Source organism: Merops nubicus, unplaced genomic scaffold, assembly GCF_000691845.1.
Source record: "Merops nubicus isolate BGI_N331 unplaced genomic scaffold, ASM69184v1 scaffold16964, whole genome shotgun sequence".
Lineage (NCBI taxonomy): Eukaryota > Metazoa > Chordata > Aves > Coraciiformes > Meropidae > Merops > Merops nubicus.
In genome coordinates, this window is record NW_008602421.1 from 1,746 (window position 1) to 68,240 (window position 66,495).

At 38.8% G+C, this 66,495-nt stretch overlaps 1 protein-coding gene across 1 annotated transcript; it reads left to right on the forward strand.

Moving 5' to 3' along the window:
- Positions 1-23,867: 23,867 nt before the first annotated feature.
- On the forward strand, positions 23,868-57,571 carry PALLD (palladin, cytoskeletal associated protein). The gene is made up of 11 exons (XM_008938361.1): positions 23,868-24,569; positions 34,766-34,901; positions 37,242-37,343; positions 39,386-39,607; positions 44,589-44,738; positions 48,586-48,680; positions 52,667-52,799; positions 53,771-53,978; positions 54,674-54,839; positions 55,737-55,870; positions 56,854-57,571. Exons 1-11 carry the CDS (start codon positions 24,055-24,057, stop codon positions 57,024-57,026), a joined length of 2,034 nt encoding a protein of 677 aa, XP_008936609.1. The 5' UTR covers positions 23,868-24,054; the 3' UTR covers positions 57,027-57,571.
- Positions 57,572-66,495: the final 8,924 nt, after the last annotated feature.

The following is a 66,495-nucleotide window of genomic DNA, read 5'->3' on the forward strand; positions in this document are numbered from 1 at the left end:
TGAAAATTTAAGTAACAATAAGCAGCAGGATGTGTCAGGATTCCATTTTAAAAATATGTATTTTACAGCAGTGCTTTATGTTCTCATACTTAATGTAAGTCCTAGGAAATTCTCCATGACCTTAAAATATTTTTTCAATTTTTTTTTTTTAATTTATTTTGGTTTGTAAGGGAACAGTTATATATATTGTCCTGGCCAAGCTCATCTGGTGGACACTCACACACCTATTATTATGGGCCTGTTATTTTTGACTAGCCTGAGTCTACTGCTTTCTCTCTGCAGAGACTGTGTGATGATTGCAACGTGTAAAACTTTGCAAAGTGTTCTTCTGCAGTAATTATTGGTTTTATGGAATTATAATTATTGTGAAGTGACTGTTGAGATCCACAGTTCCAGGCAACAGAAAGCCAACTCACTGTTCTTTGCTCTGCACTGATGAATTTTTTGAGCAGGTATGACAGTTGTGGAGAGCACGATAGTCTACATGCTCCACAAAGAGGAGCAGGGTTGCAGTTTTGTCATCCACTTTGTGGTCTGTGTGACTGCAGCAGCCATATCTAGCAGCTCTCAGCTATGTCAGGACACTGTGCCTCCATTTCTGTACGGACACAGTGGTAGATCTGATGAGTAATGTTCAGCTTCTGGGCTTCAAGTGCTGGAAGACAAAGGGAGCGATCTAGCTAGATGTGACCTGTGGGATGCTGGTCAGCCCACTTACATGGAGAATTCCTTCTTTTTCTTCTGTACAGAATTTCTTTCTACTACTCTGCTTCATAATGATCCATGAGAGACCTCCCTTAGTAAACGTACCTTGTTCTCAGCTGGGCAAAGTGAACTGACCTTACATGTAAAATCGTGTGTTCTGTGGGAAATTATCATATTCTTCATACAGCAAATTAATTTCTCAACTGGCTTTGTTTAAAGTAGCTACTTTGTGATTTTGCTTGTGCCAACATTTATGTGGACCCATATGCCTGGGAGCAGAACAGTGTCACTCAGTGTGATGCCATGTATATATAGGTTTTCTTTGTGTGTCTAGCATCACTTCCTGTAGACTTTGAATATTGCTGGGAATAAAAACTGAAAGACACTGAAGAGAAAAACCTTTTGGTTTTTCACAATTCACAATTTCTCAGATGAAAATGTAAACAAGGGCAGAACATGGAGTGCAGTGAGAATTATGTCTGAAAGGTTAAGATAAGCATATTAGTATTGTAATTTCCATATGTTTTATGTTATTGTCATGTATCTTTTAATTTGCTGCTTACTTGCCAAGAAAGGAGGCTTCAGGTATTTAAGGGTTTACTGGACATTTACTGACCCGAGAAGAGTTAGTGGCCCTAAGGTTTTATTTTCCCAATAAAAATTTCAGAGTTATGTGGAACATATTATTGAACATAATAATTTGTTGTAAATCCTTCATCCTGGAAATAATCTTTAATTAAAATGGGCCTATGGAATTTTGCATTCATGAATCATCTTCCATCTTGAAGATATTCTCATTCTATTAACAGCATTTCAGTGCTAGATTAAATAATACACTTCCCTTTGGAGTGAAGCTTCCACTCAGTAATAGCAATACTGAGCCATGATTTCATAGTGCTAATATATCCTTTTGGAAGGATTAGGAAGAATACATAAGGAGTAATTACTAACCAAGTTATAGTATTCCCAGAAGACTCATTTTAACCTCTTATTCGCAGAAAGTGGGGAGTCTTCTGTGACCACGAGTGTCAAAACATCCTGGAACACTACAGATCATTTAACATTTTCATGTTCATATAATTGTTTTTAAAAAATGTTTACTATGCCATCATAATTGCAATATCATAGAATGAGAACTAATAATTAAGACAGTTCTTTTTACATGTGAAATAAACTTCCTAGATTAGCCTACAAATAGAAAACTTAGGAAATATTTTCCCTTCACGTCGCTGTCTAGACATTTAACATGGTGCTTCTCTTACCTGCTTGAGACATTCTAGCCCTTGCCAAGGCAGGAAACTTGTATTTCCTTTATTGAAGCAGAAAGTGATTGTAATTAGTGTATTGTGTATGGCACTCCCTAGTGCTTTGCCTTTCCACAAAGGGAAGGTGTTTAAGATAAACAGCATTTTATAATAGATAAATTAAATAAATATAGTGGGCTCAATTAGTTGCTTGGCCTTTTTCTGCCTGGCCATGTGTGAGATGAGCCAAGAAACAACTGAATCTGCATTCCCTTGTTTGTATAGTGTGTGTATCTCGCTGGGGATGATTTGAGTAAGAAATCTTTGATTAAATTATTTTAAATCATCCTTTTGTACCACTTATTCAAAATTCATTCCAGTTAGACATTCTTCTGAGGCTGGGGAGTTCTATTGTTTCACTGTACCAGAAAATGTTCCTCTTGAAATGGGCTCTGGATATTGTTAGTTATCAGTTTTGGAAGATGGTTGACATTATATGTGCTGGTCTAAAATGCAGGAGAAGAAAAAAACTGTTCTTGGCTAGTTCTTATTTTTGAAGAAACTAATCCTAAATCATGATTCACTATAGAGTATTTCAAACAGAAAGTGACAATGTGGGCTTGAGTTCATACTACAGCCTTAAAAATGTGGAAGGGAAGAGTTAGGTGAAGACTTGAGTCTTTGTGTCAGGAGCTGCTATACTGCATTGCCTAAGTGTCCAAATTTTGGTGAATGTCCATTTGGCACGTGTCTTATTTGTCCTTTTGGATTTATGTAAAGTGAAGTCTTTCTAAAGACAATTATTTGCAGACTTGGTGTGTCAGCCAGCAGAAATGTACAGGAAAAGATTTTTTTGGTTTTATTGGCATCATGGTTAAATTTTTTTTTTCCAGGCTGAAATGTAAAAGTAGACTAATACCCAAAAGTCAGTTTTAGTAATGTTAACGTTTATACCAACCAACTAACCCCACCAAATGCACAGTGAAGAGTGACATTTTTGTCTTGTCTGCTACTGCACCCATTAAGGCACCAGGGTACCTGAGGTGTGCATGTAAATAACGGGGAAACAAAGAGTTAAGTTGACAACATTAGTATTTAACACTTTGCTTTAACAGTCTCAAAGGAGATTGTTTTAATCTTTACATTTACAAGAAAATGACTGAACTTAGCTATTAAAGGCACTGAATTTAGATGAAGATTCAGTCGGATGGATTTAATTTTTACATTGCCATTTAGAAATAATTCCCCTCCTATGATGAAGAAAAATCCACTTCAGAGAGCAAGAAATGTGTGCGGACAGTATTTGGTGTGCTAGAGCAACTTCATTAGGAGTTCCTGCCTGGGCTCTAGAGCATAGAAAAAGAGTATGTGTTGTGGTTTGTGTGGGGTTTTTTTTTTGTTTCGTTGGTTTGTTTGGGGTTTTTTTGTTGTTGGCTGGTTTGGGTTTGATTTTGGGTGTGGGTTTTTTTTTTTGGCACAGAATTATTTTAACAATATGACCCCAGTTCTCCAGTCACACTGAATACCGAAATCTGGCTTAAATCAAGACCTGCACGTGTTACAGAAACTTTCCTCAGGAGAGCCAACCTGCTGGTCTCGGGGCAAGCTTTAAGCTGGTCTTGCTCCTACCCTCCTTTTGCACCTTACCTACAACTTGGAAGATTTATCTTTAAGAAAGGATATTCTTTTTGTGGTTGAATTTTTTCATCTTTTGAAGTTTTTACTCCATGGCTGCATTCATTCCTCTGAATAGGCTGAATCACAGTGTGAAAGTAGTCACTAGAAACAGAATTGTTTCTTTCAGTTCTGTTTCAGACACCACGTGTACATGTGGATGGATATAAAATGTGTGTTTCTGACTTAAAAGAACAGGTAAAGCATATCTGTTTTTTTAGTGAGAAGAGAGAATGCAGGTGTGTTTCTGTGTCTATAGGAATATAGTGGTGTGTGGATATATACGTGTGTTTGTGTCCTTACAGAGCGTAGGTAAAAATCTGCATCTGACTCATGGGGATGGTTTGATTAAAGCAGCTATTTAAGTGAGGAACAATTTTAATAGCCAGCTTTGGCTAGCAGAGGAGATTCACCAAAGCAACATAGAAAGTTTTGCATGAATGAGTTTCCTTGTGCAGAAACCTGGTGATGCTGTATTTCTTCCAGCCTGCTTCACTGTACTTACTTTGACTCTGAAATATAAAGTCTTTCTTTTCAGTGTTTGAAGGTTTCAGGAGGTCATCCTTATTTTTGGCTGTATTTTGTGGTGAACCAAGATCTAGTGAATTTTTTCTCGTACAGGTGAGGCTTTGAAAGCCTCAGAGGTGGTCATAGTATTTTGTGGATGGTGTATTTTCATGGAACTCTGTGTATGGTTTGTATTTCCTGTCAAAACTTTTAGGGAATTAAATGAAAGCATGTATTATTTGGTATTATCTTACTGATGGTGAGTCAGGTGCAAGATGATGCCATTTACTTCTGTGTAAATCCAAGGTGCCTAAAACCAGGATAGTTTAAATTTATTTAAAGAATTATTTAAATTAAATTATTTAAAGAAAACTTGAAGGTATTATTGATATCAACACTGACAGAGGTGTTGGTGCATAGCTGCAAATGTCTTTCAGGCTCATGAAAAGAGTGCCTGAGCTTCAGAAGTACTCATCAGTATTACTCAAGCCACCAAGATTGTGGATTTTTCTCTATAAACTGCAGATTATTTTCAGTGAGAAGTCAGAGATTTTTGTCTTCCACAACAGACATGGTTCTTTATGTAAAGCAGCCAAATTCTGTTTGTTTTTTTTTTTTTTTTCATTTCGAAAGCTACCTGATAATTTTCGTATATCCATGACAATTTTCACATGCCTAGATTCAATGTCCTTGCCATATCACATTTATTATTTCACATATAATCTTTGTAGCCTATATTTTCAGGCAATAAATAGTTTGCCATACTGGCAATGTTCTAGGGAGAAAGTCTAAATTTCCTATAAATCTTCATAGTTTTCTTATTTTTATAAAAATCTGAAGATAATATGGAATGTAAAAAAAGAGAGACACCTATCAGTTTCTGCAAGCATATGGAATTCAATTTATGAAGTGAGACTACAGAATTTCAAACTGTATTGAAAGTACATTATGTTGTCTTATGAGTTTCTAGGATGTTACTTGTGGTTTCCATTCTTTTATCTTTAGTTGCTTTGGAGTTTCTACTAGAGATTTTGGGGTTATTAACTGTTTAACGTTTTCTTAAGTTGTTTGTCTGGAATTTCTGGAAAATGATTGCTTCCATTTTCTGCTTTGTATTAAAATACTCTCTGAACTTCTTTCTGCAGAAGGAAAAAAAAAATAAGTTGTACTCCAGGAACGTTTGTGCTCCTAGGACACCAGAGCTTTCAGGAAAAAGAAAGAAACAAACAAACATCAAAACAAGGCTAGAAGCTGCTTTCATATATGTGCAAATGAATTAGATGAGTGTTTCATGTGTATTTGTCCACACAGATTGAGAGAAAAAAGAAGTGCCTGTTAGCATAAGAAATGATATGTCAACATTTTCTCAAACAAAGAATGAACTTTCAGCTGCTGATTCTGAGTTTAGTTCTGTGGTTGACACTGGCCCTTAAAACACAGCATCTTAAAGTGCTTCTGAGATTTTTAAAAATAAAAATAATATGTTGACTCTAAAACTCTAGGTTCTTGTGACCTCATCTCTGAAAAATGTAGTGGTCATACTAATGGAAAGGTATAAAGAACCAATTATTATGAATGATGACATTTATCTGAATGCTATGAAATACCCAGAAAAATGAGCAGAAGGCTCAGAAATTAGGATCACTTTGCTCCGTTTCCTTTGCTTTCCCAACAGTGGTATGGCTGCTGTCAGCAACTAGCTGTAAGTAACACTTGGGCCTTCCCTGCAGCCCTAGCTGGAGAATATTGCAGTAGTCTAGACTTTATATTAAAGATGCATTGTGTGGTACACGGACAAGTGTATGGTGGAACCATTCCAAGGATGGTGAAGTTCAGCACTGACCACGTGCATCGTTACACCTCTTATAAGAATCTATTATCTGTAGGCATGGTGCTCTCTGTGGTGGAATGTTTGGTTCAGAAAAATTATTGGTATCTTTCATGCTAGATTTAGCATGTTGTGCTACTAAAAGGCAATAAAATACTTCTGGTTTCATCCTCTTCTGGCTGCAGTCTACTCCTTCTATAAACTCGCAGGCAACACTATTTCATCCTATCTTTGGATTCTCTCTGAGGTCTGTTTTGTAGTACTTCTGTAACTTTGTGAAGTTAACATTCCTGTTGTGTACAAATTTTGGTTTGTTTTTTTTTTTTGGTGGTAGATTGTAACTAGAAAAGAGGAGTGACCTAGGGGCAGTTAATTATAATGGATTACAAAAGAGCTCCATTGGCCACCAAGGCTAATTATTGGTTTGCAACTAAAACACAGTGTTCACATTATATCCTTTTCTGCATTACAGAGATAGATATTTGTGCATTAATGCCTGGAAATGCAAAAGACAACTGGCCCTGCATACTGAGTGAATTCTCACACTGAATGAGAGAAACTGTTTGCAATGTTAATATTTGAAGTATCATGCTCATTGTTAAAGAGTAGAGCAAAATAGAATTGGAATGCATTTAAGCAGGAAGCTGATCTGTAATAGTTGAAACTTTAGGAGGGTTGATTGAATTTGTATGAACATACAAAGCTCTAAGATGCTTACTATTTTTACGAAGTATCCTCCCTTTTCCCAAAAAGCTTTGGTTTGTCTGCCAGAATTTCCAGCACTGTCAGAGCAAAGTTGATTATGCAGAGTAATGGAGGACTGACTGATCAGATTGAAACTCGGCTGCTTGGGAGGCATTTGTAAAGCGAGTGAATAGTACCTTTTTAATTCATGGAAATGTTTAAAAAATGACAAGGCCTCATATAAAAAGGGATACCAGGCAGATGTAGCTTGTCCGAGAGGTTAAATTCTTCATGGAACCATAATTAAATAATACTTAATGTGCTTTTGAGTTAGGCAAATTTTCTCTCTGTCATCACTGATGATCTTTGTGATAGAGGAAGAATCACAGAAATTTGCTATCAAGCTTCCTGAGTTAATGATGTTAATCTTTGTGGTTGGTTGGTGATGTTATTCTCAAATGCTTCCTCTAGTTACCTCAGATTCCTCAAGAGTTTTGTTACAGATTGTCCACTGTTTTGCATAAAATTGAAAATAATTGTCACTTAAAAAGCAAGTAAGCTACCAGTATGATTAGTTTCTCAATTAATTTCTCTTAATTTTGGACAATTCAGGGTTTGCTAAAATAACTGACCATTGATGAAGTTTGTAGAATAATTTAAGCATTCATAGTTGGAAGAGGAAATTCCATCATGCTGCAGGAGGGACAGGAAAGAGGTGCTGAAAGGGGTGAAATTGGTTACACCTCATCGGCTCTTAGCTTCTTAGGCCAAAGTGTAAATTCATTGACTGAGCGTTACATAAGCAATCAGGAAGAATAATGTTGTATATGATACTTGGGGTATGTCAAGTCAGACTATGGCTGAGAATAACACAAAGTTATGAAAATCTCTAGGAAGTGTGAAATTTAATTAGGTATACCTCATCAGCTCTTAACTTGTCTGTTTCTATTCCAGAATAAGTGTGTATGTGTAGTAGTTTGGAGTATCTGTTTAGGAGTATCTATTCTGGTATAATTTTGACTAGCTCAACCCATTCCTTTGTCTCTAGTTTCCTAGTCCAAAATGGAGAGAAAAGTAACATTTCTGAAGTGTAGTACTGTAGGCTAAAACTACTGCAGAAAATTAGTACAAGCCACAGTTAACTAGGTGATAGTTAGCTGGTGTCGAAGAAGATATCTTCTGATTTATGTGGTATTTCTAGAAGTTTTAAACTGATATTCTCCTGATGGTGGTACCTTTTCTTTTGAGGTTTCATTTTGTGAGCTTTCTCAAGACTTAATTTATTTTCTGTTTGAAATCTCATGCTAGTTTTTCAAAGCAGAATTAATATTTTCATTTAAAAGGATTAATTTTTTGGCAGTTCTCTGTACTGGAGTAGCAGTACCAAAGCAAGTTTAGACAATATAAACCATAAAAGATGTTAAAATATATCAGTAGCACCTGAAATTTGAATAATTATCTACATGCATGGATCTTTTTAAGTTGCATATTAATGCCTTTAACGTGGCCATTTAGCAAAGTAAGTTCTCCTGAGCTTCTGAGGAATTCTGCCATACCCTTTAATAGCAGGATTTTTCTGTTCCAGTGTTTGAAGCAGATGATGTCTTTAATCATTGTTATTTAAATTATCTGGACTTGTATGCCATAAGTGCTCCCTGTGATCCAAATATTTGATTAGAACTTGGAAAAGACTCCAGTGTGGCACCAGGGACACTAAGTTAACATCCAGGAGGGATTTCTCACACTCCTTTGTGCGTAGGAATATCTTCCTGACATGAAAGAGAAATTTCAGTGCTTAAATCTGCCATTAAAGGTGGACATGAAAGGTAGTCTATTTAGACTTTGTGACAGCTTTTTGAGGAAGAGACTGGAAATTGACTCACTCCTATCACACCACCAAGTGCTAGTCAGGTGTTTTCAGTTTCTGTCACTACTGATGGACTTAACTGGGGACCTGGGCATGAAATCTTTGTATCTCCAAATATTTCTGTGACATTTAAGTAAGGGCAAATTACTGAGATACTTAAGTATTCACCTTAAAAAGTTATACCTAAAGCACAGTCTAAAATTTGAAACAAATGACTGTAATGCATGGATGAATTTTTAAATGTAAACTTTCAAATTTGTTTGAAGGAAGTTAAATTCACACAAAAGTTGCCTGATTTTCAGAGCTACTAACTACCATTGCTCCCATCCGTTTCAGTGGAATGTCTGTGTGCCTGAACACACAGACTACCAGTTTGAATTTCTGAATTAATTTACAGAAGTTTGGAAAGCTGTTGTCGCTTGGAGGTTACTGTTATGAAATAAAAAGATGACAGATTCAACAGGTACTTGCCTCGCTAGCACATCAGTTCCTCCTGTGGCTGCTATATATAGCGGGCTAACTTGCATACAAATAGTGCTAGGGTGGATGAATGAGAGACTTGCAGTTGAATTTTTTCCATTACAGCTCATTTTAGCAGATGTTTTCTGTGTTTCCAAAATGACAGAGCAGCGTAGTGCAATAGTTGAAACTTAACAGAGAATTATAATAATTTATTTAGCAGGAACTGTGCATCCAATCAGCAGGTTTTGGTGAAGATTTATCATAATTAAGATTTGATTAGCGTTAGATAAATACAGCTGCCATATTATTTAATATGGTGTTTTGAGTCTATCTGACCTTTTCTGAAAACTAGGCATTAATTAAAACAATGGCTAAAAATTTATTTTAGAAAATGAGCATTGACTGATGCTAATTCTGTATATGGTTTTAGAATAAAAAAACCCAAACCTAATGATGTTGTAAGTAGCCAATTCCCAGATCAACAAAAGTACACAAGGATGAAACTAGTCAAGTGAATATTGTTATTTATAAATCAGTCATTCAGACAAGCAAGCCTTAAGCTACATGTCTTCATTTTCAGTGAAATGTGTCTTGGTGAGAGTGCATTGATATTGCACATATACTTTCCGTTTGAAATATGAAGGTGAAATTTACTCCAGTTATTCATTTTGTACACTAACCAGTTTAAGATCACTTTTCTTTGTTGTAACCTAAATTTTGGCTCTACTTCCATTAAAGACTTCATTAATTTTAGGGCAGTTGAATTAAAAATTTGTATGTGAATTAAAACATAAAGATTTTATTCAGCCACTGCTGGTAAATAAAGCAGGTATAGAAGTTCTTTTGTAGCTTGCACAGCTACAGGCTAAAGATGTGACTTCACACAGCCTGCCTTGGGAGGAACTTCCTCACTGACACTGAGCTGTAGGAGGTCTGGCCTTCAGGTGCCTGTTCCTGGACAAACACCACCCTTCTCTGGCACCAGCAGAACCCTTTGAGTGGCTGCTTTTTAATCTGAAGCAGTGAACAGAACCAAGTTTAAAATAAAATGAATCAAAATCCCACAACAACAAACAACCCCCAAACAAAAAAAAAACAAACCAACCCTAAAGAACATCTCAACCAACCAACGAAACTACCAGTCCTCCCAATTCTAAGGTTACTTTCAAATTCTTATTCACTTGTCGCTTTTGTGGTAAAGGTCCTAAACTGCTGCAGCAATCAGAGCAGTCATTCCATTTGTTTCCTGCATCCCTTGACTCGATTAGCATTTGCTTGCCCGAGAGTCCCTGAAGTGGCAGCTTTTGCTGTCAGTGTTCAAAGATCTTGTGCTGCACAGCTGCAACTAAAGGCAGGAGGAGCGACTCCCACACTTTTTTTGGACAAAGCAGAGTACAAAATGACCTACCATGACTTTTTGTACTGTGGTGAATACATTTTTGTGTTTATATGTGTGTGACAGTGCCTAAATAAATTGTGCTCTCCATAAAATTCCATGCCAGCAAGTACTGCATGCAGACTTGAAGCAGGAGTTGGGTTATTGCTCAGCAATTGCACAGGAGGAATATAATAACTGGAATTTATGTTTACATTAGTTACAGCGTGAACATAAATTTCTCCAAGCACTTTTATTCTTCATGTACTGTGTTGATTGCTTTTTGTCTCTCGATATATGACAAAAAAAGTCCAGTAATCTCAGTCATGGATGCAAAATAGTGAGTGCAAGGACTGTCTTTTCTCAGAGAAACCTTGTAGGTCCACTGATGTTTGTTTTGCATTTATTTTTATTGTGTACAATCAAGGAGACCTATTGTTTGTAGTGAAAGGCTCAATGTATGTGAGAGGAAACATCTAGCTCTTAGTGAATGAAAATAATTTCATTTTTTACAATAATTAATTTCTTCAGAATAATGTCATACTGGAGGTGAGGGACAGCACTGATGGTACCATAAAACCAAAGGGTTTGTCTTTTTCAGGACCACAAAGAGTAAGCAGCAAATAAAACTACAGTAAATGCTTGTCTCCATCCTGCTTTTGACCAGTGGTTTGTGCATCTCTTTAGTTTCTTACTTTCTAAGGCTTCTAGAGAGTCTACTGAAGTAAAGTCATAGGAACTAGAACTTCATCCCTTGCTTTGTACAGGAATTATGTAGATCTTATACGTATCTCTTGTTAGAGATCATGCAACTCCCCTAATCTGCAATTGGTGACAATTTAAAGGTGGTTTTCATTAGAGTTTTTTTTTTTCAATGTTTTACTGGGAGCTTCAGCTCTGTGTTCTAGCCCTTTGCAGCTAACTACTGGCCTTATATGAAGATCCTCACTGAAGACTTTGTGGACACTTCTGAGTGTTTAAAGCAAGATGCTAAGTTGCAGAGAGGTTTCCTATTAAGGAAAAGTGATGTAATCTCAGTGGAACACTGCCAATTTCTCTCCATTCGTTTTATTTGTATTAGCTGCATACCAAAGAAAATACCCCATAAGACATGAGTGATCCTTGCTATATTTAGCCAAGCTAATGTACTAATACCAGGAGATTATGTTTGTATGCAATGGAAATAATTATAAAAAGATTTGGTGGCACCTTACTGAAATAAAACAGATTGAACTTGAGAAAAGTAAATACCAGATTTGCTCTTGGTGCACAGAAAGGCTCTTAGGGCATCTTTTAGTATTGATACACACAACATATGTATTTGTGCTGAAAAGCATTGTTTAACATTTTACTTGAGCTATTTTGCTGATTGTTTAAAGAAAACAAAGTACAAGGAAGTTATTTAGATTGATCTGAGTCTTTTCAGTCTTAGCAATACAGATGTCCTCAAATGTAATCTGTGTGACTAAAATCAATCTTGCCATACACATTCCAGTCTGATCTTCTGATCTCAGATACTTGCATTCATCTTCATACGGAATACAGCACGATGTTGTGGGGGTTTTGTGATGTTTAAAAATCAGTCTGGCATATCTTTTGATGATTGCCTTCTCTGAATTTCCTTTAGAACTACTTTTTAAATGAGTCAATGAGTCTTCTTTTTAGCAAGTGAACTTTTTTGCTTGGTTTCTGTTCAACTTTGTTCTACAGCTGATGGTATTGACAAATGATCACAAGATTTCTTCCTGACTCTAACACTGTTATTTCATAATGCTGTTAAACAATTTGACCTTTTCTATGAATTCTACTCCTACATGGTGACCCTAGCTGGGTGTGGTACTGCTGCAACTGTGGGTCCTCCCTGATGCTAAATCCACCTAAAAGACTATTCCACATCAAGAGTAGCTGAGTATATTAGGTGATAGCTGGTAAATAAGAGCTGTCATGCTAGTTAACTACATAATGCATATAAAAAAAAATTGATCCTTTAAATTTAATAAATTCCATGTTAAGTCTAGTGTGACTGTGATGTATAATGAGGTCTGCAGTTGACTCATGAGCTACTCATGTGGGCAGGGGAAAGAAGTTTGGATAGTACTATTTTTATCTGCTTTACTGAGGATGCGTTGAACATTTTATGTGTTTTCTGCTGAAACTTAAGATGCCTGTCTTCATTTCAAAGTCAGTGCTTTTATTGGAATGACTTCTAAAGATGCTTCTTTAAGAGAGTCTTCATATGCTCTGATATTTAGCCTCTAACTTGCACACTCTGAACTGCACTCTGGAGGTTTCACTGACTATCTAGGAGGCTGTACTACTACTCATGTGAGATGCTGAAGAGGAGATGATGGGAAGGTTTCCTATGTGTTTCCTTTCAACTGCAAGAATTAGAGCAACATAACAGCAAAATAAATGCCAGAAGAGAAAGGCAAATGATCTTGCAGGCCTATCACGAATCAAGTATCATTGTTTTACACCTCTGGAGCTTATTTTGAAAATATAAAGTTATTTAATATATAGAGGATTTCAAAATGTTTGCAAGACTCTGTTACTACTTCCAAGTATGCAGATTTTTTCTTGTTCATTCTGAATGATTCATTAGGGAAGTTGATCATGCTGCTAAAAAATCATGAGAAAAAATTGAGTCAACTAAGGGTCGAAAAACATTTCCTGCAATTATGAAGTATGTTAATCAAGCTGGGCCTTTTGCCTTACAGATTCCTCTTAATTTCAAAGTTCAGATTTTAAACATAAGACAAATTTAAGCAAAACAAATAACCTTGGATCATGAGATGTTGTTTCCAGTATTGGGCTCTTGAGGACAAAAGTTGTCCCTAGTGTAGAAGATCAGACATAACTAATCTGTGAAGTATTGCCTGGACAGTGTACAGCAAGATTTACATGCTATCGATTCCTGCTTAGCAAAGTTTGTTTCTCCATTTTTCAAACTAAAGGCCTGGTGGATTAGTTGTTTTGTAATATTGAAGTCTTGAAATCCGTTTGGAAAATGGCAGTCTCTGAAGGTTTATAAAATGACTGAAAAATGGACAGCTTCAGACAACAGTGCCTTTAGGGTGTGAGAATGTGATTAATGTGGTAGGTCTAAGTGCATAGGCTCCTAAGAGTCTTGGCATGCAAAGGAGGATGACTATAGGGGAACAAAATTATCTTCTTCCAAACAAAAATGCTAAGCAGCTCAGTCTTTCTGCAGATCTGGATGCTCGTTTTCCCTAAGCTGTACATACATACATACAACTGGTTGGGGAACTTAAATGTCGCTTCGTTGCTTTATTTTGTCCTCTATGGCAAAACCAACATTTTTTTAAAATGCTTTCTGCTATCTCTGGCTTTTTTTACTTTTATTTAATCATTCCCTGTTCTGCAAAAAAATTATTGTCATATTTTGTATTAATTGTCTAATCAATTAGCCGACCTCAAATGATCCAAATGCTTTTGCTATTATGTAACACTTCTGTTCAGTACTGCGTTGGAGTTTTCTCCCTGAAATGGAAAAGGAACAGAGGGATCCTTCAATTGAGAAACAGGATCAACGTGCTCTGTAAGCTGTAGTTGTGACCACAGCCTGGCTCTAGTAAACTGGCCCAGAGACACAGGGGTTGTGTGAGTCCTGACACAGGCGTCATGTGGGTCCTAACACCTTAAATAACTATCCTTTCTAGTACAGCTGAAAACTGTAGTAGACAAGGGTATTTTAGGCTGGTGTTTCCTGAAGAGTGAGGCATGCTTTTCTAGAGAAGCTAGCCTGTGACGTGAGGTAATATGAGGTAGGAGAAGTGAAGGAATGAATTTTGGTGCTAGGCAATGCTTCTGGAGCTCACAAGGGGTGATGATAGCCCAAGGGAAGAGGCAGGGAGACCCATGAGAAAACTGCAGCTACAGAGAGGGAGGTCAGTGAGAAGAAAAACTGCAGACAGACCAGTATTATACCATGATCTGAGTGTTGCTGAGAGGATCAGAGGATTGTGTGGAATCTCATGGTTCATACAGGAAGAATTGTATGATCCACAATGATGCTGACCGTAGTGCTACCAGTTTTGATAGTGCTAGAATCCCTCTGTCTTTGAAGTAACCTACAAGTCCAAAATTGCATTATGGAGCTATAGGTGGTTTATTAAACCAGAGCCAGACAGAAAAAAAGGAAAAGCTATTAGTGAAATAAAGCGTAGTTTGGAGTCTAAGTTGTCATGGTACTTGAAGAGGAGATTTTATATACAGGTAATGTTGACTTGAATGTGGAAGATGTATATCACTACTTTTACACCCTATTAATACTTTACAATAGTGAAAACAAAGCACAGATTTTTTTTTTTACAGTTTCAGTTTATTAACAGTGGTTTACCAGTATTTTCCAAATGTAATCTAAGCACTCGATCTATTAAGGGAACTATATGTATTGTGCACCCTATGAACTGTTCAATGTAAGAACTTTTTTCAATAAGGATGAAAAGTAAATTGCTGTTGGTCAAGATAAGCTAAACTGCCTTTCATTGTGGGAATATATAAACCACTCTTCTCATCATCCATTCTGGAATGTTCATTTTAACATAAATCTAATCTTAATAAATATGGGAAAATATAACTTGGGACCCTCAAATCAGACAAGTGCTGTTTCCAGGCCAGTATTCTTTCTCCAAGTGTCCAGCTCCAGGCTGAGAAGGAACATGAGTCATCAAAATAATGAGTACATAAAGAGGGAGTCTCCCTTCATAGTTGTGAGACAAGATGGGTTTAAGTCTTGAGGAATATACTTTTCTTTGTACCTAGGTTTGGGAAAAAAAAAAATCTTGTGGTCAATCTGAAGGCAAACAAGACACCTTTGGTTTGTCTGGGAGGTTTTTACTGCAGGGCATAAGGAAGGAGAGGAATTAATTGAAATTCTGTTGGTCAGCTGCAAGCAGTTAAACAGTAAAATCTGCACAACAACATGCAAAATAGTAAAATATCTGTCTATTATGGGTCCTCACATTGTCTCTGAATGTAAATTTTAAATAATATGCATGAGACCCTTTTTCTTAATATATATCAGTATACTGTACACATAAATAATATTTCAAGAAACCCTATCAATTGAATTAAGAGATTAATTTTAATCCTATTTTTAAACCAAGATGTGTGTTTAACTTCCCAGAAATTGAGAATTACACAAAATATAAATCTCTTGTGGTATACACACTTATTTTTAAAAGCCCTCTTGTTTATATGGTTTAGCTATACACATCATGTTAGTATGTACATCTATTCTGTGTGTAGAGCCTACAGTAGCAAGTGGTACACAGAAATAGGAGTGGCTCTGCACAGTGAGGAAGCATTCTGAGGGCTTGATACCTAAGCTATGCATTCCAGTCACTGAGTTTGGGATTTTGTTTTTTCCCTTTGGACTGGCTCTAGTCTGCTCACATGGACTGAAGCCCATTGGTGGTGGGAGTATGTTACATAAACTCCACCTGACAAGGTTTATGTTCATGTTCTTGAGAGGCTTCTCCATGATGTGAACTAGAGAACAAATGGGGACAGTGAAGATTTGCTTCAAAAGCACATTTCTGATCCAAGCTAAAGAACAAATGCAGATGTGTCCTGACTGTGCTCTCAGGAGAAGTGACAGTCTATGGGTTCTTTGGGTTTGGCCAGTCACCATGTTGGTTATAATTTTATTTGTTTAAAATGAAACTTGATCCTTTCTTTTTTTCTTTTTTTCCTGGGGGAGAAGGCTGACTCCTTTCACTGAGAGCTGAACAAGATTCAAAACAGCTTTAGAGAAGGGGCCAGCCGTTCAGAATCATGGGCACAGGACTTGGCCGTAACGCCTGTTTATCGTTACACAATTTACCTGTATGAGTCCTTCTCTTTTATGTCATTATACATTACTTAAGGCACAGATTAATTCAGGGAAGAAATTCTTACTGTGTAAGTCTCCGATACTCAAGATTATTTGATATATTAACAAATAAATACTACTTGAAGTGCTTCATCCTTATGGTATGCATTTTCACTCAAAAGTACAAAAGCAGTTATTTGCTCTGTCATTTATATGTAGGGCTTTCCATTTATGGTTTTCACATTAATGCACTCCACAGTTAGCTAGCAGTTTAAAAAAAAAACAAAATTCTCACTGCAAAATCCCTTCATCTATTTACTAGGAAAATGCTATTTAAAATTATGTGTTGCCAGTGCAAGAAGCTAATTCAAGTTGAGCACCTGTGTCCAAAAGTATGTAATTTTAGGATACATTGTTTTGGTTTTGTTTTGGTTGTTTTTTTTTGTTTGTTTGTTTGTTTGTTTGTTTGTTTTGGTTTTTTTTGTTTGTTTTGTTTTGTTTTGTTTTGTTTGTTTTTGTTTGTTTTTGTTTTTGTTTTTGTTTGTGATGATAGGAAATGTGGTTATCTCCCGTCAGGTCTCTTCAGGAGCAGAATATATTCTGAATATTTAAAAGTGTATTTTGATTGCAGTGACATTTGTGTACTGTGGGTGGATTTTGTGTTTGATCAGTAATTCTGCTAGTAGGGTTTGGTGGGTTTTGCTGCGGGTGGTTTTTTTTGGAAATTACAGTGAGGTGTAGAATTCAGTCATGGAGTAAGGTTGCAAGTCTACCTAGTCCTTAGGATTTGGCTAAGACAACTTCCATACAATTATGTTTATCATGTAGGTGTAATAAGTAGTAGCTCTGCATATCTAAGGGTGCTTTAGAAACATTTAGAGTGCCGTAGTTTTTCATGTCTCTTTTATACTTTGGAGAAGATGCCTTTCAAAATCAAGCAAAAAATCCAACCCCAAAACTTATGCTTGTGAATTGCATGTCTGGCTAGGCAGGAAGTAATAGTGTCCCATAAATTGTGTTTTCTTTTCAAAATTAGTCCAGCAAGATGAATGGAGATCCATATCCAAAGATTGTTCTTGATATAAAAGAGATCACAGAAGTATCTATTGAGCAGGTATCAGAGAAATCAATGCAAGTTACTGACAGGAAAAAAAAAAATGTGATAAACCAAAAATATGTTAGCAGTCTCCTGAACAGACAAAGTAATGGCTGTTATTACAGCCAAGTCAACAAAGAGTTCAGTCTTCTAAATGGAATAGCTGACATGAGGTACATGTGCTGCTGTCAAGTGTGTTCATTTTGCGAAGATACTCTGTTCCTGCTGCTTTCCTGGTGCATGCTGGAGTTCTCATTCTGCTCTGTCATGTCTGCAGCCCACAAAGAGTCTGCTGGGCATGACTAGATGGAGCATTTGCCAAATCTTTGCAGAAATATTCGTGTGCAATGCTGCAACACATGTGAACACTGAGGATACTTCCACTATTTTTTATATTCAATTTCCTTGCAACAAAGAGAATACTTCCCTTAACCAGAGCTTTTTCTGTTAGCTAGCTTGTTTGGGGAAGGCAGTTGAAGCAGTTTGTCCATACCTAAATAAACCTAACTGCAGCTGGTGCCCAGTAGCTATGTAACAGAGAGAGGTAGTTATTTGTCCCTTTTTCAGATACCAGAGAACAATGGCAGGGAAGCAGTGAAAGGCTGTTGTTTTTTCTTCAATTAAGGCATAAGATGTTTCACCATTGCTTTCAAAAGGCTGTCTAAGAGGGTAACTGTGAGGAAAAATTCTCCTAATAGAGCTGCAAATGTCTCTGGATGATACCAATCCCTAATATGGCAGTAACTTCATATACCCTAGGAAGTTTGCAGCATGCAGGGTGGCTTCACAATTATTCATCCTGCTAAGTGTCTTTTTACTGCCATAACTTTCATTTAGATTACCTGCCTAGATTGCGTGACTATGGATGTATCAGCCTGCACTGGATCAAGCCAAGATATAATTACCTTTGGATTATATTGGCTAAAGTTCCACAAAAGTTTGAAGTAATGTTGTGGTGTTATTTTCACTTTCCAGTGCTGTTGAGAACCAGGCTGAAAGATTGTTATGGTCTTTAGCAGTTGTTGCTACTTCCTGGTGCCTCCTTCCATACAAGTGAGTGGATGCTGTTGATAGGGTTGTTTTTGTGCCTATAGAAGGAGTTCAGTGAGGATGGTATAGTACTAAAACTTTATGGCAGTAGGATGGTGCTCACACCTAAAGTCAGTCATACTGCCCTAGTGGGAGCATCTCAGACATGTATATTTGCTTGATATAAATAACAGTTTCAATGTATTGATTTCCTCTCCAACGGTTCCTTTTCATATAGTATGTTAAGAATAGGATACCTCCAGTGAGTTTCAGTAGCACAGACAACTGATGTGTCAGCTGATAATGTCCAAGTCTTACATGAGGCACCGACCTCCTTAAACGTCAGAACTTTGTGAATACAGAATGACTGGTAAAAAGGCCTACAATTTAGGCTCTCAAACTACCTTAATTTCTTCAAGTAGTTTTAAAACATAGTTAAAGTTTCTTTAAAACACACAGACAGCAACTGTGTGCTCCCTTTAATATTAGGGCATCTGGTAGCTACTTTATTTTTCCTTTTTAATATTATGTTCATTCTTCCTCACAAGAGTATCTATTTCAATAGTACAAAATGGCTGTCTTCTTGTGTAACCCAAAGAACAGACACTTGACAGATAATGAAATGTTAATATTGAGGGTTAAGTCAACTGTAACTGTTGTTGGGTAGGCATAAAATAAGCAAATCTCCTAACTTTAGTGGCCAGTGGTAGATGAAATGTGATGCTCTGTAGAGCATCTTGTGAACTAAATATATTAAATTTTAAGTAAACTGTGCATGTACTTTTCCAGTGTCAGCACTGATAAAATTAATCATGCTGCATCTCGAAGAAGATGAGAGGCTGTCTGTCTTCTGTTCACTTTTGGTTTGAGGCTAGTAGTTTTTCAAATGTCGATATGCATTTTTTTTCCTCCCCACTTTTTCTTTGAATATATACCAATCAGCACAGAATATGGCACAGAGGCAGAAGATCTATTTCTCCACTTGCAGGCCAGTTCATTCCAAGTTATGATTTAGTAGAATTATAGAGTCATAGAATGGTTTGGGTTGGAAGGGACCTTAAAGATCATCTAGTTCCACCCCCCCTGCCATGGGCAGGGACACTTTCCACCAGATCAGGTTGCTGAAAGCCCCATTCAGCCTGGCCTCCAACACTTCCAGGGAGGGAGCATTCACAGCTCCTCTGGGCAACGTGTTCCTGTGTCTTGCCAACCTCACAGTGAAGAATTTGAAACCATTACACCTCATCCTATTGGTATACTCCATGATAAATTGTCCCTCCCTGTCTTTCCTGTAGGCACCCTTTAGGTACTGGAAGCCTGATATTAGGTCTCCCCAGAGTCTTCTTCAGGCTGAACAACACCAACTGGCTCAGCCTGTCCTCATAGAGGAGGTGCTCCAGACCCCTGATCTTTGATAGCCCTCCTCTGGACACGCTCCAGCAGGTCCATGTCTTTCTTGTGCTGGGGTCTCCAGAGCTGGACACAGTACTCCAGGTGAGGTCTCACCAGGGCAGAGTAGAGCAGCAGGATCACCTCCCTCAATGTGGTGGACTCTCTCCGTTTCATGTAGCCTAGGATATGGTTGGGCCTTCTAGGCTATGAGTGCACACTGCTGGCTTATATCCAGCTTTTCATCCACCAATACCCCTAAGTCCTCCTCAGAGCTGCTCTGAATCCACTCATCACCCAGTGTTATTTATGCCTGGGATTGCCTCCACCCAGATGCAGGACCTTGCACTTGGCCTGGTTGAACCTCATGAGGTTGGCTTGTGCCCACCCCTCCAGCCTGTGCAGGTCCCTCTGGATGGATCCCTTCCCTCCAGCGTGTCAGCCACACCACACAGCTCGGTGTCACCAGCAAACCTGCTGAGGGGGCACTCAGTGCCACTGCCCATGTCCCCGACATTGGAACCTATATTGCTACTAATGCCTTGCTACAACTTACCTCTTAATAACATAACACTTTTTGCTTTCTTTATCAGTAAAACTTGTTACTTGTGTCATGTTTTTTAATGGCTGTAGCCATCACCGGATAGTCTGTGCACTAGTTATGTAGCACTATTGAATTACCAGGCCAGACAGATTTTTGACTGCCAGACTAATTCTTATGATCTAACCCCACCAGAGATATGTGGTTTAGCCTCTTTGCTGGAGCTGAATTGTTTCATTATGACTTTGGGGAACAATGAGTGTGCACAAGAGCACTATTTCCTCTTTCTGTACCCAAGCTAAATTTGTTATCTCACTGGTGCATGTTTTGAAAAATGTCCCTGCAGGGGTATAGAGAGATGAAAAATGGTTCCTGTCTGAAAGAACTACTTGTGTTCACTGAATACTGGCACTATCACTACTGTGGATTTCCTTAGGACCTTGTTTCCTTAGAAATTACTTTGATACCTTTAACAGATAATCAAATCATAATGGAAAATGGGCACGGGTACAACTGCCACTTTTTAGGGTAGACAGAAATGTTTTTAACAGCCAAATGACAGCAGGATTTCCTTACAAGAGAGTTTGCAAACAACGCAGATACAATGCAGATAGTTTACATTTCTCTTCTGTGTGGGTGAAGTTTCTCAGATGAGAAGTCAAACCTAAAGTCCAGCTCAGTTTCATAGTGTGCTCATAATAGAGTACCTGTGTTTGCTCTTGCCCCATACTGCTTTTCCTGAGAGTGCATTAGGTTAGAGTGAAATTAATTACAAACACTGCTATATATTAATATAAGGAAAATGTTATTTGTCCTCAATCTGCATTTTTAAAGCTCTGAATGGCAAGTAACAAAAATGCTAAAAGGTTGCAGCTGGTGGAGATGGTGTCTAGCTATAGCTCTGTAGTTACTCAGCACAAGGTTTAAGTTGTAGTGATAACCTGCATTCTCCCTGAAATCTGTCAGTATAGACTACAAATATCTTGGCCTGTTTGCAGGGTAGAACCCAAACTGGTCCTAGTTTTTGGTTCCCTCTCATTTTCATTTGAACTGATAAATCCTGCAATGATTCACATTTATGTAAGACTGAAATTAAAACGTTCCACGTTTCTTTCTCACAATTTAAGGGATTGTTCAGCATTAGGAAACTTAATGCTGGAGTAAATGTATTTGTATTAATACAGGCTGAATGCTGTCTGTGTTGAGTACTTCACAGTTTTTGTGAAAATAGGCATCTGTTCTCCCTTTATTTCATCTTCTTCTTTTGTCACATGTACATTTTAACATTTCTAAAAATGAGTAAATACTCATTCAGTGGACAGTTTTGTTGGAATGACTTTTGCATTCTCAGTACTTTCAGTACAAATGTTAATTAGTTCTCTGCTAGCTTAAGTTGTTGCTTTCATTTTTAACCACTCTCAACCACTGGTAAATCTGGTGGAAAACCTTGAATTATATTGGGAGTTTTGTCAGAGTACAATTCCAGTATTGGTGACTACTGTCAAATTTTGGATAAGTTGGTATGTGCTTTTTAGTCATTTAAATAGTAACTGTCAGAATTTGTTTAGAAAATTCCTCATTTGCAACAGTACCATTTATACCAGTAAAATACAGGTGCTGTGATTTTTGACAGCAAAGTAAGCAGTTTAAGAGCTAGCTTAACAGCTCCCTGGCAGGTCTGCCCAACAGCCACAGATGCAGGAGCACTGAGAGTCTTATCTAGCACACAGCAACTAGACCACACAGACCACTTGTGTTATGTGACTGGTGTGATAATGGTTATGTCTGTGTGTTAATTTTCAAGCAGACGTGCACTTGCTTTGTCTGGACCCTAAGCTGATCAAAAGCTTTGCCAATGGAAGTAGCACTGTCCTGAGCTAAAAACCCTGACCTACAGGCACGTGTATTCCTGTGGCCTCCCATCAAGCTCAGTGTGAGAGCAGCACAACCTCACCTTTGCCTGCCAGCCTTTTGTAGGCATACCCCAGATCTGGTTGTTCCTTCTGCCTGGACTGGTGCAGCAGCAGCTGGGTGTGCAGTGCTGGAGCAGTACACTTACCACTGACAGGGCTATAGGTGGCCATGTGCCTTATGCTGTTGGCTGGGCACCTCCCCATATGGCTTCCCAATGAAGATAAAAAGCTATCAAGACAAGACACTGATTTGTTTTCAGCACATGTTGGGTAAACAGAGGAGTGTTGGGGACAGCTAAGCTTCTTCTCTATTCAACACACAGTTGTGTGCTCACACAACAAAAGTTGAACTGATAGGGAGTTAGTTCTCTGTTGTCAACATTGAAAAACTAATTACAAAATTTACAAGTGAACCGCAACATTTTGGTGTTCTTGTTGCTGATTTAATTAAAAAGAAAAGTGCAATCTCCTTTTAAGTATTAAAATATGTATTTCTGGTGAGATGACTGATGTTACAAGAACTGAACCATCTTTATGTCAAAAAAGAAAAAGCTAATGTTAGATGTAAATAACTTGAGTTTTCATTTTTCTGCCCTAGACAAGCTTGCTTCCATTTCCTTTATCTAAACAATCTCTTTTGCCATGAAATCATAAGCAGAATTATTATCAGAAAACATTTTCTGGGAAAAGTGGATAGTTGGAATATCAAAATTAATCTTGGAGTGGAAAATATGATGATATTGCCATTTCTAATTTTGTTGCTACCAACAAAAGTATACTGTTGTGCCAGAATTATACGTTCATATGCTGTGCGTTAAGTAGACAGCTTCTAAAATTTCTGCTTAAATGACCTAAATTGTATATAAACAATGATGCTCTTGTATATAATGAAGAATATATTATAAATAATATATAAATACACAGAAAAGGTATATGTGCATTTGCTGAAACTTTGTGGAGATCTGGAGTATTGAGATAAAGTTATGATTTCTAGCTCAAACATGAGAGTTCTTAAGCAAGTCAGTTTGATATATTTTAAAATGATGGACCACACTGTTAATCTGATCTCAATGTCATTCAAGCAACTGTATTGTGGACAAAAAAAACCCTAAACAAGTAGTGCATGGTCTGGTTTGCTTCACTGCTGAACATTTTTTTTCTTTTTAGTTTTTGTTGTTCTGCTGGTGAATGTTGGTATTTCTAAAAGAAATTCTCGTTTCCATTTGAACTGACAATACTGCACTTAGCAATTCCTCAGAACTGTGTTCAGTATCTGCTAAGATACAATTAGTATCTACAGTCAAGAGTAAAGCCTGGGACAAAAAAGTGGGACTAAAGACATGTGGAGGCTCAGTTCTCCATTTCCTTAAGTTACAAGTGTTTCTTGGAAGTCTTTGCTCACCTACAGATACATGGATGGTTCTAACACAGAAGTTGGTCCCTTGCGTCCAAGTACCTCACTAAAAGTATGGTAGTAATCAGACCTGTCTAATCAGCCCTGTTCTGTTAACTTCTATTATAATATACTTTTTTCCCTATTCTTGACCTCAAAAAATGGACTTTTGTTGCAGTGTTTTAGCTCTGAAGAAATGAGGCTATTCAAGATATGCAAATGATTTGAATTTTCTGATTTTCTTCGACCATAGGTCAATAAAGCTTTTACCCTCTCCCCAACCAGCACTGTGTGTCTGATCATCTTTTTGTCTATTTTTCCATTCCACAGGGACCCTATAAAAATACAGCAGCTGCAGAACCAAATTCGTCTGGAGCAAGAAAGTGGCCAGTGGTATCATCACCAACAGCAACCTGATAATCAGCAGCACCCTCCTCCTTCTCCTTCTTTTCCTCCTCCCCCCTCCTTCCAGGAGCTTGAGTACAGCCAGTCTGTCACCTCTCCTGTGCCAATGAGTATTCTTAACTCTCATACTTCCACAACCATGCAGCCTTCCAGCTCCTTCAACTATGCTCGGCCTAAGCAGTTCATTGCTGCTCAGAACATCAGCCCCGCTTCAGGTTATGTGACTCCATCTTCAGGATCATCTACATCCAGCCTTCCTTCTCCCATGTCTCCAACTGCTTCTCAGAAACAGTTTGTGAGAGTGCCTGTTCCCCCTTTCTCTCAGCAGTTTGCCCCAGAAGGGGAGTATGCCTGGTCTCCTTCTTCTCCATCCCCTCCACCCCCGCCTCCACCTGTCTTTAGTCCAACTGCAACATATCCGGTGTGTGATTCCTTTCCACTTCCACCCCCTCCGCCCCCTCCACTTCCTTCACTTTCTTCACCTTCGCACAGCCTGTCTCCAACTCCCAGATTTCCTAATTCTGGCCAATCTCCAGCAGCTTTTCTGAGCTCCATGCTGCCATCGCAGCCGCCACCCGTTTCTGTCAACGCCTTAGGCCTCCCGAAAGGAGTGACACCTCCGTAAGTATCTGCTGATGAGCTCCTCCAGTTTGACTGTACTGGAGATTAGTGCATTTGTTTCGCTTCATACTTTTCTAGGGTCCTTTGCTGTTACCTGCTACCTGAGAGGCAGAGGTGCATGAATTATTTGCAAATGCCTCTGGACAGAGATATGATATAGTATTCTAACCATCACAGAAGTGAGATTCTGAAAGAGTCCTACAGTAGGAACACAAAAGAGCAAAAGCAAGAGTTTTAAATGGAGTTGATGAAAATATGGAAGCAGCAGCAAAAAGCTCTGCATGCCCAGGGCAGTGGAAGGAGATCCAAGAAAACCTTTCTTATGCCACAGTTCTTTTAAAGTCACACATTCCTCTTACATCTTCAGGTAGAGAAATATCAAGAGAGCATTGTTTAGAAGTCCCTGTAGCTTTGTGATACTTAAAGTATAAGGCATTGAAGTATTTGTCTGACAACAAAGTGGTCATAACTTATCTTAACTTTTGGCTAGAGTTTTTGTTCTGAGGAAGTTTGGGAAAGGGTTTAGGAGGGGATTTAGAAAAGCAATGCATAAAAACAAACAGAATCCCTCCCCCAACAACTCTGCATACTTGTTTTCCCCTTTTGTCTTCTCTAAAGGCCAAAATAGTATTTTGGAGCATGTCAGCTCCTATCAGAGATCAGTTTGTCTTTCTACTGGCACTAGTCTCTCATTCCATCCTTAGAGAACAAAGAGACATGCTGAGGAACGAAAATGAGAATTGCTGTGTGCAAGGCTTATTTATAACTTTGTCTAGAAGTTTGTCTAAACATATCTACGGTATCTAGGTGACTTGCTCAGCTACATACCGTTGTACTGGGAACTTCTGTTATTTCAGCCCAAAGGTATAAAAAGGATGAGAAGGAAGAAAGCAGATGGATACCAAAGTAATAAATCAAATATATGCTTTATAGAGCATTTCTTTATCTTGATTTCTGTCATATGGCTCATTATGGAGTCTGGCCAGAAAACAGATTGAGGAGAAAAATGAATAAATAGTACAGCTTGCCCTTGCATTCATAATAGATGTGATTTTCTGTCTTTACTGTGTCCTTTGCACTGCCTGAGTTTCTCTATTGATACTGACTGCGGAAAGTTGCACGATTAATTTACTGACAGCTTGACAGGTAAACACAGCCTATGAACCCCTGATTTTCCAGGAAAGGCTCTAATGCAGCTATATAGTTCTGGCTAGGAACTGGATTCTCCTTCAGGTTCCCTTCTGTGTGCTGTGAGGTTGACAGCAGCAGCTCGAGCCTCTGCTGTGTCCCTCTTTGTTATGCTGCATTCATGCATGTGTGTTCTTTCTTGAGGGATGAGCTATATTCTTCCTCAATCTTTTCAATCTTCCAACAGAGAGGCAACTCTGTAAGGATGCTCCCCCTCTTCCCCATGCCTCTATGCCTCTCACTTCCCCAGGCTCAGCAGCTAGTCTGGGTGTGCACTGATGGTGTCTCTCCCAACCCAGAGCAAGGCAGCAGCCTCAGGCTCTGAGCTGAGGATGAGGAGGGTTGGCTGTTTGGCCTGCATTCCCTCAGGAAATGTAATCCAGATGGGAGCTGGATCATGTTAACCACGCTGAATGTATGTGTGTATAATTTATGTATATATACATATGTGTGTATATATATACAATCAGCATTTGTAATTTGAATTATAATATTAAAATATGGTAAAAGATGTACTGCATGATGAAAAAAAAAAAATCTATTATGTATCTTTGATGCCAATTTTTCCTCAGCCTCTCCTTTTTCATTTTACTGTGTAGGTTACTAATGTCTGGTGTGTCATGCTGAGTAAATAATTCTGGTTTTCATCATTCTCACACCACTCCTGAGCAATTCTTCCTTTTACTTCCCTTCCCCCCACTGCTTTTGGTCTCTTCAGCTTTGTGCTATAGTCTCAGTTCTTTTTTTTCCTTCATCTTCACTTTTTACTTCACTTGTCTTTTGCTTCATCCTCACAAATCTTTTTCTCTTGAACTCCTCTGTCTTACTGAGAAGTTGTAGGTTTTGAGCCACTCACAGAATTCCATAACCTCAGCCTATAGTCTCACCATGTACTCCATGATCTCCAAGACTTATTGACTGCAAAAGATGATAGTGTTTCCTGACAGTGTACTATACAGACTGGGAGCAAGGAATGAATTGGAGCATTCAAGGAGGTTTTGCTTTAGTTCAGCATCCAAAATGCTAGTCAAGCCATTTAATTTTGTCTCTGCTTCTTGATCAGTCATATAGGAGAGATATTGAAAAAGTGATAGTGGATTGCTGAAAGTGAGCTAAGCAGAGTTAGAAATACCTTTCATGGAAAGTAAGTACAATTTTTACTAGAGACTGCAATTATAGTGTTTGAAGTGGTAAGATTTCCTCTCTAGACAATAACTTTATGATTTATTATTGTATTTTAACATCAGTGGAACTAGACTTGGATCTGTCAATGCATTTAGATACTTCAACAATATCAAGTGTCTTTAGAAGATAAAATGCTCTTAAAACAGTTTTCCTCTCTGCTTTCAGTGTTTCCATAGCTCCTTTCTCTTGCCTTCTCTTTTTTTTTCGTGTGTATTTTGGGGTTGGTAAATCACTGTTCATATTTTGATTATATGGTCTCTTTACCATGGTTGTTTACTCTCTTTTCTCCCAGGTATGAGTACTGTTACACTAACAAATATCTGAAAGAATTTAAAATATTCAACATCGTCAGTGTCTCTTAATTACAAAAAAAAAAAAAAAAATGTTTTGGCAGAATAAGAAATTCTACAGACTATTTTTATAACATGCATCTTGATGTGCTGGGGAATTTATTGAATAATAGTTTAATTTGTCATATGCTTAAATGATTTTTTCATTACTACATCTCGGCACAATCACAGATCTGCTCCTCAGAGTCCGTAAGCCTCATGCTTATTTTCTTCAAATTGCTACTGTTGTAGGAGGAGATAAAGTTAAAGTAATAAATATTGCAGGTGGAGGTAATTATTTTTGGAGACTGTCAACGGAATCATCAGTGAGTTTTCTGTAAATTGGAAGATATGGTGGTTGTGTACAAACCAAGTGTCTTCATTTCTTCTCATGGAGTCAGACCTTCCCTCCATCAGCGTTCTTCAGACATTTCCTTTCCAGTGTATGTATCATCTTTGGTCTACTTAAAAGAGAAACTAATCTGAGGAGATGTTGTCCCTTTTGTTATATAAAGTCAGAAAAACATTTCTCTCTTCCATCCCTGTACTCCATCTGCACCCATGAGCAGTGAATACCACACTAATGTTTCAGCTAAGGGTTGATGTATAGACTGGACACTTAACTTTTCCCATTTCTTAAGTTATGTCTGTCACAACTGAAAAAAATGGAGGTTACCTACAGTATGATTGATGTGAAAATAGTGATAGGTAGGAGAAACTACCTTGATTAAGAATTCAAACATCAAACTGAGGAGAAAGGTCAGGATGTTGTCCTGCTTTTGAGGGAGCTCATCTCCTCTCTGTATGCTACCTGTTTCATCATACTTGGGAGTTATCCCTAGATCTCAGGAAAATATATATGAAGTATGTCTCTAACTAGAAAATTCCACCAAGTATTAAGAGTTTGCATTGATTCCTGACCATCAATTTTTTTTAATCTATTGCTCCTGTCCATTAGACCATTTTTGTTTAAAGTTTCTTGATTTATTGTGTTGTCTCTCCTTTTCCCATGGCTTGGATACTACTTGTGGCTTAGATCAACAACCAAGTGGCTTATTTGTAGTATCAGATCACTTCTTGATTGTGCTAAGAAACAGCCCATACTAGGGTCTTTGTTTTTGCACAATGCAACACCTTTTTATTATTTACGTGCCCAGATTTGTCACAGAATACATACCCATATCAGCTTTTTTGAAATATGATGAATGCATGTTTGTTCCACTTGAACTTTGAATCCAGGCTGTGCCCCAGCTCTGATCAATTAAAGCTGCTCAAAAGTAGAGATCAAGTATTTAACATGGAGACGCTCAGACAGTAGGCAAAACAGCTGGCCTATGTATCCTGACAATCATTGTATCTGGAAGTCTTAGTTTCCAGCATGTTTTTATCCAGTTCTTTTTCTAAATGCTATTTCTAGATGCTTAAGAATGTTGTAAGATGACAAGTGAACTTAATTAAGAGAAGTAGTACATATACATCTCTGCTGAGAGAGAGGTTGTTTGCAGCATTGCTTTGCAGCTTATTTTTAGTCTGTGGATTTTTTTTCCTCAGATGATTTAATTTCATAACTTCATTAATTTAAGCAGATCTGAATGCCACAGAAATGTCTGTGAATGAAAAAGCCAAGTACAGTGCTTGATAGTTGTGGAGACCTTAACCAGTACCACATCAGCTGGAGTAAAGCTTAATATTTGGGATGTATTACTTTTTCTCAGTTCAATGTAGGTTTTTCTTCACATGCTTCTGGCAGTGACATGTTCTAAAGATTTCAGGAAGATGAGGTCCATGCCAGCCTTTTCTGCAGTCAGGAGCAGTCAGTGCTTTAGTGTTTTCTTGTTTGCCATCAGTTCAAGCATAATGTTGGCAACAATCCTAAGTGCAGACAAGATTGCTGGTTACAAAATAGGTGGTATTTTTTAAATTGATATCCAAATGTGTGGACATCTTTTGAAAAACAAATGGCACTTAAGCATCTATGGTAACGATTGCAGTATGAGGCAGACCAATAACTTGCTCAGGTGGGGAACTGAACCACGAGAATGAAAAAGTAGTAATTCTTCTTTTAATAAGTAAAAATACATTTTTAAAGATAATCCTTAGAAAAATGAAATTTTGATGGTAGGCTGGTAGGCATGCAGTTTGTAGGTGAGTTGTTTCTGTGTTATCTAATCATTAGGAAGTATTAAACTTGCTCAGAAACATATATTAGTCATGTCGGTCTTGATCCTATTCAATGCTCCAATGCTGTGGCAGGATTTTTTAATTTTTTTTTTTCCCCCAACTGTAGTTTCATAACCTGTTTTTGGGTGGTAGAAATAATTAAGCTCTTGTTAGCTTTGTTTCATTCAGTGCAAGTCATCCTTAGTCAGGTCTGTGCCTCAGGCATTTCCTTAATTGAAAGGCTTGTAACTTCACATTAAGGAACAGATCTGACTCCCTGTCTCCACAGCATGTGTGACAAAATCAGACTAAAATGATTTTAATATGCAGCTTCAAAGTTTGTGCCCCGTTACAGTGCTTGTAGTAGCTTTGTTCTTACAGTAAGTGAAAAATGTGATAAATGGACAGGAATTAGCTGTGTTTTTGGAAGGCTTTAGTTTAAAGGAAAAATCAACTTCCTGTTCGTTACCTCAGTACCAGAGAATTGTTTTGGATTTCTATGAAACTGAGCCATATTGACTGCAAACAGGAATTTGTTCTTGGAAGGATAACAGCAGCCAGCCTGTTGCCTTTGTTTACATGGTAAAAGGTACATAGGAAAAGAGGAAATGGTATCCAGCATGCATTCTGTGTAATTAAAGCATGAAAAGTACTGCTGGTTTGACCTTCTTTCTAAACAAATGTTAGGGCAAACATTCAAAACAAAGGAGAGCCAAGCTGATGTTGCAGAACTCTTTGCTGTCAAAAAATCTATGTGAAATAAGATGACTGAGTTGTGGCAATCCTGTTGAACCCTTTCTGACCAAAAGAATTCAGACTTTCATGCTTCCATCTACGTCTGTATTCAAGCCATCAGTGGTTTCAGAGGTACTTAAAATCTCTGTGAATTGCAGCCTGATCCTCAAAGGCTAATAGTTTCTTTGCACATTTGTGGTAGTGGTTGTGTGCTCCTGACTAATGGTGTCAATATGTTGAAATATGGCTTCTCCAGCTATCTCCTGCTACCTTAATACTCACAATATACTCTGAATATTGCATTGGACTAACATACAAATGCATAGAAGAATTGGCAGAGGGTTTTGTTTGATATTATCCTTGAGAAAAGATGAAAAGAAAACTGAGTCACAAGGGAAGACACAAAACTTAGGACCTTAATGCATCCAGTTAAGGGCATGTAAGGATGGTGAAAAATATTTACAAAAGCAGTGGAAGAAAGCTTACTGCCAGGCTGTCTTGACACATAAACCATCTCTCAAGTGGAATGGATTTGTGCTTCAGAGGATAGATTTACCAAGGACATTCTGTTTGTTGCTGTTGCCTTGTAGCCCTTTGGAAAAGTTCATCTCAAGAATGTATGTATTAAGAGCTAACTTGGTGGGGTGGGTATGTATGTATGCATATATATATGCATATTTTAAAGTGTATATATGTAGAAAAATAACAAGATTCTAAAGAGGGGGCAGAAACAGCATCTGCAGGAAAAATTACATTTCCTTGTGCACCTCTTCTTTTTTTGTACCAATTTAAAATAGTCCTGAAAGAGAGAGGTTTTCTAAAGGCATTTGAAGAAATTTTGGCTGATACTCATTTTCATGGTTAAATTTTTAAACCAACCACTCCCTTGCTTCAATACGTAGTGATAAAACATAACTAAAGAGAAGAGAATCAGTTTTTCAGGCAAGTTGCCTTTATCAGGTCTTACATGACACTTCTACATCCACTGTGCAAAGCTCAGGATGTTCTGGCATGTGATCAGTGATCTGGAAGGTTGTTTGTTAGGGCATCTGCTTCTCCTGTTAAAAGCTACCAGGGATCCCCAGGCCATTGCTGGAATATTTGCATGCCTTGTTATTAAATAAAATTCCCTGGCTTTCCTACATGCCTCGTTCCAGCACCACTGTTAACTGTCACTGTTGGAGGGTGGTGAAAGTTCTCCATTGTTTTTGTCTAAGCTGGGCCTGTTGTTCTTCAAATTGTTATTTACTTGTCAACCTCAATGGACATGGAGAATCATTGAATGTTAAGGATTTGCAGGTGTTTTATGTCTTATTCACCTCTCAGTCTCCATTCTTCTCATTTCCTGACTAAATAAACAAGATATTTTTGTGTGTAGGGGACAGTTTTTCACAAAAGCTATGCTTTTAAAACCATCTGACATTATTCTTGTTTGAAATCACCCCAGTTTGTTGTATTTTTCTTAAAGCACAGTGGTAAAACCAGATTCAGAGTCCAACAGCAAGCAATAAAGGAAAACAGGGAAGTTTCATGTGTTGTGGTAATGTGTCCCAGAATTATATTTCTTTTCCTTTTGAGATAATGATGTTATTGTCCAAGATTTAATCTCACAGATTCTTGAGACATAATTAATGTTAGTCCTAATTTTCCATTTCTATTTCCATTTCAACATTTTTCATAAGCTTCATCATCATTAGACCACCTCTAGACTAATTATGAAAATTATTGTAAATTAAGTTGTTACCTGCAAATGAGTTACAAATTCTGCAAATTTAGTGTCATGAACCAATTTAAGAACCATGCTTTCTTATTTCACTTTTGCAGTTTTTAAGGTTGAAATACTAAGTACTAAACTTAATACATACAGGCCTTTGAAAGCCCTTGTTGGTTTATATTCTTCCAGTTTGATTAAAAAAAAAAAAAATCATTGCTACTTTCTGAATAGCTTTTTCAGACAGTTATGGAGCCATGTAATAGAAATTTGAGCCAGACTCTGTCTCCCTGATTTACTAGGGAACTTACTGCAGCTCCTGAAGGCTTACTCAGAAGCCAGAAAGAGCAGTGTATCAAAGGTCCTTGATTCTGGTTATCTGCATGCCAGAAGGAGAAGTGTGAGGTTTGATAGAAGTCAATTTTCATTTCCTTGTTATCCTACATTGTCTTGAAATGGACTGTAATATTGTTTTCTTACATTTAGTATGGGTGTTGAACTTGTTGATGTGTAATTCTCTTGGTACTCCTTCCCCTTTTAGAAGTGGGTGTGTTTGCTGAGGTTTTTTTTTCAGACATTACTGATACTGCTTCAGAAAATGCTTTCACTTGTTCCTTGAAATCCACTCCAGAGCACTTATCCCATTCCTCTTTTTTTATGCAATGTTGTGACTTTCTTGGGTAAGCTGTACATTTTACCTTTATAACTTATTGAGTGCCAAGCATAAGCAGGCCTTTTTCTGCTAGGACCTTTGATAATTCAAGTATGAAATTTGTAAGGATGTGAAATGAAAACTGTATTTCTTAATGTAGCTGGCACAGTACTTCTTCAAGGTGAAGCCACATTTGAAGTTTTCTGCCTTGAAGTTGTATGGATTTGGGGGACGGGGGGTGTCCTTCTCTAAAAAATGACAAAAAAGTCATTGCCACAGCAGTCCTGGGCAAGGCAGTGTAAAAGGCTGGAGAGTGAAGGGAAGGACGAGAGAGAGACAGACAGGTGCCACCTTTCCACCAGCCTTCCAGCAGCTGGTCCTGCCTTCATGAGGGACGTTACCTTCTGATCCCTTCTTCCCACCTTCTGTCCATTTTCCTTCCATAACTTTCTTTGCATTCACTAACCCCAAATTTCATGAGTTGCTGAAGCATCTTTATTTCTTGCAGAGAACTTAGCCTCTCCTTTTAGCTCTCTCTTGTCTCTCTGTAGGTGGAATAATTTTCATTACTTCTTCCCCAGAACAGAGTGGAAAGGACTTTGTTACTTGTGACTGAGAAGATCCCCAGCCAAATGCTGAGAGAATTATTCTGTTTGGTGACTGAGAAGATCTCCAGCTAATGGCTGATTTTTTTAATAGGGTGAAGGATGTTGTTCTCTGGCTCTTTGTAACACTAGACAAATGTCAACTCTTCTGCTGTGATTTAATGTGAAAATGCAGTTCCCTTTACAAGAACTTTGCCATTTCCCCATTTTAAACTTACTTTCAGTAACAGAATATAAAATGTGTTAGGAATTTAGAGAGAAATGTTTCCAGTTATTGCCTTCTCCATCTATTCACTTAATTCCTTTTTTTGGCTTTTGACAGCATTTGTGATTGTTTTATTTTAGCTAACGCTAGAAATTACCATTGAAAACGCTTGCCGGAGAGTGACGTTTCTCTAACCGTGTTATGGAAACATAATACCAAACAATATTCAAGAAATTTTTTTGTCTCCATATGATTCTTGTTTAACATTTTGGTGCTGATAAATTATTAAGCTGTGTATTGGAGAGAAGTTTACCCTTTACATGCTAGTCTGATGTTTTTCCATCTGTCATCTGTTAGTTTGTCAATTTATTTGGTTGGATTCCATATTTTGCACATCATTCCCATAGGTTTGAGCCCTAGTTAGTTGATGAAGTTAAGTAAAAACAAACCTAATATTGAATCAGTATTGCTGTTTTAAACAATAACGTGTGGTTTCCCTGGTGAAATGGGGTGTGCTACAGGTTTAAAATACTAGTAGAAATATTGATTTCTTCACAACTATGTGAGAACAGCTAGTCTAGAGTAGAAACCAGCATTGTGGGGCATTTCCAGCAATAGAGCCATCGTAACAGTGCTGCAAAGTGCTAAATATTAGTGCAGACTGGAAAAAAAAAAAGCCTATGCTATTCCAGAAGAATGGGAGTGAGGCATCCTGAAAGTAGAATTGCAAGTTGTAGGTTGGTATGAAGAATAGCTTAGCCCTGTGAATTCAAATGGCTGCTACTCTGCTGTGAAACCCTGCTGCTGAAAACTGCTTTACAGGGGGGATTTTCATTTTGCCAGTGTAACCTGGACTCTGTGAAGGGCTCTTCTTTCAGAAACAAGGTTTACATGTTGCCTCCTGGATATATTTGCACAGAGATATGAAGAATAAACATGATGTTATGCATTATATATTGCAAAGCTGTAACAAGAAATATATCAATAAATATTATAGGAAATTAATAACTATCTGCCTTGTCTTACATCTTTCTGATCTTTATTCTTCTGGTACCTATAGGAACTGGTTTATCTTCTATCCTCACTTATCTAGTCATGCTTTCTCTTTCATGATTCCTTTTGCTTTGCTTTATTGCTATCGCTCGTCAGTTTCTTCTTCGAGTCTATGTTGTTCATAGCCATGGCTGCACAGTCCTGAGCCCTGTTTTGACTCATGCACAAATAAAGCAGAGTTTCAACTCTGTCCTTAAACTAACCATTTCAGCAGTGATGTGAGTTAGAAGGGAGAGCACAGTAAGCAAAGTGCCAGACTTCTAACTGCGAAGACACTATGTCATTTTCTACACCAATAACAGTGATTCCAGATAAATTTCCAAGTACCGGTGATTTCAGGAAAGCTCATTAATTTTCCTGTGCTGTTTTGCAGGGGGTTTCCCAAGAAAACAGGCAGATCTTCTAGGATAGCATCAGATGAAGAAATTCAAGGATCAAAAGATGCTGTAATTCAAGACCTGGAAAGAAAACTTCGCTTCAAGGAAGACCTTCTGAACAATGGGCAACCGGTACAAAACCATAAAATACTCTGGGGAATGGGAGTCAGTAGTTTCTCAGATAAACTGCATAGAAAATAATTGTACATAGAGTATTTTTATGTTTTATATATTTATTATTTTAAATTGCATTTCCCAAGCTGCATTTCCATAAGGAATAATAGTGTACAATTCAGCCCATTATTCCTACTCTTGTTAGGTGACTTGGACTTAACAAAGCACTGAGGGTCTCAGAGATGATGAATTCACATAAGAAGACTGCACAGTCTGTATCTCAAGAACTTTTGAAGCCTCAGAGGCTATTTGCTTTTGACTGTTCATCACTGGGTGGCTGGCCAGTAAGCATATGCATAGCTCTTGATTAGTCCAGGCTCATTCTACCTTTTGTCCAGTTGTTGGACAACAGGGGTAAAGAATAGTTTGCAAGTGCACATCAGAGGGAGATGAGGAAGTTCACTGTGAGAAACAAATCCATCAGGAGTCACACATCATTAGGTCCTGCAGTAGTGGGACTTCTTTGACCAATAGAATAAAAAACAACTGTTAGTGCTAACTTACAGACTTTATCAAGAATTAATGATCTACTTGAGGAGTCAAGAAATGAAGTAAAATGAGCAAGTATATGCAAAGATTCCGTGCACAGCTGAAAAGTTTGTGCATCTTAACATATGCATAAAAGATAAAATACCAGTTTTTTCCTGCTCAGAGTTGATAAGAAGCAGCTCTCCTAAGACTTGATTACGATTATTAAGTTATTGATTTAAATGTCTTTGAAGCAGGAATCTCTTTTAAGAGTAAAGTAATTTTTAAAATTAAGACTATGACCCCCTGTTGTGTCAAGTAAATGTTTTGAGAAGCATCTGAAAGCCTTGGGATACCTTTGTGTCACTGAAAGCCAGTGTGCTTTAGGTTTCTCTGGACCATGCTCTGTTTCCTATCATGTTTGAGATGTGGACTGTGGTGTTGTAGTTCAAGACAGCTGATGGAGTCAGACTGTCTACTCCAGGGGAGCCAGATTCTGGTGCTTAAGGTCAATGGAGTGAAGTAGGGAAGATGTTCAGAGTGACTAATGCTTCTGTACTTCTCTTTCTCCATTGACTGCACAAGGCTTGGCAATTTTGTGCAGCAGTTAAGCAGAATCACTCTTATAGTGTATAAATTCCCATTTTTTTCAAAGAAGGTGAGCTGAGCATGACTGTCAATGCCTATTTTGGGAAGTGAGAGAGATGTCTGACCTGGACATGGAATGTCCTGAGAAAGCCCACATGGCCTAAAGGGAAAAAAAACAAACCAAAACCAAACCAAAAAACAACCCAAACCAACTGTAATCAGATGATGTGGGAGCCTGAAACAAGCAAACTCTGGTTTTGTGCTTGCCTGGAGGGTTTTGCCTTGAAGATTCCTGTCTTGGGTGATTCTGTTTGTGTAATCATGGCTGTGGGAACTTGGAGTGATCACAAAAGAAATTAAAGTGAAGAAAAGTTCATGACTTGCTTAGACATTTGTAACTTAGCCAAGATTGGTACCTTGTTTTAATGAGTTTCAGCCTGCTGTTTTAGCTACAATATGACATCTTTTAAAAATTAACTTAAATGAACTTTTTTTAAAGTGAAAGAATTAGGTAGATACGTTTTACAATTTCCATGCTTTTTTTTTCATTTTTCTAGTAAATTAGGTGTTTCATCAGGTAATGAGTTTGTCTTTCATTCCCTGGCATTTTTTTTTCGCTATGTTGATTTGTAAGAAAATGTGTAAGTGCCAAAATGTGTTATCTGCTGTAGAAGGAAAAATAATAATGTAATAATTGAATTGTGTTAGTGTAAATTGTCTTTTACTATCTGTCTCCTTAATTTCCAAAAGAGTAAGAAGAAATCTAAACAAAAAACATTAAAGAATCTTATTTTTTTTGTAAAGCTGTTAATATTTTTGACAAAATAATCAAGTAGTGTAGTATCTCTTTAGCATTTTTTGCAAAGTGTTCTGCTGTGTAGTTCTAATGTAAAAATCCAGTAGAATGACTAGGGGTAAGATCTGGGATACTCTGACATGTGCTTTTTTGAGAGCCACGCTGATTTAAGCAGTTCCTATTGCTCATTGCTGCCCAAGTCCCTGGCGAGAGGATGAAACAAATGGCAGAGTCAGGGCAAGTGTTGCTTAAGTCAGAGAGCCACCTGCAATGCAAAAAAAAGGCATTACAAACTGCAGTAGAACATTTCTAGAAACATATTGCTGCTCTCTTTTATTAACATTACTTAAGGCATTGCTCACTGTCTTTCTCATAGTTGTTAATGAGGAAAGAGTTTTTGGATCTTCTTTTCCTTCCTCCTCATGCCCCTTTTGTTTTTTGTTCAGAGATTAACGTACGAGGAGAAAATGGCTCGTCGATTGCTGGGAGCAGACAGTGCTGCAACTGTCTTCAATATACAGGAACCAGAAGAAGAGCCTGCTGTACAGGTGCTGCATAACTACAATTTCATAGGAAAAGAAAATATTTCTTTCAATTTTTCTTTTTTACAGGCTGTGATTCTCTTTAAAAAAGTCCACAAGATAGGACAGTTTTGATTACAGAAGTCATTTGTTGCATATCAGTGAAGTAAACTGGAGGATCACATGCCTATTGCTCAGATTTTCCATACTGAATAAGGTTGGGAGTTGTCAAATATCTGCTCTCTGCTTTAAACTCTTCCATTTATCCTATTATGTCCTGACCATTAAGTCTCTCAAGGGAAAAATACACCTACTATCTTGAAATTCTCTTTTCCGTATGTATGTAATCTGCGCTTTTTGGATGCAGACCAGAAATGCAACAGAAAGTCTGCTTGAAAGGCCAGGTACACGTTCTCCATTGTTCAGATGCCAGAGCTGCTGTTTGGAAATATGTAGCATTTTTTTGCTTATGTTACAACATAAAGTGTTTATTTTATCTAATGACAAAAACTCTGAGAAACTGTCATGGTTGCTCTTGGTCTTCTTTCTGCCTCTTGATCTTTTTTTTTCTGCCCTTGCAGGAAGCTTGCTCTGTTGGTGCTTCTGTAGTGAGTCCTGTGGATATTCAAAAGGTTAACATTTTCACCTTCTTCTCTCTTACTTTTTTGTCCATTGATTTTTTGTTTTCCCTCTGTCATCCTTGTCCTTTCCATTTCACTGTTCTTAGCGAGTAACAGCAGGTGCCCTTGCGTTATTAACTGGGGAGATTGGGGTTGCACTCCCTTCAAGGTATTGAAGTTGTTCTGTAAGCCTAACTGTCTGAGTGCAGGCAGGTCAGCCTCAGTAACACTCTGCTCTGCTGTCTTTCTGCCAGAATGTTCATGTACACTGCTACTAACTGCCTTGCATCCAAATCAGCTGTTCTTTATATATACATGTGCACTTACTATTTTTAAAAAGTCTGCAGTTTACAAGGTATTTCTTCTTCCACTTTTTACCATTACTGAGGTTTATGATGAGTTCTGTACTTGGTCAGTAGAAAGACTACATGTCATTCCTGGACCAGAGTCAATGGCAGAGGATGGGGATGTGAAAGGAGGTTTTGTATGAGACATGTTCTGTCTTAAAAAAAATAAAGGCCAGAAGCAATCTCCAAAGGTCATTTGAAAGAGTGCCTGAATTTCTGCTAACTGTGAAGAGCATTGGCTAATAAAGATGCCTCCACCCCTTTGCTTCTGAGCTTTCTTACATTTTGGCATTGTCTTTGTTATCACTAAGATTCAAAGGGGGGCTTTTCTACTGCAAAGTAGATTGAGTGAAGAAGTCCAGAAAGTACATAACTGTGAATGTCACAGTAATGTGTCCCAGTATCTGAACAGCAAACCTAAACACTAGTAATGTTTTACACACGTTGAAAATGTCCATTATCTTCAATACTCTTATGACAAATCTGAGTTTTAAGGAAGAATTGATAGTTTTGGTGAAAGAGGGCCATGGCAACAGGGGCAAAGGGAGGCAACTCATGGGCTGCCAGTGTTGCCATTTTCTCTCTATTTTTTTTTTTTACCTCCCCTCATTTTTACAAGTAACTGCAAACAAAATCATTTTAGCCTTTTGGTGCATCCTCCAGTACAGTTCTATGCAAACAGCAGATGTGAACCATATGGTCTTTTGGCCTTCTGGATAAAAAAGCCCACCCTAAATCTGCCTGTACCCTCAAGGAAATGTTAGCATGTTTCTTTTGTCTTTATGAACTGCTTCAGAATACTTTTATTCTTATAGGCTTTAAAAAAAAAAAGTAAAGAAAGCAACAAATGATTTTCCTCCCCTTTATAAATTAGACCTTAAGATAACATGAAATAAAATTTTTGCATCATACCAGATGTCTTCATAGGACAGTTATGGGACGCATGGATTATAGTGTTTTTCTTCAACAAGATACAGTTTCCTTTTATATGTAAAACCTTGATGGATTGCCAAAGATCAGTAGAATTTTTTAAAAAAATCACATTAGGAACATATCAACGTGATGAAGCTGGACACTAATATGTACCTTTCTTATTTGACAGGAGTATAAAGTCTCCAGCTTTGAGCAGAGATTGATCAGTGAAATTGAATACAGGCTGGAGAGATCTCCCGTGGAGGAATCAGATGATGAGGTGCAGCATGGAGATGAACCTATTGATAACAGTATGTCACCGTATTTTGAGATAAAGCTGAAGCATTACAAAATCTTTGAGGGAATGCCAGTCACATTTACATGTAAAGTGGCAGGAAATCCAAAGCCAAAGGTAAGAAAAGAGAGTAAATGTTTCTAGAAACACTCTGAAGAGTTCTGTATTGTTATCAGTGAGCCATTGGACCCTACGGGCTGCATCTTATAGGACCAGCAGACATTCTCTCTTGACAAGACTGACTGCTAGCTGGTATAAACTGTCAAATTTCTTTTGACATGACTGGAATTATTTAGATTTATACTAGGCAAAAATCCTACTACGGGGCTTCAGCTCTTAGCTACTCCCTCCTGAAACTTCATTTTAATTATTTTACCTAGAAGTAGTATGTCTGTCATTTTCAGAGTTACCCTCAGGGTCCATTTGTATGCACAGAATGCAATGCAATGCTAGGAGACTCCATGTGAGCTGACACGGTAGTCCCAAAAGCACCTTCATCGAGTTAACACTCGAGTTAACGAGTAATTGGCTCAGGCACAGCAACATCCTGATGCAGAAATACATTGCTGCTGGTTCAGGAGCCAGCATGGTATGTCCACATTCTTCAGCAGTGCAGAGTTTATATCTACACACCTTAGTAAGGCTGAATTTCATTGAAAGTTAGAGGAAGGCATAATATAATACCATAAGCTCCCATATATCCCAACAGCAAGATGAGATATGATGGTGAGGTTTTAATGACAAGCTCCTAAGGGAGGGCTGGGCTTGGGAAGCATTTCCTTTTAGCAAATGTAAAAGTACCACTTGCATAGTTACTGGTTATATTAGTAGTCTGGAAGAATGCCTTCTTTGGATAGGTTGTGTTTAACCATTTCAAAACTTGCTTGGCAGCCAAGTGACTCATTATGCAGCAGGCAAACACCAGTAGCTTCTCTAGATCCCTTCCCAAAGCCAGTATCTTCCTTGTGAGGTCCTTGCAGCTCTTACAGTGATGTCTTGTGGACAGGCAGTCTTTTCATCTTCAACAAGGTCAAAGGTGCCTTATCTCTTAGATGAGATCTTCACAGCAGCAGCCACATCCAAATCTCTCATCTAGTGTAAGTTTTACAGGTACTTAGGACTTTGACCAGTGATAAATGTGAATGACTTTACATGTTCAGTGATATAGGTACACGATACTGCAGAAAATGTAACAAGAAAAAGGACTTTGTCAGGTATCAGAGGAGGAACAAGAGAGAATTTGGGCTACAGTAGTACAGACCAGAAGAAGCAAATGTGTAGAATGAAATAGCCATCCCTGCATTTATTTCAGGAGGTTTTACTTCAGGCTAGCTCTAATCTTGTCCCACAGACTGAAGCAGATGCATCACATTAGATGTGTTCTTGGAGCACATTTTTCTGGCTTAGTTTCATCTGAAAGGAATCCAGTTCTGTGCTCCAAGACCACAACACGATGTGAACCACTGCAGAGTGAGTGCAGCTGATCAGTATAGTCATAGCAAAAAACACACTCCTGCCTCAAACTGAAGACACACACTGAGAAGATTAGCCCAGTCTGACTGAGACCAAACCTTTGATGTCCAGCATTACTTTCAAGTGGAGGGTACAGAAGAGTTTGTTGTGCTGAATAAGGGTTTGTTGCTGCAAGAGGTGCAGTGTGCTGGAGAGGTGCTCTTTTTGCCTGAGGCTTGTGGCTAGGTTGCTGGATCACCTATTATGAGTCAGCCTTAATCAATGTAGCCAGTCTCTGATTTTCACAGTTTTCAATTAAGGTGTAGTTTCACAGTCATCTTAATCTGATTTAAGACAGATGAAAGAGGATGTCTCCTTCCTCTCACCCAGCCCTGTGGCGCTGGGGGTTGCAGAGCCAGGCAGCTGCACTGTAAGTGCTCCCCTGAAGCAGGGGTTGCAAAGGCCTCTCCGAGGAGTGCACTCCCATTCAGACACCACCACCTGCTTTTCTGCAGCCCCAAAGCATGCACATTAAAAAGTGATTTGCTCCTGCACCTGGGACTATGACCCTTTATCCCATCACTTGCAGATACTTTGTGCAATTTGTTAAGTTGTTCAGGATGGAACCAATTTTGGTCCTCTTGGATGGCTACTTGTTAGCTGGGCTTTGCAAGTGTGTCAAAGGCTGTATCTTCCCCTCATCTGCTGGAGCACGCCAAGATAACAATTTTGAAAAGTTCAGTGGCTGAGGGCTGCCCTTCTGCTGTCATTTGTTGAAGCTGGAAGTGTTGCCCCTGAATAAATTTTTTACTTTGGCAAACAAAAAGCTGGAAATAATTTACTAACTTGAAGCTCCTCGCTTCTAAGTATTCTGTCAGCTTTGCCAAGGAATGGCTTTGGGAAGGATTGTAGTGTTTCTAAAATCTGGCATTCATTACAAGGGATTTTTCTAAGCAGGATTATTTGCTTCATTATTTTTTCCCCTGAACATGCCATGTAAATTGAATACTGATGTGCAAATTCTGTCTTCATAAGTATGACTTTTAAAATATGAGTTGACTTTTGTTATAACCTTCAGTGTAATGTAAAACTATTTCCTCATTAAAATGAGAACCTGTGGTGATACAGGAGGAAGTGTGGAATACTTGTTTTAAGGGATATTTCCCTTCAGAATTAGGACAATGCCATGCAAAAGGTTGATCGAGACATGAATGTTGCATAAAGCTTGTACTGCTCGCTCTTCACATGGCTGAATATAATCCTTGGTGATTAAAAATGCCTGTGCTGCCCAAGATCAGATTCTCTTTTGTATCGTGTAGTCCACTGGACTTCTAGACATTACACATTGGCTTCTGAAAATGTGGTGCGGATAAAAGCAGTCCAGATGCAATGTTCAGTGATTACATAGTTTAATGGTACCTTTATTAAAAGGTGTTGTAGAAAGAAAATGTGTCACTGCACTGGCCATTTTCTCCAGCAGTGGTAGTGTTTTACTTCTTGACACCATGTCAGATAAAGGTGATATTAAGAATTCACTGCTCATAAGTAAAATCCAGTGATGCCAGTGCTTTTAAACTTAGTGGAAATAAGTATTGGACAACATATGCTTGATGCTTGGATGGCTGGTTCAGTCAATATTTGCATGTATTTCCATGTACTAATTCCTGGCATGTCTCCTGATATTTCTGGTAAGTGCATTGCTATTAAATAATTACTACTTAATGCAGTAGATTTCCAAGCAACGTTATGACACATGCAAAGCATGCAAGTTAAAACTCGTTTTTTTCAGCTAGGTTGTTAGCAGCATCCATTACCCTGTGTATATAAGTGATCAAATATCTCTTGCATCTCCAGTAAGCACTCTGTCAACAGATGAGAAGACATGACTAAATCTTTTGTTTGCACCACAGTCTCTGCAAGGCTGCTGACAGACAAAATGGGAAACAAGTATCACCAGCTATTGAGGAAGTGAAATAATTTCTGGTTACGCATCGTGCTTGTTAATATAAAAACCATACATGGTAATTAAATTTTAAGGGAAATTTCTGCTCATTCCTTCTGAAACATTCTCCGTTAGCCTTTGTGAAATTTAAAAGTATATCCTTAACTTTTTTCCCCAAGCAAGTGAATTTAGAGCTTTGAAATGTTGGCATATGTGAAGAACCTGGCATATTAAACTGTATAAGGAATTGTGCTTTACTTTGTCACTTCATTTTTACTGGAAAGCTGTCGCCCTTTCCTTGCTATAAGACCTAAATTCCCACTTCCAGAATTAGACTGAGCAAAATCTGTGTGTTTTCCTCATACTGAATAGTCCCAGCAGCCATGCCACACAGACAAATAGAGCAGTACTTTGTGTGACCTGACCTCCTAAAAACTGTGCAAGTATCTGCCCAAGTGTCTGCATAAGTGCTGAACACCACTGAAGTTATGGTGTAATACCTGCTTCAGAAATTACAAGTAAATGATGTTCTACTTAAGTATGGGGGTTGGGAGCTCACTACAGCCTTCCTAGTATAAATTTTTTCACATCTTCCTGTATGTGCTTTCATGCATACACCATGTTTTTATTTTGATCCTAGCAGATTTCAGTTTGAGCTTTTTTATTATCATTAAAATAAAGGAGAAAAACACCTAAAGCTAGGTCAAAGTATTGGGTTTTTTTCCCTCAAGTTCAAGGCATTAAAAAGGCATACATTTTTTTTGTGTAATTCATGGATTACTATAACATATTATTCTGCATGCATCATTTTTTTTTTTTGGCTCACTGAAATTAGATCTTGGGTCAGCCAGAAATAAAATTCTGTATCAAAAGTAATGGAAATGACCTCTGTCTGACAGATACTGTAACTGCTCCCGACAGCTTGGAACTCTGCTGCTGCTGGTGTACAATTATTAAAGGCTGTCAGTGTGCTGACTTGCACTGAAGCATTTTCTGTGGAAAAAAAAAAAGCTGTCCACTGGTGTGGCTGTCTGTCACATCAGGGTGACATGCTGGTTTCAGCCATGCAGTTACCCTGAGCTGACCCGTCTGCGCGCTGACACGCTCACTGCCACCCTGAAAGCCTGAATCTCTTGAGGGCTTTTTGGTCCAGTCCAGTCAGCATGATGGGTATGAGATGAAACTGGTGTTTCAACAGTGAGATCATTAGTTCTATTTTATTCACCATGGAATTAATTATTCCTATAATTACCTTGATTTATGTTTTTATTTTCTGAAAAGGGAGAAATGGCATTCTTAAGTTGTTTCTGCAACATTTTAGGATTTAAATGAAATAAAAATTTAAAGATGGTAATCTTTTCTGAAATAGAGCATTTCTTTACAATGACATTTATTTCCAGTTCTTTAAATGTTCAGCTGCTGTTCTGTCCTTGGGATGAATGCAGCCCTTACACACCTGTGAGCTTCTTCAGTTCCTGCTGCCATCTCTCTTTGAACGACTACTGATTTGTAACTTGTTGCTTAGTGAAAGTGGTTTCTGGTGTGATTCTGCACTTTTGCTTGTTGATCAAACTGGTTTTCTTTTAATGCTTACTGGAGAGGTTTTCAGCAGTGGAGATTCGTTAGCACTGTTAATTGAGCAATGATGACAGTGAACACCTGCCTCTTATCAGCCGTGCCTTGTGGATTTTTTTTCCCCTGCAGATTTATTGGTTTAAAGATGGGAAGCAAATTTCTAAACGGAGTGATCACTACCGAATTCAAAGAGAGCCTGATGGGACTTGCTCACTGCATACTGCAGCCTCCACCCTGGATGATGATGGGAATTACACTATTATGGCTGCTAACCCACAGGTAAATGAAGGTTTGGCACCAGAGAAAACGTGCTTCTGAACAGAAGTCTTCAGAAAACTATCTCATCTTACATATGCATGGTTTAATTAAATGATGAAGTCACCATAAATTATGTAAGTTAGATGTATGTTTTCATCTTGCATCAATAGGGTGGGACCTTTCTATCTCCAAGAGATTAGCAACTCAACAGCAGGTTTTTTCTTACGGTTTGAGGTTTCAGAGGGGAGGGATGTTGGGGTTTAATCACTCTTCCACCATTTTTTTTTGGGTGATATCATCTCAGCACCCTAACTGAGCATGGATAGCATACATACTATAAAGGGAAAAAAACACATACCCAGTTTACCAGCAGAAGTAACCCCAACCAGCAATTTAATTTTTCATCTATTGACGCTTCTCACTGACTTGATGCCAATTTTGTGAAATAAGTGGGAGTATATTACACCTCAACATGTTTACTGTAGGCAGTGATCACAATTCTGCAAGGCAAAAAATTCTTGCACTTATTATGTAGCGGGGAGGTCTTCTATGTTGCTCTCAAAGTCTGAAGAAATGTTTTTCTGAAATATGAAGTGTTACTGGCCTTGTAATGTCATTTGTTGTTTGCAGACCAAATACAGGAGGTAAGGTGTACAGCAGAAACTCACTAATGCATGGGACGTAGCTGAACTTACAGTTCACGCATCCTGTTGAAGAAACTTTTAAAATTAATTTTTCTTAGAACGCAGTAAATTGAGGGGCAAGATTTGCCCAAGAGAAACTAAGGCAAATAATATAAGTTTAGGGATGCAATGAATTAATTCTTCTGTAGCACCAAATATCTTGCCAAGACCAGGCCTGCAAGTAGAATCACACTACAGAATAACAAAGAGTGTCACTGAGACAGAGTTTAATCTCCACAGGAGTGTTGTGCTCTGTTTGGACGTTGCTGGGTTACTCATCATGGCGCTGCCATTTCGGCCGAGCTCTTTAGCTGGTCATATTCCTGGTCATGTCCCAGCGTGCTTGTGAATGTATGGGGCTTGGATGCACAGACAACACACAAACAGCTGTTTTAGGCTAGATTCTACAAAATGTAGTGCTTAAATCTAGGTAGTTTAAATGTTATTTCTACATCTACAAATAACAGAAATAAAGAAATAGCATAAGGCCAAGAGAATTCTTCAAGCTCGGAGCTTTTACACATAGATGACTATTGTGTTATAGAACACTAGCATTTAAACTGTGGAAGTTCACAGCAGGCTTTAAAATGATAAACAAATACATACGTGCTCAGGTAGGAAGTGAATCCTATTCTGTCTTCCTGTAAGTGTTGTGTTAGTGCCGACATAGTGCATTACACAGAAGCTACAGGAAGTTTTCCTGTATAGTGTTACTGTGTGATCCAAAGTCTTAGAGAATCTGCAGAAGTCTTAGAACTTCTTGGTGAATAAACTGCCTTTGTGTTTGGGCACCCTACTCTGAATATCTAGGGCACAGTTTTTAGCATTGTTATTCTGGATGATGCTTGTTCAGTGATTGAACAGTGGCGTAGGGTATCAGGTCTGGTCAGTGGTGACACTAGTTTGTTAGCTGGTTTTTAGACATACTAATATGGGCTGGTTTTATATTGTTCCTAGTTTGGGGACTGAAAAAGGAATTTTGTTAAATGATAAAATTCTGCATCTGTGCTTCCCCCCCACCGTTGGAGAAGAACCAAAATCATCCTTCTCTGGCACCCCTAAACAAAACATCTGTCTGTTCACCAAGCCCATTCTGTTCTTTCTTTGCAGTGTAATTCCCAAACAAACATACCTCTTTCACTGTTTGCTTGCTTTTACTGCGTGTTTAACAGTAGAATGGAGGGAAAGAAGGGCTCTGAGTTACTGTACTGGCCTTTCACACTCAAAGATCTGGATTCCAATTCTTTTAAGTCATCCTGAGTGGAAATAATTTTGGCACAGCCTTCTCGTTTCTAATGGAAAGTTGTCCACATCTCAAAGCTATCACAAACTTAGGCAAATTTGGCAAAGTTTCATTAAGAAAAGTGAAATACGTAAACATAAGGAGCCTGCATCAGGACTCTGATGGGCCAGTAGATAATTGCTGAACTGTTGCTCTGTTTTAGTTATTGCTATTGAAACCACCAAACAAAAAAGCAAAAAAGGCATTCTTAGCTGCTAGAAACTGATTTTATTAATGCAAAAGATCCAGTTCAGTAAAGCTCTGCCATTTTATGCTATCTCACAAGCTGGACTAATATTACAGAATTTATGTATGTGAAATGACTTGTTGACACACCTTGGAAATCAGCTGTGGTTGTTAACCTGGCAGGGACCAATGACTGCCACGTCAAGCACAGTGATCTCAAGTCGAGGTTCTAACACACCTCTGGGGTTTGCAGTAAAATTTCCCAGAGCAAACTGACCCAGCCCCTAGACAAACACAAACCCTTGCCTGTTCCAGGCCTTTAGTTACAGGCTGTGTCCCTTAACGGATCTTTCATGAGCTGTATGGGCTTGAGTCAAGTCCTTATTTCCACCTTCTTTCTTTTTATCCCGTTCTTTCCACTTCTTTGCACTATGCACCCCCACAGTCCTCAGCCTGGATTTTCCCTTATTTTCGAGGCCATCTTCTCATTAACTGGTTCCCACTCATCCCTTGCTTTTCATTCATGCCATGGCTTTTTCAAATCTTTGGCTTCCCATTTGTTCTTCCCCATCCAGATTCCTTACTGTCCTTTGTCTTTCCGTTTGTTTAAAGCACATATATCCTCATGTATTGAGATAAGCAGAAATTACCCCAAAATGTGTGAATTCATCATCTGCCAGAAAAAGATTAATATGCAGTGATGTCTAAAATAGAAATGTATTTGTTGCAGATGTCTTTAATGGTCTTGTAATACATTCAAAAGAAAAGGCGTTTTTGCTTAAAGAATTGTTACAGGTCGTTCACAATGATTTATTTTAATGCAAGTATTATTCCTGTGGACTTGATTTCCAACAGTCCAGCAATAACATAAAGGTCATTTGAAGGCTGCTCAGGACCCCTGTGAAATTCTTTTTTCGTGGGCTTCGACCAGTTGTCACTTTTATGATGACAGAGTTGAGAGTGGACCTCACACTCAATACACTGATGTTGCTTTACTGCTACATGTGCAGGGTATATAAAAGTATATAACCTGTTACTACAGTATTATTTTTTATATAGCTTTTATATCTGTAACCCTTTATTAATGTCATCAGAGGCTTTGACCCCTTACATGGTGAATTCTACAGAGCCCTGGATGCCAAAATCCTACCCCCAAACCAGGCTTGCTCTTCAGAGAGGACCTGTTAAGGACTTATTGTACAGTTCTTTTCGTTTTTACATTCATGGGGCTTTTTTGACCTGTGACTCCACCAGATCAAGTGGATCAATCCTCCTGGTCAGCAGCAGCTCTGGCATTAACTGCCACCACTTACTGAGTGCCATTTTCAAGATCTTGAACTCGTTGTCTTGTTTTTCTGTCCTTTTGCCATACAAGGAGAAGTCTCCCATCCACATCAATAACTTAGTCAATATACTGCTCTAAGGACTTAAATACCAGTGGTACTTTTTTTTAAAAGAAAAAATGTTCCAGATGGAATTTTTTAACAATGACTGTGCTCCAGTTACAATTATTCCAGTCTGTTCTGTGTTAAGTTGGCAGCTGATAAAAGTTTAATAGGAGAAGGTACCTTGACCGCTGTTTCTCAATGACCTGCAAGAAGAGCTTGTTTTACAGACTCTGTAGCAGGTGAGGGGGGGCAAAGGAATCAGGTTGGACATTTATTAATATCACACACTTCAAGGCTTTTAACGTTCCTCCTCTCCATCACCATGGCAGGGCAGAGCAAGCTGCACGGGCAGGCTGATGGTTCAAGCTGTAAATCAAAGAGGACGCAGTCCTTGGTCACCTTCTGGTCAGCCTCACATGAGAAGGTACTCAATGTTTGTTTGGGCTTTTTCCCCTCCTTTTAATTATATGTGGTTTGCAAAATTATTATGCTAAGATAAATAATGGGAAGTAAGAAGGTTAAATTAAAAGTACAGCATTCAGGAAGAAATGTGACCTCTGCTGTCTAAACATTTCTGCGATGTCTGAAGTGCTGTGACTTTTAAGTATCTTTAATTTTGACTGTCTTCTCTTCTTTTCCTTGTGATATTCACTAATTACTCCTTATCTCAAATCACACTGCCAGCTGTTTGGAAGGACATTGTTGCTTATGCTTTTTTTTAAAACCCCTCACCTGCTGAGGATTCTGCCAGGAGCCTGTACTTTCTGCAGCTTTTACTAAGTATTCATGTAAAGAAACAGCAGAAGTAACTACATGCCAGAGAAGTTTATTAGATTTACATTAGAAATATTTTAGGATTTCAGTGATGTCAGTTCAGGTTCTTATAAGGAGTTATGAGTCAGAAATAAATTACTAAACTTACCTTTGGAGAGTTCACAGTTACTCACATAGGAAGCTTTGGTTTATGGGTTTGGACCATATAAGGGAATTTTCCCTTCAAATACTTTTTTTTTTTTTTTAATTAGCCAAAGCATTTATGAGGCTGTTTAGCACAACCTGAACATCTTTAGGCACCACCAAAAAAATTCATTTTGGTTACCCAAGCAGAACTGCTTTCAAGGGAGTAAGAGGACTCTGGTTCCAGATTCTGCCGTGATGGAACATGTGGTTTGCTCAACAGTCACAATGGCCATAGAATCTCAATGTTTTCCAGTTCTAATATATAGAATAGATGTAATCAATATGCAGTAAGTGATTCCTGTAACAATGAGTAGAGGCAGCTCTACATGCTGTAGAATTGCTGTGTGCAAAACAGGCTTTCTTCCTTCCTCTGCTAACTAGAAAGTATTAGGAAGTGAGGTTGGTTGTGTAAAGATCTTATTCCTGCACAACACAAACTGAGCCTCCTGCAGTCCCGAGAGCGTTTCCCAGCATCTCACTGAGGTGTCCTACCAGCTCCCCCTCTGACGCTTCCCAGCTAGGCCTGTCCAGTCCAAACCTCAGCGTGCTGCTGAGGGGGTAGCCTGCTGTTGCTGCAGTGTGAGAACAGCCAAAAAAACCCCACGGGTCCACCTAGTGTAGCCCATCCAATAAATGAAGGCACTTGGCACCTGCAAACAAGGGGTAAAAAGGAAAAGGCTCTGTTAATCCCTGAAGGGGAAAACTGTAGTGAGGAGCCAGGTTTCAACTGAGTCAGAGCACACAGGGTGAGAAAGGGGAAGCACCTTTAAAAACGTGGATGGGAGAGAGGAGAACAGGTATGGGCAAGAGTGCAGTGAGCAGCTGACACTCCGAAGTCTTGCTGAAGGACAAAATGTGGGTTTCTGCCATGGGCAGAGCCCTTGGGCAACAATGTAGGAGAATTTTTTCATTCTCTCCAGATGCAATCAAAGTCCAAGGCCACTTATGGCAAGTGTTTTATTTTCAAATGGAGAGAGGCGCTCAGACAGTCACTGCTGCTTCGGTTGGGTATCCAGGGGTGTAAGGAATTATGAATAGCAATTTCCATATACTGGCTTAATTAAAATTAGGGTAGTTATTTGGGATTCTTACTTCCTGTAGAAAAGGTGAAGGACTCACCTTAATACTTTACAGAAGGTCTGTTTCTCAGCAGTGTTCAGCACAACACTGTTTCTGTTCAGTGACACTGCTCCCATCAGCCAGACCTCCTGGGAGGGGTGAGACGTGGGCCTGTCAAACGCCCCGTGACCCAGTGCCACCGTCAGCCTCTTCAGCAGTGGTGCAGGCCCCAGATACGCCGTGGTACTCGTCACAGCTATTGCCATATACTTCTGACAATACTCCTGTGGCGCTACAGTATTATTTCTGTCAGCTTTTTGGCTTCAAAGTAACAAATTATTATTATTTTTAACAATTGTAATTATTAGCTTATTGAACTTTATGACTTGTTAGGGTGTTGACAAGCTTTTTCCTGAATTATTTTTAATCTTTTATAGAATGTGTTTTGGCAGAACTGTAGTTTTTTTGTTGTCTTCAGCATGTCACAGACATTTTAAAACATCATTTCCAGTTATTTTATTTTTAATGTATTTTTCTAAAATTTGCTTCACTTGCAAACATTACCTTCTTAGCATTGTTTTGGGGGGAGGGAGGAACTTGCACTGTCTGATGTCTGCAAAGGTTGGGCTAAATCTCTCAGACATGGTGGTGGTTCAACACCGTAGCACCAAGGCCGCCTTGCTGTGTACTGCAGCCAGAGCCCCACATAAAGAATCTTAAAATGCATGAGACTTAAGGAAGATTTAAAAAAGAACTATCCCTACTGCCCCTGCTCTCAATTAGAGGATTAATTTTAACTTAATCTCCTTTATCCCAAATTAGTGATCATTATCATATGGTCAGTCATAGAGTCTTCCCCATCTTCTTGCTTGCTGAAATCCCGAGCGCGTTGTACCAGGTGGACGCGTGGAGCTGCCCACAGACACACTTGGTACATGACGTCAGCATCACTGAAACTAATCTTTGCAATTTGATGCCCACATCACAGCTCTAAAGAACCCACAACTAATCCGAGGTTATTCTAGTCTATTGCAAGTTGTCACTCCCAGACATCTGAAGTACTTGGCTCTACTCCTTTTGTTATTTCTTTAAAACCACAAAATGTTTTAGAATTACAATAACCCCAGTTTCACCTCTCAAGGTAAAGGCTTAAAAAGTCGTCTGCAATTTTAGCAGTAAACTGACAAAGAGGTAGTATTGATTTCTGACTCTAGACTAAGCGGCATGTTGATTTAGATTTCCTTTCAAACGTGCAGTTTTCACAACATACTGACATATAAAAACTCCATATTTGGTCGCAAACTCTTAACCTTTTTCTTTTCCATTTAATTTAGGGTAAGATTTTTTTTTCTCCTGTTTTTGACCAGTGCTGCTGTGTTATGCAGCTGCAGCAGTGAGATGGCAGCTTTCAAAAGGACTTTGAGACCTCTGTGGCGCCAGTTAACCTGTCCAGCTCAGCCTTGCAAGACACTTGTACTTTACTGACATTTTACCAACAGTATCTAACCAGGACAGGCATAACTGCCGTAAAGGCAGACCTTGCTTGCTGTGTAGCCCTCACCTGACTAGACACCATCATTTCTGGTTGGCCTTGTGGACCTAGTTACCAAGAGACAGGAACACAGTTCCTCCTCTGTTACCATCCATCTTCTATCCAAGCTATGTGCATGTGAGGCAAAATTGGTTAAGAACTCACTAGCTAGAGTTTAGTGTGGCTTATGAGTTTTAACTTCCACACAGTACAGCATCTTGTTTGCCAAATGTAACAGTTAGAGGTTTTAAGCTTTTTTTGAGGAACAAATATCCACAGCATTTTAACTAACAGAATTTTTCTGTATGGTCTTCAGTAGTGCAGAAAAAGAGAAGCTGGAAAACAAGTCTGGTGTGGAAAGTCTCTTCTCAGCTGAGATGAGTTAGCTTTTAGCTGCTGTTACTGTCAGAAAGGCAAACAAAAAGAATGAGCACTACCACCTGGTGTAAACAGCAACAGTGAAGAGAATAACTGCACAGGACCCCAGAAATGTAGAGCTGAAGCTGCACACTAAGGCTGAGCACCTTATTCTATTTGTATTGTATTGATTTACATACTAACTCTAAACAAAAATACTATAATGTGTAAATAAATGCCACAAGCAATTATTGTGTAGTAAGATTGTTTCCTAGATCATATTTTGCCACAATGTGTGAGTTAAATGAAAGTAATGAGTAAGGACAGTGCAATAATTAACTCAGTCTGAGCCAGATGCTTCCAGTGTACGTGTGTAGAAATGGAGGGATTATGGTACAGGTCAAAGAAGTAATTTAAAAATTCAAAGCTGTCTTATAAATTATTTTGGGCCTTCTGACTTCGCAGAGAAAAACTAATTTACCTTTATTTCATGTTATTTTAAGACCACGATCTCGATCGAGGGACAGTGGTGATGAAAATGAACCAATTCAGGAACGATTCTTCCGGCCTCATTTCCTGCAGGCTCCTGGAGACCTGACTGTTCAGGAAGGAAAGCTGTGCAGAATGGACTGCAAGGCAAGTACCACACAAGCGGCAGCAGCAACTTTTCAGCAGCGTTAGCTGACTCAAAACCCAAGTTTGCCTTCTTTTTAAAGCTGTTTTACCTACTGGCAGTTTCAATGACTGTCAGTAGGTTCATTAATCTTAGCGCTTATGAGGAAGTGGGCGGCAGAAGTTTGCCTCCCCTCCAATGCAGGTGCTCCAGGCAAATTTTACAGCTGACAGGAGACTAATTTTTAGAATTCAGCTGTGGTAGGGTGTGGAGGGAAGCAACACGCTATAGAGACAGTGTGCTTCTCCCATGCAAGTCCTTTTACTAGCCAAGTTTCGATCTCCCATTAATGTTTCAAACAATATAATCTTGATTTATGACTTTGCCTAACAGAATTAATGAAGATTTGGATGTCTTCTATTTACTTGATGCTGATATATTTGGGAGAAGCTATTTGTTTTCAAGCAGTACCACAGCAAATGGCTTTCAAAAGTACAAGCCTTGTTCACACAAACCAAGCATTGACTAGTGCAGGTGGTGCTGTCACCAGGTTAAACCTAAGTGGAATGGAACTTAGTGTTCAATAGTTAGTCACCGAACATCTGTTTGTCAGCAAGTTTTCCACAAAAAGTTAATCTAGAAAGGAGTATGTTCCCATTCCATCTGAAGAGCAAACAATAAAAGACAGACAAAAGGTGTCACCTTGCCTTTTGTTTTGCAATGCATTATTATTTAGCTTCTAGCATATCTAAACACTGATCTTTTTTCTGTCAGGCCCATAAGACATCATGGAATTCAGGGAGTTGGCCAGAAAGTAAGTAAATGAATACGACTGAGTCAATGTATAACTCAGGACAGAATTAGATCTTTAAATCTTGTGGTACATCTGCAGTAGCAAACAAAACCAAACTTCTCTGAAGTAACAAGTCAGGACTTCAGAGTCCAGTGTTTCCTATGGCTAATACCATTTCCCATTATGCTGTTTACACTTAAGGTTAGTGGACTACCGACGCCGGATTTAAACTGGCAACTGAACGGCAGACCGATTCGCCCCGACAGCTCCCACAAGATGCTGGTGCGTGAGAATGGTGTGCACTCCCTGATCATAGAACCTGTCACAGCCAGAGATGCTGGAATCTACACCTGCATTGCCAGCAATCGAGCTGGGGAAAATACTTTCAGCCTGGAGCTCATTGTTGCAGGTAATGTCCTTGTGCTGAGCCTCCACACTGAGCGTTGTGAGGATAGCCTGAAAACAGAACATGGAAGTGCCACCAAGTGACGTGGCTACGGGGTGGGGGGCACAAAAGAAAGCAGGCAAGCAGTAACAGAACTAGAGTACAGTCATAGCTGATACATGCACGGTGTAGCATAAACAGACTGGCAAGTAACCTCTGTGCATGCAGATGGGCCTGCAGACCAAACCGTTTACTCAAATGGACCTTTTAATGGCAATCTGTGCAGACCCTTATCTGGCAATGGGCAGCCAGTGTGATACCAGCAGTGTGCTTCATAGCCTGTTAGACCAATGCCACTGCAGCCTTCTGGTAGAGCAGCTCCTTCTATTATTAAAAGACCATCCTTCTATGGAGTATAAAAGAACAAACTGTTTAGCATTGTTTAATGCAGTCAGTCTGTCTGGTCTTCATGCTCCATGTTTAAATTCTTCCAGGGATGGGGAGGAAACCACCCAGCTCTATTAGTGCTTACATTTCCCCTATTAAAATACTGATGTGTCTGTTTTCTTCAGATGAGCCAGAACTGGACTTTGTGATTAATGCAGACAACACTTAAGTCGCCTGTAGCTTTTTCATTATTGGTTTTTAGCATGTTACTGACAGGAAGCCCACGTTTTCATAAACTGGCATCAACATGACTGCAATCTTTATTCTCACAGCTAAGGAAGTACACAAAGCACCTGTGTTTATAGAGAAGCTACAAAACACTGGTGTGACTGAAGGATTCCCAGTGCGACTGGAGTGTCGAATCTCAGGGGAGCCATCTCCTCAGATATTTTGGAAGAAGGAGAATGAGTCGCTCATGTACAACACCGACCGAGTGAGGTTAGTCTGACAGAGTACTCTTCCCACGAGTAACTGCAGCGACGATTTATCCTCTAACACAAATGAAAACCTAGAAGGCCATAAGAATGCTTTGTGTGACCAGCACCTCATAAAAATTAAGTAGTTATTGTAATAATTTATGACATTTACTCAAACTTGCAGCCAGCCTGGTACCTGAGCCAGAATTAAAATCTTAGTTCTGTTTTCCATCTGCAGACTTAAACAACTATCTTTGTTCTTTAAGCAAGTGGAGAAGGCATTTTTTTCTTCTGGACTTACAAAAATTGTCTGGTGAAAACTGAGGGTCCTAAGTAAAGCTATCTACTGCTCTGCAAAACCCTTGATTCATAACTCTGCTGCATAGTTAAGCAACTAAGATTCAATATTTTATATTCTAAGATCTACAAACTTGTCTCCAATATTTGCCAACATTTTGTTGGAATGTTTAAAAGAAAACTCATGACATATTGCAAGAAAAGGAACTCCTTACTCGTGTGACACTGGAATAAATTACCACTGTCCTTTGAAATAACTAAGAGTATTTCAGTACCTTGTCCCTCAGGTTTTTTATCACTTCCCAGAAAAGCCTAGTGAAGTTCTGGCATCTCTGCTACTTAAATCACATTTCCAGATGTCTCAATCTGTAACTGTGGAAGAGAAGTTACTTTATGCATTTCTGCTTCCTAGTTTTCAATACAGGATATTAAACTGCCAAATTGTCAGGCATACTAAAGGTTTTATTTTCCACTTGCCAATTTCAGAGGAAGTTACATATTAATTAGAAGTGGACTATCATTAATCTGTAACCTCGTCGGGTTGGTTTAGAACAATATTTTAAAACAGTCTACATGGTTTTGCAATTTTTAAATAGGAAATTTTTACTTTTCTTTTGTTCAGCATGCACCAGGACAACTACGGCTACATTTGCCTGCTTATTCAGGGAGCCACCAAGGAGGATGCTGGCTGGTACACCGTGTCAGCTAAGAATGAGGCTGGGATTGTGTCTTGCACTGCCAGGTTGGATGTTTACAGTAAGTGACTTCATTTCCCACCATCACATTAATCCTCTCAAAAGCAACAGTTCTCTAAGTTGCAGTTTGGTCACAGAATGGTTTACATTGGTCTCTCTTTCTTTTGTTCGTAGTTTCTCCTCAATAGTAACGATCCACATCAAGACAACAAATGCTCTGTCAAAGTACATTTCACCATCTTTCAGCTACCTAAGCAAAACAAGCATGCACACTTTGTCTTTGCTTAGTATATGAAATATAGCTAATTAACAACAGATAACAGCATGCTTCCAGTATTTTTGTGGATCATCATTACTATTGCTCTGCTAGCACTCTGCTAACCTTTTGTATTCTTCTGTACATTGGTCTGTAAGACACCTCTGATAGCTACCAGAAGCCCAGTAGATGTTTTATGGCTTTCTGCTTAATAACTCCGTTTGTTCCAAAGCAGCTCCTTACACAGTGAATGTTTTCTTACACCAAAACCTCTTTACCAGTCTTCTCATAACAAGAATAAATGGGGGCTGGGGATGGGTGGAGAGAGACTGGAATAATAAATGATGATTTCTGTGGTGGTAGCGGGACTTATGAATTAGAGACTTGGCTCAGCATACGAGGGGTGGCAACGGCAGCCAGATGATTTCTTTTCACACACAACAAATAACTGTGAAACAGGCTTGTCACTGTAACAGTAGTTCAAGGAAACAACCCACTTGCTGTTACCCTTCTCAGCGACACAAGGGAAGGCAGAAAGCCCTGCCAAGAAGGCAAAGCAACAAACACAGGCACTATTGTTTTTACTTACCACATCTGAAGGTGAAACTAGATGCTGAGGAAAAAAAAAAAACACCATCAAGATATGAAACAAATTAACCTTTGATATAATAACTTTCTGCTGCTCAGAAACTAGCATCTCCTTTACAAAGGGTTGATTGTGCTTCTGGCACGCTTTGTTGCACAGCTCAAAGTGGCTAACATTTTTTTCTTTCCTTTTTAATCCACAGCTCAGTGGCAACAACCACCTCAGACAACCAAGCCAAAGAAGGTGCGGCCCTCAGCCAGCCGATACGCTGCACTTTGTGACCAAGGACTAGACATCAAAGCAGCTTTCCAGCCTGAAGCAAATCCAGTCCACCTGACAATGCCAGCTGGCTTGGTAGAGAGCGATGACCTGTAGATCCAGCTGCTGCTTACATCCTTTTCTTTCAAAGCAGGAACACTGAAAGCCATTGACCAATGATACTCCTATGTCACTTTATGCAAAAGCAGACACACCTTCAAGTACAAAAGCTAAACAAACACAATAACCGTATATTCCTTATTCATTATACCAAATTAGAAGACTAGATAGATTATTAATAGAAATGTACACATTGCACAACAAAACACATTCACTGATTCCTTGTACCTAACTTGCTTCAGCTCTTACGAATAACCCTTTTCATAAAGGCCAAAATACATCAGAGAGACAGATTTTTCAGAACACTCCATGCCTGCATCAGCACTAAGGAGATGCTACACAATCTAATGGTGCCAGATGTTCCATTTGAGACCATTAGCTCACAAAGAGGATTAGAATGTATGGTTACCTATGTTCTAAAATGGCAGTGCATTCTGACAGCTACAACGAACAAGTGCAATATTGTAAGGGAACACAGGAGAAGACAAGGAAGAGACACATGAGCAAAAGCTGTATCTCTGCAAACTGCTCTCTGTTCTACAATGAGCAAACAATCCTGCCTTAAATGCTGTTAGGATGGACATTTCTATAAAGCAACATCAACACCGAAACTTTAAATTCTTTTGTATTTTTCCTTTTTACCATCTAGGAGGAGGCTTACTTAGAAACACAGAGCAGGGAAAGACAGTTCAAGAATTAAGTAAACTTCCTCAAGGTACTGAAGAAAAAGCGCTGACATGTCGTAAGTCTGCTCCAGACGATAAATATTGCTAACTAACTAGGCAGAAGATAAATGCCAACATTATGAACCACTGCAGTATGTTACTGCAAGGTGTGGGAAGGGGACAGGGCAAGAGGTTGCAATTCCCTGTGGAGTTCCTGAAGACAATCTGTAACCTCATAACACCCCCTATCAAGAATTGGAAATTCTAAGGTGAGCTGAAATCTCTAGGGGGTGTATGTATGTGACATCTGACTGTTTAAAGCTTGTGTCATGTGTATGAGGATTTTAGAAATGTATAGTAAGTGAAAAAATGGGTTGAGACTGCAATATGCATTGAAATGACAAATACACACCACAGGTGATAGCTTGCAGCTTTAAGGAAGTAAAAAATGAAGTGGACAAAATAAAATCAAATCTGTGCCTTTTGTTTTTCTTAACATAATGCGTGTCTCTGGTAGAGATTTTTTTTTCTTCTGATTGTAGACAAATTACAGCTCTTTTAATGGGTAGAGCCTGTGTGCCATAGATGAAAGGCCTGAGGCCACTTCCAGATGGCGAGGTGAATCCCCACCAAGCTGGAGCTCCATTTAAGTCAGACCTGACTAGGTAGTTTTAAAGTAGAACCAAATGAATTTCAGATGAAGGGAAGAGAGGGATGAGAAGACTTACTGGGCCTGGTAAGAAGAATAAGCATTTGATGGTACGAGCTACAATACGTTGCTATGAAAGGAAAGCACTGTATTCCTTGTATGAAGCACATATATGGTATCTTTCATTATTTATAATAAATGTTGAAGTCTTTTATCTCGGTTCAGTTATTCAGAAGTCCTGTATGTAGGGTTGTGGTTGGACTTTTTTTTGTTTGGTTGGTTTTGGGGTTTTTTTTGTAATTGTGTATACCATATACTGCATTACTGCTATATGTGCATTGCTTTGTAAGTACACAAGGTTTGTTTTGGTTTTTATTGACTAATAAACTGTAGCACATAAGGTAGTACTATTCTGGTGCAGGATATGACCAGTAATGGGGATTGTTAATTTAGATTAACATCATAGTCTGTCATCGGGGAATAATCTGATTCTGCTCTAGAAAATGTCATATCTGCCAAATTTTTCTCTACTGTGACATGCTAATTTACTTTTTAATTTAGCTTCGCTAGCACTATTTTGCCACCTTTTATTTGTATTTATAAGAAAATGTATTATCATTACTTTGGATTGTTGTGCTGATATAATGTGGGTTTACCATCAATAAATATTACACAAATAGAAAGTTATCCTTCTGGTAAAGACTATTAACGGTTTCAGTACTAGCATGCAAGCATATAATTTAGTAATTTAAATTACTAGGCATATAGATGAAATGAGAGCTATATGCAGCATCTAAAAATGACTAGAATTTATCAGAATCCTCTGCTTGTGATCTGGAATCTTGTTTAAACTGAACAGAGGACCATTACTTCTAAACTCAGAGGAATTTTTACCAAATAAAAGTACTCAAAGATGCCCTTTTTTTTTTCTTTAAATAGGTTAGAAAATAAATACACAGGTCTACCTTGTGTGTCTGATAACTGCAATATGACATCACTTACCACCGAGTGTAAGTAAAGGGTATGGTCCAAGTGCTGCTGAATTTGTTTCAAAACAGTCTAACAAGGCAATATGAAAATTAAAAGAAAAAAGAAAGTTAATATTTACTTGTAAAATCCTGACTATTAATTAGCTTCTCCTTATTTCCTATCTGTGCAAAGATACCAGGAAAGCTGCAAGACTGTAAACCTAAAAGTAAAAGTTTATATTTTGAACACTGATCACTACAAACAGAATTCTCAGCAATTAAGTGAGTCCTGACATGAATGGTAATACTGCAAGCAAAGTCAATGGAGTTCAGTCTGCTCAGAGTAAATAAATTTCTTTGGCTTAGAGACTGAAAAACTGAGACTGCTCTTGTGAGCGGGTTTAAGATGAAGTCATCATCACTTTTGCCTCTGTATGTACATACAGACACACACTTATGTAGTAAATCACATCGCTAAGCAGCAAAATTGTTTTTATGAAAACATTCAGCTGTGCTGTTACTTAGTTACTGGAACTGTTTGGGTTTACAAATGCAGAGATAGAAGCATGGCACAAGAAAGTGACATACTTTTCAAGCCAAAAATCTGAAATTCTTGGAAGCAAAGTAACTTTTGGAAGTTTAACCTCCCTCCATAAACTCCATAGATGTAAATAGAATGACTTGAAAGTGTACATTTATCATTTTATAGGACTAAAAGAAGTCCCAACTTGTTGCAAGACTTCAGGTTTGGCTATGGGAAGACTTTAAATTCTTTAGGAAGCTGCTCAGTCCAAGCATATTTAAAGCAATCAAAGGCTCCGTGCAACTGCTTTCAGGATGATGACACAATGTCATCCAGAAACCTCTGTCAAGAGCACTGAAACAAGGCTGAAATTGGAGAAATTCACTCAACAGCAAAACCACGTACTGTTAGGCAGGTGATGGAGGGCAGGCACAGACTTCATGACTCTGAGAATTAGAATGAAGACCTTTATTCTACACCCAGCATCTACTTTATGGGATTCTTACATCAACTCTCACCAGTCACATCTGTGATTGGTTAACCCTGTGTTGCCCACACCCCAGCAGCATTCCATTGGTTGGTACCTGTTCCTCTTCAGTTCAGCCTGCGCAGTCAGTTTCGCTTCGCTGCTTTTTGGCAAGCTTCTGCTTCTTGTTTCTCTGTTCTTGCATAGTGGTTTTCCCCAGCTTCTTTTTCTGTCCCTCTTATCTGCCTACAAGGATACTAGGTCCTTGCCTTTGCTGCTGCCCAAAGGTCCCACGGGATAGCACAGCTGGAGCTGGCTGTGGCTGAGGCCTCCAGCAAGGCAGGTATTCCTTACTGCAGCGCTGGGCACGCAGGGGATCGCTCCATTTCACCTGCGCTCATCTTTCATGCAAGTTACTCACTCATACATATTCATGAGAACTCCCACAAAGTTCAGCCCCTTTCCCCAGAGTCGTCATCTGCCTCCGTGTCCGCTTGTGATTTCTTGGTCTCTGCCTCCCTCCAGCGCCCTACAATGATTACTGCAGATGGGTCGTTCCATATTCATCAGAACTCCCACAAAGTTCAACCCCTTTCCCCAGAGTCCTCATAATACCTCTGCCTCCGTGTCAGCTTGTGATTTCTTGGTCTCTGCCTCCCTCCAGCGCCCTACAATGATTACTGCAGATGGGTCGTTCCGTAGTCCTGTCGCTTGTTCCTCGGATGAGCTCTCTCTGTTAGCAGCTTTCAGCCTATGCTCGGTACATAATGTCTATGCAAACAGTTCGTCATGGCCTTCAGTTCAGTGCAACCTAAACATTCTACTGCAAAACAATATGCTACTGATTAGTGTTAGTACACGGGTTAAAAGGAATCTGATCTACAGGGTTCAGCTGGGCCAAAGGACAATTTCTTTCTGGTTCTCTTTAAGCCTCTAGCTTCACACAGCTTTCTGTTAATCACTTTCTCTCTAATTCAGTCCCTCTTTCAGCACCAACGGCAAGGTGCAAAATTCCACATACATGAAGTTTTTTTTTCAGATGGTGGTGTACCTTAGCACACACCTTTATCCTGCAGCTTCACAACAGCAGCAACAGTTAGTTAACATACACAGTTTTCTTCCATCACAGCCAACTGGGGATTAAAACTCAATTTGAAACACTAGCTTATAAATCTTCTTTTCTTTCTCTAGTACCACTTTCAAAGACCAGCTTAATTCACTTAGGTTGTGAGCCCATAAATGCCTTGGTTTGCCACATATGGACAACATCCTCATGTCTGCAAGCAGCCCAAATGGATTTAATATGCAAGTACTTAATTAGATCACACTATCTCTCAGGTCATGATGCTGAGGGGATCATCTCTGGCTGTGCAGCCCAGCTGCCAGACCCACGCAGTATAGCACAGATGGGTTAACACATGGACTGGCAACGCCTGCCCAGCTGATGCACATTGACAACAGACACAGTTACTGCCTCCCAGCTGAGCTCCACACAGAAAAGGCAGCATTTCCAGACAGCTCCTTCTCCTGAACTGACTAAAAAAGCCATCCCCCCCCTGCACAGTTTTTCTGTTTGAACAGAACCATGAGCACATAAAAACATACCAGGCAAATGGAAACATAGCTCCTGCCCCCCATAATTTAAAAGCTATTCCAGGCAGCACATAGTATTCTTCAATGTGTCTTAAAGCTTGCAACCCTCATCAAGAATTGTGCCACAATTGGGCTTCTACAAAAGTGATTAATACATAAAATAATATACTGCACCAAGTCACTAATAAAAACATCAGCATTTGGAATATAATGTGATTCATGCTTAGGGTTGAAAAGTTAGACTGCAAGCAACAGTACCTGCACAGCAGGGATTGCAACAGCTGTACAGAGGAGGAAGATGAATGAACTTCAGTCCAACACCACCAGCAGAGAGAACTTTTTTGGTTTATAGAACAACTCCATCACAACAGGTAAACCCTGGGGAAGGGCCAAGTCTTGCAAGTGCTGTCACTTTCCAGTTCTGCAGTAGCATAAATGGTCCAGAAACACCTGCAAAACAAGAAAGGAGACAATTACATCGTTTACTGCAGGAGCTCTACAAATGTCATCACACAGATTGGCTTAGGTTGGGGTTTTTTGCCTGAAACTGTTCTGTTAAGCACACAACTAAACACACTGGAAAGCCTTTTTTTGGCTGACTCTTGGCCTAGACATCAGACTATTTCTGCAAAGATCTGAGGGTACAAAAACATCATCAAGACCAGGACCTCCCCAGGTTACTGCCAAAAGTTGTGAAAATACCTCATAAAGTAAGACTCCCTATACACAGGCAACACACCTCTATTGCAGACCAAGAAATATTGCATTTTGGAGATGGCTTTTACCTGCAGCATTCATCTGATCCACAGCTGGAGTCAGTTACTGTGGGAAAGGGCCTGCCTAAAAGAAAACCTGTCTTACCACACTAGTCTATAGTTTAATGCACAGTTCTGTCTTACCAATTAATTCACTTCCTCCTACAATATTTCAGACTCGGGTTCACTGAACGTTTTTGCAATATACTGTTAATCTACAATACCTTTATCCTTCTTAAATTATATATTAGTTTCAGCTTTACAGTCTCTGATAATTTACTAATGCATGTATAATATCTGTACAATAAAAGAAAACCTAAAGTCAAATTTAATTCTTCCATCAGTGCAGCAGTTACTGAGTCCCAAGATCTTGAAGTGTCCAAAGATCATGAGTGTCATCATTTCAGGTAAGGAACATCAGCAGCTTTCAGAAATTTCAGTTTAAGTTCCAGATCCACTTTCCACTAGGAAAAAAATTTAATTAGATAATCTAGATCTCCAAATCTAAAATAGACTCTTCTAGTTGTTTCCCCTCAAAGTGCTGTATACAAAAAGCATAACACAATTAAAAATCTTAGTAGAAAAATGAAGTAACTTTAAAATTGGTTTTAAGCTTTTCCTGAGCTGCAAATCCAGTAAGCAACCAATTTCATAAAAACACAAAAAAGTTTGTTTGAGATTGTCACTGTTTTCTTGCAACATATAAAAAACAGTTATAAGAAAAGGCACAGCTAATGCTAGTAAGTGTCATTCTAAAATAATGAATTTCAGGGCAGCCTATACATCCTAGAAGCAAAGATGGAGTGTCACCATGCTTCCAATCATTAATTCCAATGACTAAGACACCAGTGACCTCTTTGCCCAGGACAAGTGGCATCCAAGCCTAAGGTGCAGCTGAAAGAGCACAGCACCTTCAGTGGGGAAAAAAGGTTGATGAATCGGTGTGTCCACTGACTTCAGAGATTTGGATTTGTCTTGGCTACTTCTGGTAGACATCATGTCAGAATTCAGGCCTGAACTCCCAGTAAGTGTGGCTGAGCTCAGAATGGAGGTCAGAGGAAGCTGATATAGCAGAGCAGTTAGTACAGCAGAAATGCAGTTCCTGTTTACAAAGGGTAATAGAGTAAGGGGAGCTCCAATGAGTTCTCCTTTTTAGAGGCAAAACTAAGTTTATTACTTTGGCAATGCAAATACCTCTTCATAGACAGATTCAGCTGAATAAATAATTTCTTATGAGCAAAACTCAGCTGGCCTGATAATCTGTTTAGTTCTCCTCCAGAAGGAAAGACACTACCTTAATTAATCAATGAGAGACACAGGCACACAATAAGCACTACTTGAAGCCAGATAACATTAGGAAGAAAGGCACCACGGTGCTGACAGAAACAAAGATTTTACAGAAAATTTAGTAAACACTTTTGCAAAACAGCACAATAAATTAACCTTGCTCATCCAATGACAGCAAACAAACTGCTTTGCTACCATGCTTCAGTAACTCAAGCTACTGTTAACTCTCAACGAGCTGTTCAAAATAATGCAACCATTTCAAACCCATCAACATGCTACATGTGCAAGGCCACCTCAACAGTGCCACTGGGCAGAGTGAGGGGGACAACAGTGAAGTACAGGAAGGAAAAGACTAAACAAAAAAACCCACAGCAGAAATGAATTTGATATTTAAAGAGCAGAAAAAAAGAACATGACTGTAGGTTTCAGTGTTGCATTTTGTTCTGTGAAATGAACAAAAAATCTCCCAGATCTTAACAGCTTGTAACTGTTAATACAAAAAATAAAAACAGAATACTCAGTGTCTAGTCATGCCCATCTGAAGAAGTCTGGCAAAGTACAGGTAAGGTTTGTTACTAACTCAACAGACCCATCTACAGCAAAAAGGAGCCTTCAGCACATGGTCTGAATTGGAACAAAATGCATGGTTGAAAATAAAATGTAATCTGGGACATCAACAGAGTTCTTAAAGAGCCAATGCCCTCAAAGGCTTCTCTCAACCACTACCTTTGCCCCATCTTTTCAAACATGGATCGATTAACCTGAATTAAGTGGGTGTAGGCTATGCCTGGTCTTGGAAAGTTCAGTTTTCATTAGCTTTACTAAAACTAACTACACTACACATCATTTTTTTTAAAAAAAAAAATCATTATGCCTTACGTCCCCAAAAAGCTCAGGACATATGGATTTGGATTTTGCAAAACTGGTGAGGGCAATGCCAGCGATCAGCTTTGTAGCTGCACGCAGCACTCCACCCCTAGCCCAGCTTTACTAGTATAATAATGCCTTGGGATAGGCTGCCCTCCAGAGGCCACGACGAATCTCTTCACGGGCTCACACGCTAACTCGGCACACTTTATATACATCTCTTACCATAAAAGGAAGGCTGCAAAAGCTGCTCTTTGTGACACCTCCTACTTACAGCTGCGATAATTAAAAAAAAAAAAAAAAAAAACAACAAAGCAACACAAACCAAAACACAACTCACAGACATTTCGTGTGTCCTGCTAGAAACTTCTGCTGACAGTAGCCAATTGCAGTACATGCCTCAAAAGCAGACCAAGACAGTGAGTGCACTACAGCGAGTTCCAAGTTACAGACACATTTCATAAGAGATAAGCAGTCTCTGATAGTAATTAACAAAAGACTTGAGTGTTTTAAGCACTATAGCAGATGAAGAAACACCAGATGAATAAAAAGCACATGTTCTCACTTCCACTAGGAATGGAATCACTGAAACCTTGCACGTGTAGTAAAAGAGCTGCGAAATCATGATGTTAATCAGCCACACAGCCCTACTCAGCACCCACGTGCAAACAAACCTCCAAACGTTTCTGCATAGCTGGGCATAAACAACAGCAGCACATCATGTAAAACCCAAACGTCTGGTTCTAATCAAGGACAGTGACACAATAAGCATACCACAAATATGATGGAAACAAGACAAATAAGCAAGATATTGGTACAAGACGGAAAGTCATCTAACTAGATATCAATATATTAACTCAAAATCAAATATGGATTGAATATCCAGGCCTAATAGTGTAAATTCTCTTGTTAGACAATATTATTACCAGCATAATGCAGATGATGGCAGTAGCTTCAACACCCAGCAATGTAACTATACTAAAAGATGGCAGTTAGCAGCAGGTTGGACACACGTCCTGCAAAAAAAAAGACGTCAAGAACACCTTTTTTTTTCCATGCAGTCAGTCAGGGACATCCAGCTCTGGCTGTGGTCCCCGGGAATATACAAGACCAGAGTCAAAATACTATTTTCAGAGACTGGCTTTGTGGTGTTAAATTTTATTTCTGTGAGAATATTGACCAAGTTTATTAATAAAGACAACAGTCCACTACTGCAGACTTCCATAAGAAGGGAGCAACATAAAAGAAGGAAATAAGCTAAAATCAAACCAAAAGTTTAAAAAAAAAAAAGATGCAATGCCTGATGAAAACACTAAGATGTACTGAACTTCAGTATGACAACTCTAACTACACACACTGAATTGAACATTTTTGTGGGGAGGGTGAAGCCAACATGATTTAAAAGCTACTGGAATTCAAGTCAACCTTTGTAAAACCAGCAATCTAGCTTTAGCAGTCAAGTTGAATCTGTCACCAAATGTAAAATTTACAGATGGATCAGAGCACAGAGGAACAATTTACAAAAGTCCACACAAATGAACAGCACAGGCCACAGAGAAAAAAATCATCAAACTCTGAACAAAATCCCAAATCAGTTTTTGGTACCATGCAGGAAGCAGAGCAGAACCTCTGCAGGCAACCCATTGGAGGTTTTATCCCTCAGAGCAAAACATCAGAAGAGGGTACAGAGGAA

Bases quoted from the DNA above. Each gene is read 5' to 3' on its own strand.
- PALLD (XM_008938361.1), top strand. From the start codon at position 24,055: ATGAGTATTCTTAACTCTCATACTTCCACAACCATGCAGCCTTCCAGC. The intron at 34,902-37,241 runs GTACAAAACCAT...TTTTTTGTTCAG, and splicing joins TTCTGAACAATGGGCAACCG to AGATTAACGTACGAGGAGAA. The intron at 53,979-54,673 runs GTAATGTCCTTG...TTATTCTCACAG, and splicing joins CCTGGAGCTCATTGTTGCAG to CTAAGGAAGTACACAAAGCA.